At 39.0% G+C, this 72089-nt stretch overlaps 2 protein-coding genes across 2 annotated transcripts; one reads left to right on the forward strand and one right to left on the reverse strand.

Annotated features, from left to right (window-relative positions):
* Positions 1-10032: 10032 nt before the first annotated feature.
* Positions 10033-22082, reverse strand: LOC111920655 (wall-associated receptor kinase-like 14). The gene is made up of 3 exons (XM_023916225.3): positions 21189-22082; positions 11484-11561; positions 10033-11400 (listed from the first exon to the last, which is right to left on the reverse strand). The coding sequence occupies exons 1-3, from the start codon at positions 21922-21924 to the stop codon at positions 10151-10153; spliced, it is 2064 nt and encodes a 687-aa protein (XP_023771993.1). The 5' UTR covers positions 21925-22082; the 3' UTR covers positions 10033-10150.
* Positions 22083-23590: 1508 nt separating this feature from the next.
* LOC111920668 (uncharacterized) lies at positions 23591-47627 on the forward strand. Its single transcript, XM_052771094.1, has 4 exons — positions 23591-23750; positions 23862-23945; positions 25013-25070; positions 47051-47627. Exons 1-4 carry the CDS (start codon positions 23591-23593, stop codon positions 47625-47627), a joined length of 879 nt encoding a protein of 292 aa, XP_052627054.1.
* The last annotated feature ends 24462 nt before the right edge of the window (positions 47628-72089 follow it).

Here is a 72089-nt window from a genome sequence, read left to right on the forward strand (position 1 = left end):
GAGGCTCAAAAGAGTCAAAACAGTTAAAATAAATGTTTTTGTGACAATTATGCTCTTCAAAGGACTTGAAATGTAAATAATAGCTCAATGGGCCAATTTTTGGGCTTTTCGGCCCATTAAGCCCAAAGTTGCGAAAATTCTGATTTTCAAAGGGCTAAAATGAAAATTTTCTCAAAACAAGGGATAAAAAGGTAAACAACAATCATTTCAAGGGTTAAAATGTGTTTCTTTACTAAAAAGGACCAAAAATGTAAAGATTTTGGATTTTGGGCCAAAATTGTAAAAGTTGCAAAAGTTTGGGCTATGACCGAAAAATACTTTTCTGGAAGGGCTGAAACTGTCAAAGAATAAATTTTAGGCTAAAAATATCAATTGAGTAAGTCTATGGGTCAAAAATGACAAGAAAATGGTTTTTAGGGCCTAAGTCTCTTTTTTTTATAAGGGACTAAAATTGTCATTTTTATCAAGGAAGGGCTGAAATGGTCAAACCAATATTTTGAGTCAATTATTTTGTTGTTGAGATATTTGGGTCAAAAATACCAAACCACAACTTATGAAAAATGGCAAGATGAATATACATAAATTTCCAAATATCGTTATAAATGACTAACCAGTCTCGTATCGATACAAAAATTTAACAATTGTTCAATTAAACATTCTGACAACTATACTATATCTAAGACAAGTAAACATTAAATTCTTTGGGCTTGAAAGTTCTAAACATGCTTATTGGGCCTTTGTGACCCATTACCATGATTTTTGGACCCAAGGGATAATTATAAATGTTATTGGGCCTTCTATGACCCAATTTCATGTTTACGGGACCCTCAATGGATTTTAAGTGCTATTGGGCCTTAGTGGCCCATTAGCATTGCTAGTAAGGTCCAAGTAAATCAACTGTGAAATGGGTCAGAGTGTCCTTCGTATAATCAATAGCCATAAATAATACGCGGGAATAGTAGGATCTTGTAATCCTCTTCTCCTCGTTTATTAGGCCTATCATCAATCTAAGTAAACAAATACGGGTCGATAATCAATAGTAATCAAAGTCAATTGGGATTTAGTGAGTAATAATGGGTGGCACCAACATGTGTCGGTCATAGTCTGTAGTTATAATCAAAGTCTCCTGGAGGGAGAGCGATAGTTTGTGTATAGATCTATACGGGGGTGACTCCCCCACACCTCAGTTGTTCGCTACAGTTAGACTCGGTCAGTCTAGGGTGACAAAATCTTAAGATCAATTCCGGCGTTCACCAGAGTGCCAAGACAGACGAACTAGTCATTATCATGCATGGTTATAACGACTCACATAAATAAATCCAATATAAATCAAGTAATCAAGGTAATTCAAAATCATTCACGTGATAGATAACCATTCAAACCGTTATATGATATTTTTATTTTGGAAAACATCAGGTTTTCCGGGGAAGTTCAACATTTTCACTTGTACGTTTAATACAAAGTTTTGTTTTTTTTTTCAATTATACACGTTTTGAAATCATCATGCATATATTTACGGATCTTCACACCTTTTTATAAACAATGGTCTTTACAAAAAATATCGGATTTTATGGGTTGTTTTCGTTCAAACTACACAAAACATTTTTATATCAAACATGCTTATGAACTCACCAACATTCCATATATTGACCATTTTTCAAAATAAATTCTCATGTAACAGGTAAGCTGAGGAATAAGTACCAAGTATGATAGTGTGTTTTGCTTTTGAAAACTATCAAACAATTTATGTATGGATTTGTAATGTTAAAACAATGTACTTGATGTGAACAATGTCAGTTGTAATATATTGATGCATGGTGATGTTTATGTTATGATTCATGTATATTCATTGTGATGATATTTACTTTAAGTCACATGAGCCCTAGGACGTTTCCGCCGTCTGGTTCGGAGGTGTGACATAAGGACCCTCCAAGGTTCCAGATCTGAAGATATATTAACTTGGGGCGTCCAAGTCCCAAGGATCAAGCTACTTGGACCCAAAACTCCATAAAAATGACCACAAGGAGATTTAAGAAGCTACAGGTCAAGTATAAATCTTGATTACTAGAAAGTGAGGAGAAAATGTTGTTGATCCTGGATCTATTCCTTCCCCCTTGGGTCTTCTAACTGCCACTTCTTGCTCTAGCTTCAAAACACACCAAGAAACACTCAAAACAACCAAGAAAGCTCAAGCTCACTTATGGAGGATTAGGGTTTCGGGTGTAATGCTTTGGAGGTGATGGAGGCTGGGGTGGAAGCCTCATAAGATGTTTAAATAGGGTGCAAACCCTCAAACTTAGGGTTTCACCCAGGCAACTCCTACTCGCCAGGTCTGTCTTCCGACTTGAGAAGGTCACTTAATACCCGACCCGGAGTCAATCCTACCCGACGAGTTGAGCCCCTAACTCGTCGAGTCCAAGAGTAAAATATGATATTTGACTTGAAATTAAATGCATACCTGAGACCGGGTGTTAGATATGTTCTATGTCATACGAATCAGAAATCAAGAAACAAACTGTTGGACAATAAGTATGACTTTGTTCTATGTATTTGTCCAGCTGATATCTTGAGAACAGAGGAATATATGATCCCTTATCTAAAGGACGAGTCACTGACTACGTAAGAGTTCGACAACGGCTTTTGAAAGCTTATGATTGCTAAGCCAGATCCTAGAGGTACATAGGCAGTTATAGGTATTAGATTTATCCAAGTGGGAGACTGTTGGATTTAGTGTCTAAGCCTTAACTATAACCGGCATGTACTTGACCCGATTGTAGCATGGTCCTCTTGGGTTGCCTTCATCAATGCAATTTGATAGGATAGACTTTTGAGAATAAGGTTATTTATGATTTATTAATATATTATACGTATAATATATTAATTGAGAAATCATATTATTTAATTAGTATTGATCAAGAGTTAGTTTGGAATTAATTTTGTGATCAAAAGAGACTAAATAAATATATGTGGATTGATTATGTAAATCAATGATATTTATAATGTGGGCTAATGATCCATAGTTATTTAGGATGGGCTAAACCGTTAATCCATGGATAGTCTATGAAGTTTAACCCATGGATCCTAAGTATATGAAAGGTCATTAGGGTTTACAAAGTTTAACCCTAGCATTTGCCACAATATAAAGACAAAACTGCAAATTTAGTCCTTGTGGTTTGCAAAAAACTTTGGATAGGGTCCAAAAAGTTTTCGACTTGCATAGAAGGTCCAAAATCAAAACTTTTCCGTGAATTTGGTCCAAATAAATATGAAAAGACTATTTTGCCCTTATTATTTCTTTTTTACATTTTCTTTGTTTATTTTGATTGTTTTAATATAAAAGAAAAAAAAGAAACAGGCATGAAGACCAAACAATACCCACCCCACATATATATCTCTCTCTCTCTCTCATCAAAAAGACTTCCATGATCAATTCGTTTCCATAGCTATCACCTTCCTTTCCCGTCAAGATGCCCTACAATACTCGTCGACCCTTCTCGCCGGTAAGTTTCTTACCTCAGACTGCCTCCATTCCCCCTTATTCTTCTCAAGCCTATGGGTTTTAGTTTTAGAGCTTGAAGCCTGCCATCTAGACCAAAACCTCGATACGACAACGGTGAATCCGATAGCAAATTCGAGATCTTGAAACGTGTTAACTTATGACAGCCTACTAATATCTTTCCCCCAGCCATCGAAATCTTCTAAGGTTCCATTTTAGATTTGATTTTGTGTTTTCTGAAAATTTCTAGGTTAGCTTAGAATTTTGATTTTCAATTTCTACAATTGGTGTTTATTATTATGTGGGTAGGTGTAGCTTTTCTGGTGAAGAGATTTTCTGGGATCCATTCATTATCTCAAAGACTTTGTGAGTTTCAATTTCTACATTTTTTGTTCAATTTGAGCAATTCGTGTTTATTAATGAGGAATTGGTAGTTTTCTTTATGCATATTACTGATGAAGAACAGATGATTAGATTTTATAAACATTGGAATCACCCACTTCATGATGCATATTCTTAAAACCCATGAGCTTTTAGGCATTTTTATCAGGTGGAATCCCTTACTGTGGTGTGTAGATGTAAGCATGATTGAATCGATTGGTGTTAAACTGAGTTGGGTTTCTGTAGGATTACATTCATGAATGCAAAACCGATGGATTGAAACATAAAACCAATGTCCCTGGAACATTTGGAGATTGATTTTGAATATGTAATGGTGGGTGTTTTTGATATAGTTGTAGGTTAGAGGTGGCAGTCCCCGTTGGGTCTTTTTTTATTTGGGTTTTCCGACGAAGAAAATAGGAGAGAGGAATAGTGGGGTGCAATGAAGCTTACACTCAATATTCAAGTGGAATTGTGTTTTGTTGCAGGTTTTAAAGAAGAAGAAGAAGAAGAAGAAGAAGAAGAAGAAGAAAAGGAGGAGAGAGAGAGAGAGAGAGAGAGAGGGAGAGAGAGAGAGTGTGAGAGAGAGAGAGACGGTATGGTGGGCTGTATATTTTTTTTTTAATTTCTTTTTCTTTTTTAATTATAAAAACATTATAAATTCTAAAAATAATGTAAAAAAGAAATTAGAAGGGCAAAACCGTTAATTTAGGTCTTCCAAGGACCAAAACCACAGGAATCTTCTAATTTTGGGACCAAATTCATGGAAAAGTTTTGATTTTGGACCTTCCATGCAAGTCGAAAACTTTTTGGACCCTATCCAAAGTTTTTTACAAACCACAAGGACCAAATTTGCAGTTTTGTCCAATATAAATATACCCCCTAAGAGCCAAAATCATGTAGCATCTTCACTCTAAGAGATTGAACTTCATTTGGTGCCAAATAACTTATTCTCACAAGCCTCCTCTTGCACTTGGTGTTTGTTAACCATTAGAGGCATAACACTTCAAGTGCTCAAGCTTTCAAAGGTCAAGAACTACAAGTCCTTCTAAGAGGTAAGTCATCTAACTAGTTGTATTGTTCGTTTGACAATTTGTATGCTAGTTAGGAGAATGCTTTGGAAAATGAAACTGCATGTATGATTAGAGAAAACATAGGTCCAAAGCATTTAAGGTTGCATGTATACTTAGGAAGTGTTATAGTGCACAAAACTCAACATATTTCTAGTTACGACAGGTCCAGTTCCTGGGACACCTCGTTAATCAGAATGGGATATTGGTCGACCCGGCCAAGATTGAGGCGGTTATGAGGTGGGAGGTGCCGAGATCCCTGCCCGAGATCAAGAGTTTTCTAGATTTGGCAGGCTACTATTGGAGGTTTATCAGATATTTCTCCAAGATTGCCGTTGCTCTCACCAGGTTGACCCAAAAGAGTGTTACTTTTACTTGGGGGCCCGAACAGCATGCCTCATTTGAGACCCTTCGCCAGAGATTGTGTGAAGCCCCAGTGTTAGCCCTTCCCGAGGGAATGTAGGAATTTGTGGTTTATTTTGATGCTTCTATATTCGGGATGGGTGTGGTGTTGATGCAGAGGGGGCACGTGACAGCATATGCATCGAGGCAATCGAAGCCTCATGAGACAAGGTATCCCACCCACGACCTGGAGTTAGGGCGGTGGTGTTCACCTGCAAGATCTGGCGCCACTACCTGTATGGAGTTCTGTGTACCATATATACAGACCACAAGAGCCTGAAGTACCTCACGGATCAGCCCAACCTGAATATGAAGCAGAGGAGGTGGCTGGATGTAGTGAAGGACTATGACTACGAGTTCTTATATCATGCAGGCAAGGCTAACGTGGTAGCCAACGCCCTGAGCCATAGAGCAACAAGTGCTCCAATCCAAGATGTGTGCATGAGGATGACAATGATGAATCCAGTCTTAGATACCATTCGAGAGTCTTGGATGGAAGCCGTGAGACCGGAGAACCACAAGAGGGAGCGGGTGATTAGGCAGGTTTCCGAGTTTGAGACAGACAGTCGTGGGCTTATGATTTTCCAAAGCCGGATTTGGGTGCCCTATACAGGTGGATCTTGTTGTGTATTGATGGAGGAGGCACATAGATCGAGATTCTCGATCCACCCGGGGACCACTAAGATGTATTTGGATCCAAAGAGAGATTACTTGTGGACATGTATGAAGAGGGACGTGACATAGGTAGTTGAGAGGTGGTTGACCTGTCGCCAGGTTAAGGCGGAGCACCAGCGTCCACATGGCCCGTTACAGCCTCTAGAGACTCCCCAGTGGAAGTGGGAACAAATTTTGATGGATTTTATCACCAAGCTACTGAGGACCGCACGTGGGGTTGACGCAATATGGGTGATTATAGACTGGTTGACGAAGAGTGCTCACTTCCTCGCCATCAATGAGAGCTCTTCTATAGAGAAACTGGCCGAGATTTATGTGAGAGAGGTGGTAGCACGACATGGAGTACCGACCTCGATAGTGTTAGATCGGGATGCGCGTTTTACTTCCAGATTCTGGAAGAAATTTCATGAGGAGTTGCATACCCGTTTGCATTTCAAAACCACATACTACCCGCAGATAAACGGGCAGAGCAAGTAGACGATTCAGACGCTCGAGGACATGCTATGTGCCTGTGTTATGGACTTCGGAGGAAGTTGGTACACCTATTTTCCCTTGGATGAGTTTTCTTACAACAACGACCACCATTCTAGTATTGGCATGCCTCCCTTCGAGCTCTTATATGGGAGGAGGTGTCTGACTCCCATCTGTTGGGGAGAGGTAGGGCAGTTAGTGATGTGTGGCACTGGGATAGTGCTGAAGACGACCGAGCAGATTTGGCAGGCCAGACAGAGGTTACTGATAGCCCAGAGTCACCAGAAGAGTTACACAGATCGACAACGATCTGAGCTAGAGTTCCAGGTTGGAGAATTTGTCGTCCTGAAGGTATTCCCATGGAAATGGGTGATCCGATTCAGGAAACGAGGCAAGATGGGGCCCCGGTATATTGTTCCTTTCAGAGTGATCACCAGAGTGGGTAAGGTAGCTTACCGCTGGAGCTACCTACAGAGTTAAGTTAGATTCATAACACCTTCTACGTGTCTTAGTTGAGGAAGTGTAGCCGATGAGACGACGGTGGTACCATTAGAGGACATTCAGGTGGATGCGAGCCTGAATTATATTGAGAGGCCGATAGCGATCTTGGATCGGAAAGTGAAGTTTTTGAGGAATAAATAGGTGCCCCTAGTCCAGGTTCAGTGGCAACATCGGAAGGGATCCGAGTGGACTTGGGAGCCGGAGTCCGAGATGCGTGAACAGTATCCAGAATTATTTCCGGAGTATGACATCGAGGGTGAAGTCTGATTCCAGTGGGGGAGAATTTTAACATCATGAATCTCAGGTATTATATTTATATATTTAGTTTTGGGATTTAATGAGTGACTCGACGTGTTTTGTGCCCGACTCATCGAGTAGAGTTGGATTGGTCACGTGGGTTTAATGACCAACTCGACGAGTCAAAGAGCTAACTCGTCGAGTTGGCGCTGTGTGAGGACACCCTAAATCCCTGGGTTTGTGGCCTATTTAAAGGGCCTTAAGCCCTCATTTCTGCCTCCCTCATTACCCTTGAGCCATGTGAAGAACCCTAATTGAGTTTTAGCTTGTTATGTGAGAAGGAGATGCCATCTTGAGCATTTTGGTGCACTTAGAGAGAAGAAGAGGAAAGCATCAAGGCTTGGAGCAAGGAGGGACATTTGGATCTGAGGTCCTCAGTGGATAACTTCTGTTTAAGGTAAAAATATGCTATATTAATCATTTTTCTTGTAAGATCTTAGTTTGGGGAATTCTAGGGCTTTTCCCCATCCCTCTTGTGTTATTGATTCCCTTGAGTAGATCTTGAGGTTGAATCCTCAAATCTGGATTGTAGGAGGTCTTGGGAGCCCAAAGACCAAAGCTTTATGGTGTTAGAGGCAAGCCTATGAATACTAAACCCTTGTTGGAGCTTGTATTGGCATTATGGAGCAAATATGGCATGCATGAATGTAAAGATCGAAGATTTAGGTGACATTCGAGCCTTAGGAGACTAGATCTATAGTTTGGAGTGGTGAATCTACCTTAAAACGTCTGAATGAGAATATAGACTGAATGGACTCACCGATTCAATGAGTTGACTCGACGAGTCAGCTAGGGTTATCCCCGATGAGTTTGGACATGGGTAACTAGGTGAGTTGATGAGACAACTCGACGAGTTAAGTTGGGTTTTCGTGATGTTCTAAGGAACAATGGGGACTCGTTGAGTCACATAGGTGCACTCGACGAGTCAGGTCAACATGAATAGTTGACTTCTGTTGGCTTTAGGGTTTGGTCAAGGCAAGGATTATGGGGACCATGGAGGGGTAAAATGGTCTTTTACCCATTCCAAGATTTTGAGAGAGAGAATAGTTTATTTAGAGTCGTGATTTAAATGTTAATTAGAGATAATTATCTTATGTGTTAGGCGGAGGCTAGTTCAAGATTCGTGTATGAGATTATTTACTTGCTTGCTTACGAGGTGAGTCTTCTCACTATACTTACCTAGAGTGGTAATCTTTATGTGACCGAAGGGTCTTATGTGCTTATATTGAGTATTGTGATATCCTGCATTATGTCTTTGTGATTTGTGTTGTGTATTATTCTAAGCTTACTGAGTTAGGATCGGAGGGTCCATCCGAGTTGTGGGACTGGAGGGTCCCACTGAGACACATTGACCGTAGGGTCTTAATTGAGCATAGCCATGAGAGGCTAATGAGATGTGTGTGGTATTTTAAAGAACTCACTAAGCTTCATGCTTACCGTGTTATGTGTTATGTGTTTCAAGTACTTCTCAAGATCACGGGAAGGCACCGACTTGATTGTACACACCGATACGAGACTATGTGGATGATTCTGGGATAGTGACATTATTATGTGGATTTGTGTTGACACTTGAAACCATTATGTTTTTGAGAAATATATTATGAGTTTTTATGTGTTTTAAAAATGAAAAATTTTGTTTGAAAATTTACGGTGTTAAAATGATGCTATGTTTAGCGATCTGTTAGATCGGTATCCTGGTATATAGGATGATGCTATGATTAGTGATCTGTAGATCGATATGACTATTTTGTGCATGCTAGCTAGCTTATGATATTTATGTGTTGATTGTGTGATTGCATGTGGGTTTAGGCAGTCCCGCTTCGTGCTCTAGGCCAACAAACCAAGGGCGGTCCGGATAAACTGAAGGCCCATCGAGTCGTACCAGTTTCGGCCTGAAGAACGGTCCAGACATGCTGAAGGCCCGGGAGGGCGGACTAGACATGCTGAAGGTTCTGAGAGTGGACCAGATAGACTGAAGGCCCGACGAGGGCAGTCCAGTCATACCGAAGATTCTATATACATGTTGTTTTTTATGTTATTGTTCTGTTTGTATGACGTTTGTATTTTGGGGGAACTCATTAAGCTTCAGGCTTACAGTTTTGGATTTCTTTCAGGTACTTCGGATGATCGCAGGAAGGCGAAGGCTTGATTGTGCACCTCCTCACATTTTATGATTTTGATTTCTGGGATTCTCTGATATGAAACTATTTTGAAAACATTTTATAATAAGTAATGGTTTTTGGATGCTTGAAAAAGTTTTAAATATTTATGAATTTTATGGATGTTACACAACATTTTCACAAGATTAGGGTAAGGAAATTTTTAGGGAAACTAGGGTAACAAAGTTTTTGGAATGGCCATTTTAGGGCACGTATGGTAGTTTATATAGGGAGGCCAGGAATGAACGGTCAAACTTGTGGGGGTACACATGTGAAGGTTAAAAATGATGTTGTTTTGTCCACATCAGTGCTGATGTTGATGATATGGCTCTTTAAACCAAGTAAAATAGGTCACGATGACTAAAAAAAGACATGTCACTTCCAACCTTAAGCCAAATAAAAAAAAAATTAGGTATCGATTAGACCAATTTCAAAAACATTGTATGGCTACAATGTCATTTTCCATCTATAATAAAGTATTTTGTATGTGTTATATAAAATCCCTTTTATATAACCGGACATATACAATATTTTGAATCCGTTTTAGTTTAACACAGTTTGTACTTTTAGCAACATAAAGTACAAAATTTAAACTTATCTTTAAGTTCAAAAATTTACAATTTCAAGTCACAAAACATTTCAACTGTACATTCATACCTTAAACAATGCACATGTTGACCAGAAGCATGACTACCGTTTTACATCCTTGAACTTAAACCAAGTAAACCATTAGATGAAGGTGAGCTCGACCCACTTAGCCATTGATCCTCCGCAGAATTTTGTGAACAACTTTTAGCATTTGTCAAATCCATGCTATCAAGCAAACCTTTCTTATCAGATTCAATATTCTTCACCTCCATATTCATCTCCTTCTCATCGACAATAGATACTGATGAAGGATTTGATCCCTCCCTTGATACTACAACATTCTCTTCTTTCGGTGGCCTAATTTTCTCCAACTCAGCCGCCACCTCAGTCATTGAAGGTCTCATCTCACTATGAAATGCAAGACACCGAAATGCCACCTCAGCAACCTTATGAATTGATGAACACGTCCACGTATCTTTGTTATGGTCAAGAGAAGGATCGATTATCTCATCAAGACAACCTTTTTTTATCCGATCAATAGCTAGTGACGCCAGATTGACCTCATTATGTCTTCTTGAAAAATCCAACGCTTTAAAAGCTGTTATAATCTCAATCAACACAACCCCAAAGCTATAAACATCACTTTTATCAGATAAATGGAAGTTCTGGTGATATTCAGGGTCCAAGTATCCAGGTGTTCCTTGTGGAGCCGTTGAAATATGTGATGATTCCACTATTCCTAATCTAGAAAGACCAAAATCCGCTACTTTTGTCTTGAAACTGTAATCTAGTAATATGTTGCTAGACTTTACATCTCTATGATATATCGGTGGATTGATTACCGAGTGCAGATATGCAATCGCTTGAGCTGTTTCTGTTACGATTGTAAGGCGAACAACCCATGGAAGCCCATTACCTCGCTCTTTCTGTAAGTGTTGTGATAGAGTTCCATTTGGCATGAACTCGTAAACAAGTATCTGTTCATCTTTGTCAATGGAACAACCTAACAACCGAACAAGATTTGGGTGGCTTACGGATGACAAAAGTTTGATCTCGTTCATGACTTGATCGATGTTGTCGCAGTCAGATCGGTGTTTAATCCGTTTTATTGCTACCCATTCTCCATTGTTGAGTTTGCCGGAGTATACAGTGCCATAAGCTCCGGTTCCTAGTCGTTGTTTATCTGAGAAGTTGTTTGTGGCCTTTTCGATCTCTTTGTAAGTGTAAATGGGAATGGTGATGCCTTTAGCTTCATAAAACTGTCTGTTTATTCTACTTCGGGATCTTGAAATTGTGCGCCGGCGAATAAAGCAAATAATTAATCCGATGCATATAATCAATGAAGCTCCCACAAGAGCAGCTGGGAAAATAATAATTGAAATTAATTGGGTAAATTTTAAATGATAATAAATTTAGAAATACAAGAAACAGAAAGTTAAATACCTCCAACAAGAACACCAACTCTACCTGTCCCTCCACAGTTACCCGCGAAATATTTCGAAGGGTTGCAATGAGAAGTGTCTGTTAAAATGAATTATAAATTATTAGATATTATTCAAATTAGAGTAAATTACACGAATAGTCCCTATGGTTTAGGGTAATTTGCACGTTTGGTCCTTAACTTATTTTTTAACTCGGAATGTCCCTACAGTTTGTTTTTGTTACACGTTTGGTCCCTGTCTTACCTAAAAAGACTATTTTCCCATTGATTTTTTAATTTATTTAAATAAACACACCCCGAACTCCATTCCCCTCACTTTACCTTACCTATCCCACCATTTTTCCTTATTTAAATAATAGTCTTTTTAGGTAAGATAGGGACCAAACGTGTAACGAAAACAAATAGTAGGGACCAAACGCGTAACAAAAACAAATAGTAGGAACTTTCCGAGTTAAAAAAATTAGTTAGAGACCAAACGCGTAAATTACCCCAAATCATAGGGATTCATGTAATTTACTCTTTAAATTAATAATCACATGATTAGCCTACAAATTTAAGTTTATATGTTATGACCCTAATCGACTCGATTTCTAGTATTCTTCGAATCAATCCCCATTATATGATTATAGCAAGGGTCGATCGCAGCAAGTTATACCCTTAGAAACAATTATTGTATGGATGTGAACATTTGGTGTTTGATGAACAATTAGTAATTTCCTTGACTATCATGAAGTGAGACGTGGCAAAATTAGTTTGTAGCTAAATATTGTAGCTTTAATTTGTGCAGATTTGGCAAACTATTCGGAAACTTTTCAAATTATAAAATTACATAGAAATTAAAGTTAAAAAATTTGAAAACTAAAAACCCTCAGAAGCTAATGTGTTTGGCATCGATTTCGAAAAGCTAAAAACCCTTAAAAGCTAATGCGTTTGGCATCAAGTTTTTTAAAGCTTTTAAGAGGTTTAAATTTTTAAGCAAAAACTTGAATTAAAATTAAAAAAAAAAAAAAGTTATGTTCAATATTATGACCCTATGACTTTTATTTTAAAAAATAATATCTAAAGTTAAAAACTATTTTACTTTTTGAAGCTTTTAACATTTATATCTTTTAAGTTTTTATATAACTTTTCATTTTTAAAAGTTTTCAGCTAGTTTATCAATCACGTCTATACAAACAAAAACTACAACTACAAACTACTAGCTACAAGTTTTAAGCTTTCAACTTTCAACATCTTGCTACCAACTAATTTTTCAGAACATACCATCAATAACTTTTGTATTATAAGAATTTTTTTATAAAAGTAGGTACCATGAACGAAACTTTTACTTTAGTTTGATTTTTAAAAAAAAAAAAAAAACTAAAAGCTCTCGTAAATTTGTTGTCAAACACATCCTTTGGTTATAAGGCATGTGTGTCTTTCACCATTTCAACCTTTCACGCCACAATACTTCCCTCGTCAACTTTTATAAAAAAAATCAGCTAAATATTCACATTTCAACCATTCACTAAATTTTACTAATTTTAGTAAAAATAATATTTACTACGTATTATTTTTTAATATTTAAACTAAAATTACAAATAAATATAAATCTAATATTAATAATACTAAATTTTTTTCATTAAACTAAACATATAAAGATTATATGAAAATATTTAAAGTTACATAAACTAAATTAAAAATTACATCCCACTTTGAATAAAAGATATGTGAAAGTATATATATATATATATATATATATATATATATATATATATATATATATATATATATATATATATATATATATATATATATATATATATATAGATATATATATATATGCTAAAAGTAAAAACAAGCATCTAAATATAAGTGTAATTAGCGTATCCAAAATACTTATAAACAAGAATAATCAGAAGGTTTCCTAAAGCACACCTCTTAAGGAGTTCTTAAGTCAATTACAATTGATGGATATCTATTCACCACATAGCAATCGATATAGACTGCTTACGTCCAAAACTGCTTCGATAAATAGGCAAGTAATCACATGCACTAAGCACACTACATCAATGTTTAGTTCATTCGTTCTGCCAATTCGTTTTGATCTGGTATATGTCGTACAATGTTATGCCTCACTATACCTTTAATTTTGCAGAAGTTGTCAAACAAAGTATTGTAGAACTCCTACCTATTATACGTTTTAAGTATTTTTACTAGTTTTCTTGTCTATTTTTTCAACCATCGTTTTCTACTACTTGAAATTTTCACACTTCATCTTTTTTCTTCAGAAAATACACCCAGGCCTTAATTAAGAAGTCATCATTGAAAATTAAAAAGTATTGATAAACACCTTTGGATTTCACAATAAGTGGACCTCATAAATCTTAGTGAACATACTCAAGGATCTCATTGCTTGTGTGCTGACCAATATTGAACTTCACTTTATGTTGCTTCCCTTTGATGCAAGGTTTATAGAGTCTAAATTTTCTAGTAACCCTACTACCGAATAACCCTTGTTTACTTAAAATTAGCATGCCCTTATCACTCATATGCCCAAATTTTCGATGACATAACATTTGTCTTATCATTTGGTTTCTCCAATGATTGAAATACAACCATTATTCCTCTAACTGTTTTGCTTCTAAGAAATAAATTTCATGTTGTAGCTTTCCTTTCATATCCATACAAGCACCTTTAGAGGCCTTAACCCAAACTACTTCAACAGAAAACGTCAGCTCATTCTTAGCTAAAGTGCCAAGAGAACAGGTTCTTTCGAATATCTGAAACATACAACTAATCTAGATTTTTAACCATATAATTATGTGTCTTGAATCAGTACTCTCTTGAATCAAAACAACAATGTTATTATTACTTGATTCACCCTAACAATTACCATTCTTTAGATTTGGGAAATCTCTTCTGAAGTACCCTTTCTCTTTAGATTTATAACATTTAACCTTCATGGAACCCTTAGATTTTTAATAAGACTTTCCCTTGTTATCTTCACCTCTCTTAGTTGTTCTTCCTTTGTCTGAGAATAAACCGAAACAAGAAATATCTTCACCCACATCAACCTTTCATTTTATTTCTTTAGACAACAATGAATCTTTTAGATCATTCACACTAACCTTTATCCTACAATACAACATGGTATCAACAAAAAGTCTCATAAGAGTTCAGTTGTGAAAATAAGGTTATAAGAGCTTGATCTTCATCTTCAATCGTCATATCAACTATTTATAAATCAAGGATGCTAGGATTGAAGTTATTCAGATGATTTATCACTTGGGTTTTTTCAGTCATCTTAAGAATGTGTAGACATTGCTTTTGATATAGGCGATTCGTGAGGTTATTTTTCTAATACTTTTCATAGAGTTTCTCATAAATCCCAGAGGCGGGCGTTTGATCTACAACTTATGGCAGTACTTCATCAACCAAGTTCAACAAAATAGCGTGATGTGCTTTTGTAATAATGTTCACCTTTACCGTGTCAGTCATGTCTTCTGGTATTTTTGATTCTCCTTCCAATGCAGTCACAGACCCATGTTGAACCATAAGAAACCTCATCTTCACCTTCCACAAATTGAAATCATCCGAACTATTAAACTTCCCCAAATAGAACTTATGAGATGCATCTTCTATCAACACAACAAATAACAACTCTAATGTTATAGAATAAACAAGAAAGCACACAATACACACACAAAGACACAATATTTATGGTCCTTTGGTTAATATGACCTACATCCACATGGTATGAGGGAGTTTTCTTATTCACAAGCTTTCAAACAGAGTAACAAGTATAATTTCAAGCTTCAAGATAATCAAAATACTTATCTAGCAGCCCCTATTTATAGACCAGAAACAAAACATAAATTCCTAATGAGCCACCCCCATTAATTCATAGGTCCAATTGGATGTCAATTGGATGTCAAGTAATCATAGGATGTCATGCAAGTGATTTTATAATATTTGACTTCGGAGAGCACATTCTCACTAAAGGCACCTTTGCTTGCTAAGGGCACACAACATGCCCATAAGGGGTACATCATGCCCATAAGGGGCACATCATATTTCAAGAGGGAACATCTAGCTCCAAGATAGGGCATCTTCTAGTAACGGGGCACATCCTAATAAAGGATGGTGTACCTTGATAAAGGGCAATGCATCTTCATGAGGTTGGGACACATCCTGATGACTAATTCTTGATGCCTAGAGCGCAACTTGATGCCTCGAAGTGCTCCATCATAATACTTCCTCAAAATGATCCACCACAATGCTCCATCAAAATTATCCATCAGAATGCTCTATCTTAATGTTGTATCAAATGCTAAATGCTCAAGTCATATTTGACTAATTGGTCACACACTTTAGAACTAGATAGCTATATTTAAGTTAGCAAATCTTTCATGAAAGGTGTTTAGTCTTAAAGGAGGCGTCGACCACCAAATAAAGAGGGACCCAACTCATGGCTATGTTGGAGTTAATACATGCTCTCTCCCTTCCTTTGAACCTAATAACCTCTTGGAAATTAATGAATCAAGTCACTTTTGTAATTTTTGCAGTGACATTTTTATCGACTTCTATACCTTGGATATTGGCGGTGACCCTACTAAATGGAACATTTCGGGCCCATTAAAGTTAATATACTAGGACAACTTACATTATAGATTCTTTTACCTTTTAAGGTCAACTAGGATGCGAGGATTCTTGAAATTGATTCTATTTATGTCATGTTTTCAAAAGTAGTATAGAGACCACGGATAATACTATGGTGGGGTGTGAAGTTATGGTTATTTATAGTGTTGGATTAGTATTTGGCGTAATGTTCAAGTCCTCTCTTTTGTGATTGCTACCGTTTGGGTTTGTTGGGTGGATGAACTAAGGTTTTGTTATTTAATTCAAAAGTAAAGATTTCCACATGATTATCCTCATTATGATTTTGACCTTCGGTATTTTTGCAAATCGCAACACTAGTTTTCAACGCTAAAAAACCAAGAAATGAATATTAGTAGGCATTAAAATGAGAAGATGGATTTGGTTGGTCGTATTAAAAATCCAAATAAACTTTTTGCTTATTTTTAATTTTCTAGAACTTTTATTGTTTGAATAAAAATCGGTCCTAGTTACTTAGAGCAACTCTAACCTTAACATTATAATCTACACTATTTTTATGTAAATTTTACACCAAAACTTTTTTCAACACCAACCAACACTAACATTTTACATTTAAAACATATTTTAATATTATTATCACTTTATCACTGTACACAACCACTACGGTGCAATGAAGCATGACTATATTTGACAATATTGGGGCTCTATCCCACAATAATAGTGGTCCGTTGGAGTCGCCCTTACGCCTTTCATATCCCGTAAAGTTAAAAATATACTTCACTCATTTCTCCTTATTTTCCAACATTATTTTTGATCCCACCAAATTACTTTATTTACCCTCCAAAATAATTCATTTACCCCTCCTAAGTTATACAAGATTCCATAGGCCAAAAAATTACTCCATTATTTTATTTGAACCGCTAACAATTATTGTTAACCATTTTTTATATAATTTTTACAACAATTCAAAAAATTATAAATTTATAACAATTATAAAAATAATAAATTTTATAGATTTTTTTGAAATTGTAAATTTTATGATATTTTCTATAAGTAAATGATTAAAACTTGATTTTTATAAAAAAAAATGGTTAAAAACTTTAAATATTTAAGAAAGGATGTTAAATTAAAATTCAACGATAAAAAGGTGTGAAATGAAAATTTTGAAAAATAATGACTTGAAGTATAAGTAGTAGTTAGTGGGTAAGTGAAGTGGACCCCATCAAAAATTAGTGTTCTAAAAAAGTTAGCCTAGGTTGATTGAATGATTAACATTTCCTTCTACCTTTTTGTATTATCTTTGGATGACAAAACCAGGTAAATATGAAATCGTTGGTTTTTATATTGTTTGAAATTTAATCCTACTACACAATATACAATATGATTAAATTATTATTTATTAATCACTAAAATAATAATAACACATTATATTTTTCCTGTATTTTATCCCAATTTCAACACAAAGGTAAATGAAACAAATGCCTGAATCTATCCAAATATATATAAGACAAAAATGCACAAATGGTCCTTGTGGTATGTCGAAAATTGATACTTTGGTCCAAAAAAGTTTGGACTAGCACCAGAGGTCCAAAGTTTTCATTTTATTGCAAGTTTGGTCCACTTTACTCTAAACTTTTTTATAATGACGATTTTACCCTTGTTTTTTGTTTTTTAATATTTTTTATTTATTTAAATACTTTTATCATTAAAAGAAAAATAAAAAAGAAAATACTTCTTTTCTCTCTCTCTCTCTCTCTCACACACACACACACACACTGGAAACCACCAGTGCCACCGACGGAAATCGTTGCTATCATCGGAAATCGCCGCCATCGCTTGATATTCAGAACGCCACGACCACCAAGGTCTGGAAAACGCATTTAGAGAGGCGGTCATCTTCCTCAATAAACCCTAGATCACCGCCCCTATCTTCCTTAGCAAACCATTCTTCGGAGTATAGGCGATCTTCACCATCTTCACGTCACCTTTTCATGAGAGTTCCTTAGCAATCTGTCAGTGAGTTCTGAAACCATTTACAGTGGCGAAGATGGCTTCCAGATCTGTAAGTCGACATAAAGATTTCTGCTCCTCTCTAGATCTACCTCCTCTTGCCATGGAAGTTTTCGATTTGAAGAAATTGCCCCTGGTGACGAACATGTTTGAGCCCTTGAATGGCAACAATAGATGGTCCACGCCCTTGATTTTTCGGAAAAAATAGCCGGTCTGAGCCCTTTCGTCGGAGGTGATGGTTCATAGCAGACAATGGTGCCATTTCGGTGTAGATCTGAAGCATTCTGGCGACGCTGTAACTTGAGGGTCGTAGATATGTGTAGGGTTTTCACGAAGAAGGTTAGAGAGATAGATCTGGCTAGGGTTTTCACTAAGCTAGACGGCGGCGAAACCCTAATCTAGTCGGAAAAGAAGGAGGACGGTAGCGGTGGGGAACTGGAGCCCTAGAGGTGTTAGTTGTTGTTGGTACAAAGAACAAGGACGACGATGTAACCCCGATCTGTTTCTTTGTGGCTGAAGAGATGGCCGGCGGAGTTTCCGGCGAGAATGACATGGTGGTCGGTCGTGTTCTCCGACGAGAATGGTAGGTGGCAGTGGGTGTCATCAGCTAGTAATGGTGGTGGTGGTGTTTTCTCTATGTTAACTAAAATCAGGTAAAATAGGTGAGAGAGAGAGAGAGAGAGAGAGAGAGAGAGAGAGAGAGAGAAATAGGTGTAGTGGTGGCTGAAGAGAGGGAGAGAGAAAAGAAGTATTTTCTTTTTTATTTTTCTTTTAATGATAAAAGTATTTAAATAAATAAAAAAAATTAAAAAAGCAAAAAAAAAACAAGGGTAAAATCGTCATTTTAAAAAAGTTTAGAGTAAAGTGGACCAAGCTTGCAATAAAATGAAAACTTTGGACCTCTGGTGCTAGTCCAAACTTTTTTGGACAAAAGTAGCAATTTTCAACATACCACAGGGACCATTTGTGCAGTTTTGTCTATATATAACGTATAATTGATGTAGGGTTGTAGCCTGATGATTTTCTCCTTCTAGCCAAGCAAGCACTTAAAGGCATGTGCCGTTGGTTGATCCCTCAATTAAGATAAGTCGTTGTCAAGAAAATATACACAATAAATACTAAAGTAAATAACACATATTTGTCACATATCCTAAAAAAAAAATAGAAGCCATGTTGCATTTGTTAAATAGAGGTGTCGCATGGGATTAGGTAAAAATCGCGTCTTCTAGTATATAAAACATGTTGATACGTATTATTTTATTGACTTTTTAGTACCCAATAGACATTGTAATATCTTCTTCGAGAATTTATATGCTGAATTAAAAATAAAATACTTTGAATCATGATTAATCATCAATTTGACCTGAATTACCGAAATGATCGAGACTTGGGGTCTAGTCATGGATGATGCCCCATTATTTCTTATTTTATTTTAATAAACAATAATTTTGAGACGGCGTTGAATAGAGATATTATAAAATAACAAAAAATCAAACATGTCAAACTCAGTTGAAACATATTTATTTATATAGCAATCGTATATCATGCATATTTGTAGAATCAAGGGAATTATGTTTAGTTTTACATGACAATTCTAGATTGGGATAAAGTGATATGTATATAATAGTTTTTCTTCGTATGCGAACTATAATTAAAATACAATATTTTAAATTATAAATTGTTGTTTATGAAAAAAATATGTATGAAAAAAAAAGTTTTTGGTAATCTTTATTTTATAATAGCTTCTTATTTTGATTAAAGTCAGAAATTATTAATAACTATTTTATAACTGTAATGAAAGGGAGAAAAGGCTAATACATGAATAAGCAATTACAAATCTTACATAGTATTAAATTTGGGTCTTAAAAAACATAAACATTTGCTAGTACTTTATAAACATATAAAAACCTAACGAATATGAGAAGGCCTACTTTTAACGTAATCTGTTATAGTTTTTTAGTTTATTGAAATATATATATATATATATATATATATATATATATATATATATATATATATATATATATATATATATATATATATATATATATATATATATATATATATATATATAACTTTATGGCTTAAAAGGGTTGATAACTTGTTTATATATTGGAATCAAACGTTATTATATGTATAAAAAACATTAAGAAGTAAATTGTAACATTTTAATTTATTACAAGAAGTTATATAAGAAAAAATGATAATTTATTAACTAATTAAACTAATAGTCATAATCATTATCTAACCAACTTGATCATGTTTCAACAACAAATGTTCAATAGTAAGAATCAACTTCGCATTTGTTTAAAGAAGCATGCATCTTTTGACTTTGATACAGCCCTAAAGATGCTCTTGCCTTTTTGTCAAAAGATTATTTTTAAACACACCATGCTAGATATAATTATTATTAATTGTTTTTAAACTTGGTAGATAACTTATTTCACGTTAAAGGTACACAATAATACAATATTTGCTTGTTCATAAAGAGTCTCCGATACGACAACTATTATAATTATTCCTGACCAAATACTTATATTTCTCTTTTACATATGAAATATTAATTATAAAGTAGATATTGTGATCATCATTTTAATATAATTAGAGTATTAAAGACCTTATATCTAAAATCCCAAACGGTTACAAGATAGAAGATGTTGTAGACAAGCATTTAATATTCCAGAAAATATGTTGTTGGTATTAAAGACCAAATTAATTGATCTGAATCGAAGTTAAAACGAAGGGATATAATTTTTCATTGAATAAGGTATCACATGAACAATAATTTTGCTATACTTAATTTATACCACAGGGTTTCTAAATTCTAACCTGTAGTGTTGTCTTTCAAGTTATATGTGAAATTATAAGTATTTAAGAGTAAATTATATTTGGCGTCCTAAAAAAAATTTAATACATATTTACATGAGTGTGAGTTGGTGAGACTCATATATACCGTTTGATGCCGAAATTTTAAAAAATATAATTTTGTCGTAACAAACCAAAACCAAATGCATGGTAAATGATAGTATATGCATATATCTAATAATAATAATAATAATAATAATAATAATAATAATAATAATAATAATTTGACATACCTTTCAGTTTCCGGCAACCGGAGCTGGCTTTAAACCCATCACCATCGAACCCAGCCCTACAAGCACACCGATGCCCATCGCTTCCATCAATCGGAGACACTACTTCCGTACAATCCGCATCACTAGAACAGTCGCATGTCCCCTTAACCCACCACCCTAAATTTACCACTTGCATGTTCAACGACAGAACCGCCGTGCTAGCCCCAATCATCTCCGTTGCAACGGCAGAAAACAGATACCGGCAACCCATTCCAGTCATGTTTTCATAATCAAGAAACATCTTAGAAACATCACCGGAGTAACAACTGATGTTACCATAACCTCCAACACCACCGCTGCAGTTGACAGTTTCGAGGTGGGTTTGTAAGGTTGTCATTGGAATCATGCAGTTTTTCATCTGCTGCGTGCAGTTTTCCATGAGGATGGCGTTGGCTGATGTCGGAGCGTAGTGTTCACCGTAGAGGTGGCTGAGGGAGTTGAAGGTGCGGCCGCAGATGGCGGGAAGGCTGACGAGTATACCATCGGGGTTGATTTGTTGGACAGGGAATTCGCCGATAAAGACGCTCCCGGAGGTGCAGTTGAGTTGGATATGGCAGCCGGAGGAGAAGCCGAATGGGTAGGGGAGGAGATTGAGGTCACTGTTGGGGCATGAGCGATCACAGTTAGTGGGATTCTGTGATTTAATGGAGGGTAGAATAGTGATTAGAAGTATGAAGAAATTGTGTAACTTGATCATTGTTTAGCTGAGCATGTGAAATCAAAGGGAATATGAAGGAGTTAATTTTTTCAGGGAAGATGAAATATTAGGGGATTAAAGTGGGAGACGTGAACAAAGAGGAAATGTTCTTCTAAACTTTTTGTAGTTATTCTCTTTGTATTTTAAATTATTTAAAGTTGTTGGAGACCAGGAGAGTCTTTTTTTTATATGATAGGAAGGGATTTTCAACATTCAATAAGGATAACTCCTAGATACAGGCAAAAGGATGAAACCATGCGAGTAAAATACTCCAATGATTTAGATTAACCATTCAACAAATGCATCTTAAATGGGTGTACGTATAACAAAAGTTATTTGAAATAAAGGGCTACATTTTAAAATTAGACTAATCAAATTAACATTTAGAGTGTTTCAAGTAATTGGGATCACTACTACAAAAATTAGAAATAAAATACGCTTAAAATAGATAATAGATTACAACATTTTCTATTTAACGAACTAAACTGAGTACCGTTGCTTATAAGTAAGATAGAGTAGCTTTCTTATAAGCAACAATATTCTATAACATCAAAAATGATAATAAAAAATGTAGGGTTATGAGTCGTTAAACACAAATGCGCAAAAACTGCGGTCTACGAAAGCATATAAATCAAAACATAACTAATAACTCAATAGATGGATATAAATTCAAACCAATCAAGGCAACTAAAAACAACAAGAAACAAACGGGAAAAATACTTCTTTTTCATAGCCTTTGATTTCTTCTACCTCTTGGATGTATAAGAACCCAACCTAGGATTCAGTTGGGTTTTATTTAAAACTTAGTTTCAAAAACTATAAATAATGACAAACAGAAGACTTGAGCTTTATAAAATAACATAAACATTTTGTCACCCATCAAGTATAATCTTGCAAGTATAAGAAGGATTTAAAACACAACCATAGAAGGAAGAAGTGGTAACAACCTTTGAAGCACTTTGAGTCCTATAGGGGAGGCTTGAAAGTTGATTGTAACACCCCGTTTATTATATATATATATATATATATATATATATATATATATATATATATATATATATATATATATATATATATATATATATATATATACTAGCCCTAAAATCAATAATTATATAGTAAGGTGTTGGTCTCGAGGAGCTAATTTTCATAATTTTAGAGATTGGGGGTCAAAAGTGTAAGTTTCAAATTGGTTTCGTAAATAATTATGAAGGCAGGGACTACATGGTAAATTATTGGGACTTAATTTGAAGAGATTTTGGAGGCTTAGGGACTGAATGTAACATAAGGACTTCAACTGAAAACAATTTGTTGAATGAGGGGCTGTTGGGCGGACTTAATTTGAAGGGATTTTAGATGGATGGGGTTAAAAGGGTAAATTATGTATTTGTTATGAAAGAAAAGGGAGACGAAGGGACTATTCTTCACATTATGACATTAAGTTTCGTAGGTCGCGGGTATATAACTCATACAAACCCTAACCCTAAATGGAGGAACAACCGTCACCTCACCCTTATACCTCCCTCACAGGCCGCCACCCTACCCCCTTCCTTCTCTGACTACCGAGCCACCGCTGTGCTACTCCGCTGAAGACGTGAACCACCGTGACCCTCCAGTCGCCACCTTGGTGAGGCGATCGCCACGTGGTCGTTACTGCTTTGCCGTCATGGAGCCTCCTAGTGCCGTTGTCATCCTCTTCCATCGTTGTTGCTTCACTTTCATCTTTTCTTCTCCCTCAGTTCGTCGAAGCGCCACCATCACAGTCGCATCTTCTCTCCGCCGCCGCTGTTCTCCGTGTTCGTTGACGACAAGCTGCCGCCGTTGCCGTATTCATCGATGACAACCATCAAGTTGTCGCCGCCAACCACCGCTTTTAAGTGATGGTGTGTGCAATGCGTGTGTGTGTGTGTTAGTTTCAACTGATTGTTTGGTGTTAGTATGTGTTGTGCGTGTTTCCTCTAGCCGAAGAAACAAGAAAAGGCCACCACCACCACCACCGGCCACCATAAGGGTGGCTGTGTGTTTGTGTTTGTATTAGTGTGTGTGTGTGTGTTGTTTGGGGTTTAGCATTGTAAATTGTAACTAGAAAGTAGAATAATGAAAAAAACTCATAACCACCACCGTGAGGTGGTGGCTGCCGCCTCCTGCCACCACCAACCGTCATGTTGGGTGGCGGTGTGCTTTTGCTTGCGTTTAGTTACTTTTTGGATGCTTGGATAAATATGGACTTGGAGCCATAACCACCACCATGAGGTGGTGGCCGTCGCCGTAAGCCGCCGTTGACCACCACTACCCGAGGTAGTAGTAGTTGGTGCCCAACTAGCGAAACCCTAATGGGCCTAGTGAAACCCTAATTGTCCTAATGAAACCCTAATGGATCTAAGGATTTAGATTTTGGGCCTACTGGGTTAGAAACCCTAATTAGGGTTTAGAAAACCCTAATTAGGGTTTAGAAAACCCTAATTTTGGAATTATGGGCTTGGACTTATTGGGACCCACATTTTGGGCCATTGGAATGGAATTGTGAATTACACCCAATCATACTATATGATTTATCTAGTAGAGTGATGGACTTAATGGATTAAGTCCCTAACGGGTTAAGTGAGAAACACTTAACCCTAATTGTCATTTTATGTGAAACCCTAATTTCACTTGGGCCTTGAGTTGGACTTTGGTGATTGGGCTAATAATGGGCCATTCAAGAAAAACTTTATGGACTAAGAATATATGGATGGGCTTTAAGGTAAGGCCCATTTGAGGGTTTGGACCCGATTTGGAAAATTGGGTCATAGGTGGGCCATAATTAGGCCTTCATGATTATTACATATTGGACCATTAGAAATGCCAAATGTTTGGATTGGACTAAATGGTTGGGCCTCAAAATAAGACCATGTAAAGGTTTGGGCCTAATTTGGAAAAGTGGGCCATAATTGGGCTTTGATTCATAGTTTAACTTTTGGGCCTTTGGATTGGGCCTTGAGTTGAATCAAGCTAAGATAGGGGTAAAGCATTATTTTAACCTAAGCATGGACTTATGATTTTTGTGTTGGAACCCAATTTTAATTGAATGTTGTTTTAATATTAACAGTTTGGGAAGCTATCATCCAACAGTCAGGGTTTCGTCTGCGGGAATTCAGCAATGTGAGGTGAGTTACCTTCCAGTAGAAGTGGGTCTAAGGCACCAATGTCGGCCCACCAGTAGGTGATTATGTATGAGATGATTGTCTTTTTGATAATTGACTGGTTTGTGTCTATCTGATATGCTCTATGTGCTAGGATGCTCTTATATAAGTGTTAGTAGTAGTAGGAATGAAATATCCCTTGATATCGGTTGAAAGATACCGAAGGGGTAGTCAGTACCCATGCATGCCTAGCAGTATGTTCATGATATGATGTTATGTGATAGTGGTAGTAGGGGGAATAGTCCCCATATCCATTCTATAGGGCCAAGGGGTAGGTCGGACACCCCAGTATGTCTAACAATATGATTATGTTATGTTTCTATGTAGTAATAGTAGGGGGTGAAATAGTCCTCGTAACCGGTTGAGATAAACCGGAGGGGTAGGTCGGACACCCCTGTATATCTGATAGGGGTAGGTTAGGCACCCCGGTATGCTCAGCAGGGTAGGTCGGTGTGTCTGAACTCAAACTAAGGACTTGGTATGAACATTTTCAAAAGTAAAATCATTTTATAAAAAGAAATTTGAAAAGAGAAAAGAACCTTGAAAAGAACAAGGTGTGCGATGCGTGCAATCAGCTGAACTCAAGTAAGTTTTCCCCAAGATACCCATGCATGTTATACTATGTTATGTTATGATATGATTATAAGAAATGCATGCCAAATTAGGGCTAAGGATCTATGAAGGATTCCTTGTATGCCTATTGTATATGATTGTAGACCTGCATGATAGTACTGATCAGTCAGTAATAGGATAGCCTGTTTAGGTTATGCCTGATTGTATGAGCCTTTATATTGCATGTACAAATTCCTGATTAGAAGATAAAATGGTTTTATTGGAGTATGATGGTTAGATTTTCCATTGTCTGAATGCTACTTGCTTTGTGGGACTCATAGTGATGTGAGTTATCTACTAAGTGAATATGCTAATTCACATGGGACAAATGTCGGATAATCTCTGAGTAATGGACTTAACCATATTGTGTAGCTCTCGTCTGAGTGTAACCGTTCTAGGGATGAGTCTTTTACTCGAAGGATTATTTGATCTTTGTTGCATGTGGCTATGTTCATAAGGTAGCTAGTTAACATTACTGGGAATCTTTCAGCAGCTGAGGACTGGGTGGGTTTGGGAACCTAGGAAAGCCTAGGATATGCTTCAGTGGGTTAGTAGTGAGGTTTAGTGAGACTTGGGTGTCTCAGTTTGAGGATGTGACTTGGAGGATTCGGGAGGATTTCTGAGGAAAGTATGGATAGGTGTGGAATGTAGTATTGGGCCCGTACTACTGAAAGCACATGATCCATACTCGAATCGATGAGAGTCTTGGAGAATCTGAGAAGCTTCGAGGATGAGTTTGTGACTCGTTGTAGGGACAAAGGATGTTCTAGTTGTCGCAGCTTAGCCATTGGCAAGTGAGCTAGTAAGCGTGACAGGTTGTCAGACCCTAGAGGATATGACTTTTAAGTCCAAGGATGCGAGATCGATTTGGAGCACTTTGAGAAGAGAGGGTCGTGCCAGGTGCATATAGTAGGGGGTCCTGGGGAGAGACCCAAGACTTCTGATCATCGGGTGAAAGGCCAGCAGGGTTAGAGTCAGTGCAACATGTGTACGAAAGTACACAAGGGAGTTTGACACTCCAAGGGTTTTGGGTTCTACAAGGGTAGCGGGGTTGGTCATGTTAGGAAAAGGTGATCAGGATTCCTCCAGATGTTGCAGGTATTACATTTTCTACTGCTACTAGATGGATGTTTGGAATACGTATCGCTTTGGAATTATGAGTGAGTTTGGATAAGTAGATCTCGGTTCGGTTTTTTCCTAGTATTTGGGTTATCAAGGATCATATATGCCATCTTTCATGCTGAAAAGTCCTTGATGAACTCACGGAGGGATGCATCTTGCGGAGTGGGTTCCGCGTGTACGGTTATCATTCTGGATCTTTGTTGGGATCCGTTCAGGAGTATTATTCAGAGGATATTAGGTCAGGATTAGAGCGATAGTTCTCCAATGCAGTTCGAGTTTAATGGTTCTATCCTTGTTCGGGTATGGTCGATAGTTGTCCATGGAAGAACCTTGGAGTTCAAGGCACTACCGTTGCTAGGACAAGACTGGTAGCATGAAGAGGGTAGTGTCAGTTTCGGGTGTTGGATGCATAAGTGGTTGGCCATTGGATGTTCAAGAGAATTGTATTTTTGCATGGGCTGGGTTCAATTAGGGTTCAGTGGTGCTGCAAGATTGGAAGTGGGAACAAGGATTCGTCAGCTAGGGTGAAGATTAAGGCCTCCAACTGTCAGCATGGGAGGTAGATTGAGGTTTCAGACTGGACCAGATTTCAAGAGTACTCTTCTAGATTTTAGAGGATGGGCGATCTTAAGGTTTAACTGGTAAGTTATTGCTAGCATTGGTAAGCACAGGTTGTCATCAGTGGGATACTAGAAAGCGAGAAGGATTGGGAATCCTTGAACTCTCATGTGTCGTGAAGACTTAGTCGAATCTAAGTGGGGGAGAATTGACCAGGTACTTAGGAGCAGTAATAGGTGTGAAACTAGGATGAGATTCACATCCTCATCAGAATAGAATGGTGGTCAAGTGGCCATCTAGGTTGAGCATTGGATGAGTTGGGAGTTCGGAAAACATTCCAATGTTTAGTTCGTGTTTTTCCTTGGCATTGGGTAACAGGTTTAGAGATCTAGGTTAGAGGTCCAATTAGAATTCAAGTTCAGATGAGTGTTAGATCGAGTGCGTGTTCGACCAGTTTAGAAAGTGTTGTAAGACTACGAGGGTATCTGTAGCGTTCACTAACAGTTAAATAGTATGGAACGTTTTGTAAGAATGCGGGGGTAGCCATAACAATCACTAACAGTCAGATAGTATGGAAAGTGTTGTAAGACTGCGGGGGTAGCTGTAGCATTCACTAACACTCAGTTAGCCTGGAAAGTGTTGTAAAACTGCGGGGGTAGTCGTAGAATTCACTAGCAGTTAGATAGTGATAGAGTAATGTAAGTCTGCGAGTGTAGCCGTAGCATTCACTAGGTTGGTCGATAGCATGAGGACGTTGTTAGGACGTTGAAGGAACAGTAGTACTCACTAGTTCGGGTGTAGCAGTGAGGGCGTTGCAAATCCACAGATTGATTTATGGATTACGGAATTACCCAGATGGATTAGATCTAGTTGAGCCAGCGATACGACCATAGGAACGCCACGACAGTTATGGGATAAGGGAAGCAATGGACGGTATAATATTGTTTGTGATATAAGACTACCATTGGTTAGGTAGCAATCACTTTTAGCCTTGGATTTGGTGACGTCATGACTCGACGTATGAGACCGATCAGTTAGATCAGAAGGTCGTTAGAGCTACAAGGGCAATACAACCAGTGGTAATTATTGATAGAAGGGGATTCTGTTCGGAAGTCGTGTGAGGCGACTATGTGGGAGTCCTTTGGCTCCGCCGCCGGGTCGGAACCCGGTGTTTCAGATGACTGACAAACGAATTGAGACCAGAGAGGTCACGATAGATTATGGAAAGCAGCCATGTGGCAACATGGTGTTTTGAAGGTGGCAGTATTAGTATTAGCATTTCAGAATTTCAGGTATGGATGGGTAATAGATTTCTTAGGTTATGCTAAGTCAATCACAGTGGGATTAGCTGAGCCTTGACCAAGTATAAGTGATCTGCATGGATAATTAGGTATGTGATCATATTTTATAGTGGGAACCTCGAGCTATCAGAAGTTAAGTAGTCAGTTGAGGGGTAAACTGATTGGATTCAACAATAATGATTCAGTATGAGTGGCATGTCAGAAAAATCAGACCATCTCAAGACAACTAATTTCAGACGGAGTAGATGTGATCTTGTTGCGAGGAATTCGTTTACCTGAGGATTTTAGGGCTTTGCGAAGATTGGTCACGGCTACCCTGGGAAGGCTAGGGTGTGCCTAGGATGGTGACCATGTTACTAGAGTGGTTGGGCGAGTAAGGAATGATTTGGAGGACGAAATCTAAATTAAGTGGGAGAGAGTTGTAACACCCTGTTTATTAAATGAATAAATAAATAAATTAATGAATGTATAGTAGCCCTAAAATCAATAATTATATAGTAACTTGTTGGTCTCGAGGAGCTAATTGTCATAATTTTAGAGACTGGGGGTTAAAAGTGTATGTTTCAGATTGGTTTTGTAAATAATTATGAAGGCAGGGACTACATGGTAAATTATTGGGACTTAACTTGAAGAGATTTTGGAGGCTTAGGGGCTGAATGGTAAAATAAAGACTTCAATTGAAAACAATTTGTAGAAGGAGGGGCTGTTGGGTAAATTTTGGATTTAATTTGAAGGGATTTTAGATGGCTAGGGGTAAAAGGGTAAATTGTTGAATAGTTTTGAAAGAAAAGGGAGATAGAGGGACCATTCTTGACATTATGGCATTGAGTTTCGTACGGCTCGGGTATATAATCGATACAAACCCTAACCCTAAATGGAGGAACAGCCGTCAACTCCCCTTTATGCCTCCCTCACCGGCCGCCACCCTACCCCCTTGGTTTTCCGACTACTGAGTCACCGTTGTGCCACCCTGATGAAGACATGAACCACTCTGACCATCCATCTGCCGCCTTTGTGAGGCGATCGCCACCTAATCGCTGGTACTTTGTCGTCATGGAGCCTCTTTATGCCGCTGTCATCCCCCTCCGTTGTTGCTACTTCACTTCATCTTTTCTTCTCCCTCAGTTTGTCAAAGTGCCACCACCACAATCACATCTTCTCTCCGCTGCCGCCGTTCTCCATGTTCGTTGACGACAAGCTATCGTCGCTGCCGTGTTCGTTGACGACAACCATCAAGCTGTCGCTGCCAACCACTGCTTTTAAGTGATGGTGTGTGCAATGCGTGTGGGTGTTAGTTTCAGCCGATTGTTTGGTGTTAGTATGTGTTGTGTGTGTTTTCTCTAGCCAGAAAACCAAGAAAAGGCCACCGTGTAACGCCTGTGTTTCCGAGCTTGCCATTTTTAGCAATGTAATAGTCTAGGTTAACCTTTGTAACCCGTTTTGAAATAATAAAAGTGTATTATTTGAGTATTATGTGTTTTGTGCTTAATTGCTTAATTATGTGGTTTGATTAATTAAGAATAAAAATAAGCATCAAAATTAAAGTGTGAGGTAAACCCGATATCTTTTCATAAAGTTGTAGTGGTCGAAACAAGGATTCCGGAGATATAAGGAATGCCGAAATCCGAGTTATAACGAAGAAGTTATGACCTGTCGAAGTTTCGCGACAGAACCGGCACGACCCAGCGCGACCCAGCGCGACGTAGATAGTGAATTTAAGGTAGATAGATATCTATCCTTAGTGATCTAAATGAGAATTGAAGATCTCATCGATAGTAGTGCAACGACGGAAAGACGGGCGGAAACGGAGTTCAGATGAAGGAGTTATGAATTTCGAACGAAGTTTTCCTGTCCCGGCCTACTAAAGATAATATATAAGTAATATACTTATAATATATTAAAAATAAAGTCAAAATTAGCCAATGGAGTCTAAACGAGAGTTGTAGAGCATAATCTCACCTTCGCGGCGATATAAAGAACGTCGAAAACGAAGTTCGTATGCGAAAGTTATGAATTTCTGAAGTTCGGGGCGCGAAACCCCAAAACTGTCAGAGACCACGACGTGGCAAGCAGTGCTACGACGTGGCAAGTGTCCTGACACCTCCGGGAGGCCCCCAGATGCAACTTGGGATGACGCATGCAGTGACGACCAAGCCCACGACGTGGAAAAAGGTTGCCACGACGTGGCAAGGGCCAAATTTGCCCTATAAATAGATTTGAAGGGCCAACCGTTTAGGGTTGCTATTTTCTCTCTTCTCTCTCCCGTTTTGCATCGATTTGCATGCCAGAAGTACCCCGAAGCCCCGGTAATATTCCCGAGTCCCGAGGCAAGTCCCGAGATCCCGAAGATCCCGAGAAGTGCGGTTCCCGAGCCGAAGCTCTGCCCGCGAGAAGTTCGATTTTTGTGGAGATCTTCCAGATCTGCTGAGGATTACTACTTCTGCAAGTCGTAGTGCTGTCCGATCATCTTCTGATCAAGTGAGTGTATACTACCTTTCATAAACACGATAATAATACAAGTATGGTTTGAGTGTATTAAGTATATTGTTGTTTATATGTGTGAATGTATATTCACTCTCTTCTATCTCATGGATCTGATTTGTTTTCTATGAAATATGTGTTATGTGTGTGTGTGCCTCATCTGTTATGTGGATTTTGTGTTGATTAAGGCATGCTATACAGGTTTTTAAACTATGTATAAAAATGTATATTTTTATCTACTAATATGTTGGGTAGAACATGGGTAGATAGTTGGTGTGTAATAAACAGATGAGAGGCCTCGTTGTTGTTTGATTTAGTCATCTAGCGGAGTTTAGATGACGACCACTGGCTATTCTAGACAGTCTTGTGGAAACATTAGCAGGTTCGCCACCTGTAGGTGTTAATGAACTTGGGTGTTCATTCGCTGTACTCCATCCCCCTCATGGTTGCCTTATTTGACTTATATTGCTGAGGTACCCCCGAAGCATGTGTTGTCGCCCCGATGAAATATTCTTAGACTAGGTCCCTTGTGTTAGTTGTTTTAGGGACATAAAGTGAGAATAACGGGAATGGGTAATTGGGTTATTGTTGGTTGGTGAAAATTAAATATGATTATTTATTGTAGGTTGAAAACCCTATATGCTCACCAGGCTCCCAAGCCTGACCCACTCAGTTTTATTTGTATTACAGGAAGTGGCGCGAGGGCATGAGATGGATGAACCATCAGTTATTTTGTTTACAAGTCTGTATATGTATATATTTATTGAATGACTTGTAATGCTATCGTTTATGCTTATTGGTCTGTATCGGAACATGACACCCCGAGTTTTGATTATATAATGAAAAATACATTTCTTTTATGAAATGCTTTGGTAAACATTGTTTTATCATGCTTTGTTTTTGGGAACAAATTCCGCAACTCTTTCAAATCAAAAGGATTTACTCTGAAAATATTTTAAAAGCATAAATGAAAAACGGTCTTTTCTGGCCGAGATTTTGGGGATGTCACAGTTGGTATCTGAGCATTAGTTTAAGCGAACTAGGAATTTGTAGGATTTCTAGACTTAAACTTAGAATGCTAAGTGGAATTTTGAGATGTGTGTCTGTTGTGTTTTAGACATGAGCACTGGTTTATTTTAGGAAAGTTGCCTAAAATGCTTTTATGTGCTAAATGTTATATGTTGCCATATATGAAATTATTTGTTCGGATCTATGGTCTGTTGCTGACCGGATCTAGAAACCTTATGTGTGTAGGATTCTAAGCGTGCGTCTACGAATTTAGAACTAGCATGTAACCGTTTCGGTGTGATAAGGAAGATTTGAATATCTACCATGATTGAGGATCTAATTTCACCTTATTCGGTGTGTAGATCAAAATGGTTAGAACAAGAAGTGGAGTTGGAAATGCTGATGAAAACAGGAATCAACCACCAGTGATTGAACAAGTACCTGTTGTAGCAGCAGCACCTGAGCCAATAACCATGGCTGGTGTGCAAATGATGATTCAGACGATGTTGGATCGTCAGATGGATGAAACTAGATGGTTGCTTCAACAGAATCGTGAAGAACTGTCAATCCGTGTGGAGGAGCCTGAATTAAATGAAGGGCACTCGGAAGGGGGAAACTTCAGTGGGTCTATTGGTCAAGCCAACCCACCGATAGTTAGGCAAGATAACCATGATGGAAGAAATGATGGAATGGGATGCAAGTACAAGGACTTTCTAACTTGCAAACCATCGACCTTCAATGGAAAGGAGGATCCGATTGGGGTTATGGATTGGATCTCTGAAATGGAGTTGGCCTTTATGACTTGTGGCTGCAGGGGTAAGTTGCAAACTATCTATGCCGTGCAACAATTCCGAGGTGGAGCCGTTCGTTGGTGGAACACTCTAGGGAAGACGTTGAGCCCTAATGAGCCACTGCAATTGTCATGGGCAGAGTTCTTGGTGCAGTTCAAGCGCAGATTCTGCTCGGCTCAAAATTTGTTGGAGTTGGAGAGCAAGTTCCTGACATTGACGAAAGGCAGCATGTCAGTTGATGAATACACCAATAACTTCACCGATAAGATGGAGTTTGCTTTGCGCATCGTTCCAGATGAGCTGACAAAGGTGGATCGGTATGCGAAGGGACTCCCATGGGAGTACGAGGTGCCAGTACGTCAGGCACTTACTCTAGAGGCAACTATCTGGGCTGCCAAGTCTGTTGAGAACATGATCAAGGGGAGAACCACCGACAAGGTTGATGTTGGTGAGAAAAGAAAGTTTGAGGGAACATCTGGTTCCGGTAAGAAAGGAAAATTTTCGCAATCTGATTCGAAAAAGTTTGGAGGAAAAGGAGGCGAAGCAAAGTGGTGTGATAAGTGTAAGAAAAAGCACTTTGGGAAATGTAGTGAGGATGTAACCTGCTACAAGTGTGGAAAGATGGGACATTTTGCCAATGAATGTCCGAACAACAAAAGGATGTGTTTTGGTTGTAATGAAGAGGGGCATATTTTGAAAGACTGTCCGAAGAAGAAGGAGGCAGCTAGGCCCAACATTCCACCAAAGCCGAAGGCGAGAGCCTTCCAGATGACACTTGAGGCTGCGAAAGATGAAGCTGATGTCGCTTCAGGTACCTTTCTCATAAACAAATTACCTGCTCAAATTTTGTTTGATTCTGGAGCCAACTACTCCTTTATTTCGCATGAGTTTGGTAGAAAGCTAGTTTTGCCTGTTGATAGACTAGATAATGCTTTATTAGTCGAAGTAGCTAGTGGCAAGTTTGTACCTGTTAGCCATCGTATGAAAAACATCTTAATTGATCTGAATGGGAATAAGTTTCACGAGGAATTATTGCCTATCGAACTAAATGGTTTCGACATCGTTTTGGGAATGGATTGGCTTAGCGCCAATGATGCCGAAATTTTGTGCAAGAAGAAGATAGTTAAAGTAAACCCGCCTGGGAAGGATTCATTTATGGTGTATGGGGACAAACGCAGAGTAAATTCTGGAATCATTTCTCTAATGAAAGCCAGAAAGTGTTTGACCAAGGGATGTACATCATATTTAGCATTCGTGATCGATGCTAAGAAGGAAAAGAAGTTGATGCAGAGTATTCTAGTGGTGTGTGATTATCCGGAAGTATTTCCCGAAGATCTTCCTGGATTACCACCTGATAGACAAGTGGAGTTTAGAATAGACTTGCTATCAGCAACCACGCCAATAGCAAAAGCACCTTATCGATTAGCACCGACGGAGATGAAGGAGCTGATGATGCAACTTCAGGAGTTATTGGACAAAGGTTTCATTAGACCTAGTTCATCGCCCTGGGGAGCTCCGATGTTATTTGTGAAGAAGAAAGATGGAAGTATGAGAATGTGCATCGATTACAGAGAGCTGAACAAGGCAACAATAAAGAATAGATATCCGTTGCCGAGGATTGATGACCTATTTGATCAATTGCAAGGTTCGAGCTATTTCTCGAAGATCGATCTAAGGTCAGGATATCATCAGCTAAAAGTAAGAGAGCAAGATATCGAGAAAACTGCATTCAGAACTAGATATGGACACTACGAGTTCTTGGTTATGTCGTTTGGACTAACCAATGCTCCGACAGCGTTCATGGATTTGATGAATAGGGTTTGTAATCCTTTCCTTGATAAATCCGTGATAGTGTTCATAGACGACATTCTGATTTACTCGAAAAGCCAGGAGGAACATGGCAGACACTTGCGAGAAGTGTTAGAAATCTTGAAGAAGGAGAAGCTGTATGCTAAGTTCTCCAAATGTGATTTTTGGATTCGTGAAGTCCAATTCTTAGGTCACGTGGTCAACCAAGAAGGGATAATGGTTGATCCAGCGAAGATCGAAGCTGTAATGAAGTGGGAACAACCGAAAAGTCCCACGGAGATTCGAAGCTTTTTGGGATTAGCCGGATATTACTGAAGGTTTATCCAAGGTTTTTCCTCGATCGCTACTCCATTAACAGCTTTGACCCACAAAGGAGCTACTTATGCTTGGAGTGATAAGCATAAAGAAGCATTTGAGCAGCTAAAGAAGAAGCTATGCGAGGCACCGATACTTTCTTTACCCGATGGAGTTGAAGACTTTGCTGTTTATAGCGATGCATCTAGTGTTGGATTGGGTTGTGTTTTGACCCAAAGAGAAAAGGTGATAGCATATGCGTCTCGACAGCTGAAAGAGCATGAAAAGAATTACCCGACTCATGATTTGGAGTTGGCAGCGGTAGTTTTCGCTCTGAAAATATGGAGGCATTACCTCTATGGCACGAAGTGCAAACTTTTCACTGATCATAAGAGTCTCCAATATCTCTTTAATCAGAAAGAATTGAATATGAGGCAACGACGCTGGCTAGAATTACTTAAAGACTACGACTGCGAGATACTTTACCACCCCGGTAAAGCTAATGTTGTTGCTGATGCTCTCAGTCGGAAAGTCAATCTTGAAAGGAGAAGGCCAAGAGCGTTGATAATTGAAGTTGTCTCGACCATTGTGGAAAGTATAAAGAAAGCTGAAGAGGAAGCTTCTGAGAAAAATGACCGAAAGGAGGAATGTTTGGGTAAAACGTTGGTGTTTGGTACAAACGGTCATGGAATGAAGGTATTCCAAGATCGTATTTGGGTACCTAAGTCAGGAGGAATTAGGGATCTTCTGATGGAAGAAGCTCACAAAACCATGTACTCAATTCATCCTGGCAGCACTAAAATGTATAGGGACCTGAAACCCTACTACTGGTGGCCGACGATGAAGCTTGATGTTGCAAAGTATGTGGCTGAGTGTGTGACTTGTGCGAGAGTCAAGACACAACATCAGAAACCTTACGAGAGTTTAGAACCATTGCCTGTGCCTATGGGTAAGTGGGAAGACATTGCTATGGACTTTGTCACTAAACTGCCCAGAACAAAGAATGGTCACGACATGATTTGGGTGGTCGTTGATAGATTCACTAAGAGTGCGCATTTCATAGCAGCCAAGGAGAAATGGTCTATGGAAAAGCTTGCGAATTCTTATGTGAGAGAAATTGTGAGGCTTCACGGTGTTCCGTTAACGATTGTGTCGGATCGTGATAGCCGTTTCACCTCACGTTTTTGGAAAAGTCTACAAGAGGAATTGGGTACCAAGTTATGTTTAAGTACAGCTTACCATCCGCAGACTGATGGTCAGAGTGAAAGAACAATACAAACACTTGAAGATATGCTGAGAGCATGTACCATGGAATTCCTAGGTAACTGGGATGAACACTTACCTTTAGTAGAATTTTCCTACAATAATAGTTTCCACTCGAGCATTAAGATGGCACCTTATCAAGCTTTGTATGGACAGAAGTGTCGTACGCCGTCTTGTTGGCTTGAGGCTGGGGAAAAGCAGTTTATGGGACCGGAGATGGTTCATCAAACCGCTGAAAAGTTGAAAATAATCAGGGAAAGAATGTTAGCAGCTCAGGATCGTCAAAAGAGCTATGCTGACAAGAAGCGAACACCGATGACTTTTGAAATTGGAGATTCGGTTTTGGGGTCTAACATTGTAAATTGTAACTAGAAAGTAGAATAATGAAAAAAACTCATAACCACCACTATGAGGTGGTGGCTGCTGCCTCCTGTTGCCACCAACCACCGTGTTGGGTGGCAATGTGCTTTTGCTTGCGTTTAGTTGCTTTTTGGATGCTTGGACAAAAATGGAATAGGAGCCATAACCACCACCGTGAGGTGGCCGCCACCACCGTGATCTGCAGTTGACCACAACTACCCGAGGTGGTAGTGGGTGGAGCCAAACTAGCGAAACCCTAATGGGCCTAGCGAAACCCTACTAGGCCTAATGAAACCCTAATGGATCTAAGGATTTAGCTTTTGGGCCTATTGGGTTGGGATCGAGTTGGAAACCCTAATTAGGGTTTAGATGTCAGAACTAGCCTTTTTGGCTAGGAAATTTCATCCACAAGTAAGCAAGGATTATTGTGAGGCTTGTGCTAACACACCTAAGTTTACAATATGAGTTCCTAAGAAGCCATGTAGTGTTAGGATGCAAATCTCTCCAAGTATAGTGAATCTCTCCCAAATCTCTCCTAAATCCCTCCAAGTATGTGAAATCTCTCCTAAATCTCTCCAAGTATGTGAAATCTCTCCCAAAAGGACCCTCTTGGTCTGGAATCTCTTGGTCCGGAACCTCTTGGTCCGAAACCTCCTGGTCCTGAACCTTCTTAGTCTGGAATGCCTCTTAAGGAGCCAAGAGGAACCCCCATGCTCCGGAACCACCTAGTTCGGACCCTTCGGTTCTGCTCCGGAAGACTCGCCTCACATCATTTCAGAACCTACTAGCTGGCTTCAAACCTCGGTCTGGAATGCTGGCTTTGCCCTGACTCGCATGCGACTTCGGACCCTATAAAGTCACTCCGGATCTCACCTGATGACTCCAGAACCTTGCAACTGACTCAAGAAATTTTGTTTGGACTTCGGACCCTCGTAGGAACCAACCCCCACTCCGGATTTTGGTCATTTTCGGACTTTTTCACCATTTTAAGGCATTTTGACGCCGGAAATCACTCCAAACTCATATTTTTCCTATCTTAAACCCCTTAAACCCCTATTTTATGCTAAAATTAATTATTTTAAGCATATTTACATAAAAAAGTAAATGCTTGGGATTTAGGAAGATCTTATCCTAAATCAAGATAAGGACAAAGAGGTTGACCTTGTGATTTTATGAAATTCTCATTTCCCATGCAAATCACAGTATCCCATGCTTTACCCACCAAATAACAAAGCTTGGACCATCAGATCCACATGCACTAAAGATTCCCTCCCTTTTTCTGACTCTTGAGCACGACAGTAGAAGAAAGATTGGGCTATCCATTCCCTCTCACTCCTCTCATTTCCTCTTAAAAGCTTATCCCCAAGAGTAAAGTAAGGATCTTGCTGGAAGCAAAATTCTCAAATCTTCCCTGGAGTTTTTCTAAAGTAAGTTCTCCACTCATCTAATATTTTATATAATCTTCAAGATAAATCCATATTATTTTACTCATAATAATATGTGATAATCAATCTTAGGATAAACTTTCTTCACAGAGGAGTTCCTAATCTAAACCAAAAGTTTAGGCTTGAGATCTTCACTCCATAACTCCAAACAACTCCTCAACCAACTCAAGGTGAGCTTCATACCCCACCTTTCTTCAATGTTTTAATGCTTTTGGGGGAGAGTACAAGTTAAATCTTGCTTAAATACTTGAATAATTGCATGTATACGTATGTTTGTATGTGTGTGTGAAATATTATTAAGTTATTATTTTAGTAATATATTCATGAACGTAAGATTTCACAACTTCATCAAGAACAGAGGATACTTTGATTACAAAGGAGTCTCCCAAGTATTGGGTGTGTTCAACTTAACCCCTTTATCTATGCTTTTGTGTCTAGAGACAAAAGTTATAAAAATGGACCTTGATAAGTGGACACCATTTCTAGTAATTTTCGAAAATGGAAACCTTGTGACTATTTGCAAACTATCAGGAAGTATTTTATAAATATTCGATAAAAAAGTTTGCATCAAGAAAATATACAAATAGAGCCTTTATGACAGAAATATTTGCATGTCATAGGCTGCTGTCATAAAACCTCGAAGAACATAAGTAATGTTCTATATGTCATAAAACAGAAAATGTGTGTCATAACCTGCTGTTATAAATTTATACAAATTATAACTTGACACTTTTTCTCGTGAATAAAATGACACATTTTCAATAAACGAAAAGGAACGAACACGAGGACCCAGTTAACGAGCACAATCAACAATATGGAACGATAACGATATTTCTATTCAATGAGTACGAATTTCATTATTTATCTAACAAATAATGGATCTCTAACGATTGCTCAAAAGGTTGTTAATATTCTAGTCAGACAAATCTCAAAAGTACCTAAATATAAAAATATTAGTGTACGTCTAAGTCTGTAAGGAGTTATAGCCAGAGTCCCTTGGAGGGAGAGCGGAAATTTGTGTATAGATCTATACGGGGTTGACACCCCGCACTTTCGCTGTTCGCTATAGCTAGACAGGCCAGTCTAAGGTGACAAATGTATTTTCCAAACCGAGGGCGCCTGAGAAACGCCAAAACAGGCACTCCGTCAGATTTGTATGGTTATAAGTAATCACTATAATGTGTTATATTAGAAATTTATGTAAGGAAAACCTCATAAATAAATTTTGGCACGTTGTGTTGACTGTCCTACACGTGATAGGTGATGGATGGTCCACATTTATTGTGTTGACTGTCCTTTTTCATCGCGTAGAATGTCCACAATTTCCATGTTGACTCTTTCTCCTAACAAGTATAGAGTCGTAATACTACTATTTTACAAATTAAAAAGCATAGGACTCTATGGTAAACGTTTGTAAACGATTTTGAAAACGATAAACTAACCCACACATATACATAGTTGGAAGTAGAATTTCGAATATTTTATAGCAGAAAATATAGGATTTTCCGGAGAAAACGAATTTTCTACGATTTCGATAACGACAAACTAGAACGCACACTCAATTTTACTCGATAAGAGCAACAAGATTTTCAACCATATTTTCCTTTTGAAAATAAGGGTTTTTTATTGAAATGGTTGACTATTACTATTCAAAAGAACTATTCTCATACACAGCTCGCTTTTACAAATCACACGACTTTTCAAAATCACTCCTTATAAGGATGAACAAAAGTGATGACATACACACATATATCCATGATTTTGAAGGCAAGACTTCAAACGATTTCATAGAAAATATCGGATTTTTTGAAAGTACAATGAGAACAATTCTAAACAAGTGTAAACGATTTTATACAAAAATGCTTATGAACTCACCAACTTTTTAGTTGACGCTTTTCGAAACGACATGTATTCTCAGGGATCTAGTAAGCATGTAACAAGGGACGTTGTTGCAAGACCATATAGCTGTAGTTTGAAGTTTTCTTCTTATGTATCTTTTGTGTAACTCGAAGAATAAATACAATATGTAAACCATGTAAGTCTGTTATCTCAATGTATGATGTTTGGATTGCTCTATTTCATTTATATTCAATTGTTATGATACTACACAATGAAGTCACCCGCCTCCGGACGTTTCCGCCGTCTGGTCCGGGGGTGTGATAGATTAGTATCAGAGCATTGTTTATAGTGAACTGGTATATCTAGCCGTACGATATATACAACTATAAATACAATGGGACTAAAACAAACTATGCCTAAAAGTATACTTTAAGAAGATAAGTATTTTATAAAGGTATACATAATTACAAACCCATTATCATAACTGTCACACCCCCAAACCAAGGATGGCGGAAACGTTCGAGGGTGGAGGACTTCATGTAGAGTATCACAACAATGAGTATAATAGTGCTCAAAGTAAATACAACCATCATAAATATAACTAAAAAAGTTACACCAATGTATATGTTTACATGATTCGAATCAATTACATTATGAAACAAAATGAACTATTTGAAGATTTATCGTCCCATCCTCAAAACGTTGTTGGTTTCCTGTTTTCACTGAATTCCTGAGAATACAAGTAGTTTTGAAAAGTGTCAACACAAAGGTTGGTGAGTTCATAAGAGATTTTATTGGAGAAATAGACCGGTTTCCTTGTAAAAATGATATGATATGTATTCAGAAAATCCGATATTTTCTTTATAAAGTTTATGTAATGTAGTCTCATAACCGACGACCAAAATGTATAAGTAACCTTTCTTATTAAAGGAAAATAAAATGTGCTTAAATTGACATAAACGCACTTGAATTAAATGATGTTCCCGCAAATTCTTATGTTTGTTAATACTTAATGTATATGTAGTCCTAAGTCTCAGGACCGAGAAAATAACAAGTATCGTCTATACTTAAAGTTATAAATGTGGTTTCAAAATGATGTGTAGTCATAAATACCAAAAAAAAACCGAATGTAGACAGTAATATCGGTACTTATTGAGATAAAAGTGATTTTAAAATCGACATAAAACCCATTAAAGTTTTATAAAAATCCCGTAAACTTTATGTATTGTTATATCCTTATGTGAGCCGCTATAATCATACTTAAGACTAATGAACCTGCCACGACGTTTCTCAGGCGTCGAATAACTGAAATGACAATTATCACCCGTAGACCTGCAGGTCCAACTGTAGCTAGCAGCAAGGTGTGGGGTGTCAAACCCAATATAGATCTATATATAACTATCACGTTCTCCCTCCAGGAGACTCTGATTATAACGTACAGGATTTTATATTCCGCACTCGGACGTACGGAAAGAGAATGTCTCACAATCTAGGTTAACAAGCTTACAAGTTGTATGCGGGAGTGTAAAACCTTTCTGTATGAATGTACCCTTTTCGTACGTGTGTGTTATGTGATGTATTTAAAACTATACCTATTATAGTTTTATCCAAAACGTTTGTAATATATAAGAACTCTTTTATGAAAAAGCGTTAGGATTATAAAATCCATTAAACTATGCTTATTATAGTTTATATATATATACGTGTTCTAAATGAATGAATAATCTTATCATGAATGACTTATTTTCAGTTTATGATGATAAAATTTACAACATATCACATTCAATACTTAGAACTTGACATTATCCACTTTGCTCAACATTATACAAAGTGTTGTAAAAATTACAAGCTGTTAACAAATTTTCAGCCTTTCTACACTGTTTTTGAAAATTCATAGAAAAATCATACGAAGTCGAAAACTGAATCCGTAAATTCTGAGAGTTCCCAAAATGTGTCTAGTTTACTCATAATTTTTATCATGATTTTTAATGACCTGTAACTTAGGTGAAAAAGTCCATAATCACAGACTGGTCCGGATTGGTGTTTGAAATGATAGGCAGTTTTGTAAAAATCACCATAAATTGTAGAAAAATCGTATGGAGATGTGCAAGTAGTCATTTTAAAGCTAAGAAGTGGAACTACATGCACCTAAAACAGTTTTGAAAACTAAAATGTTTAAGGTGTCCAAAACAGTCCGTGAATGGAGTCTAACTTTTCTGATGAAAGCTGTTAGAAAATTTTAGTTATGTTCTTGGTGTTTTAACTTGTATTCCCCCCCTAAAAACTTATGAAAACATGAAAATGTAGGGGTATGAACTCACCTTGTGTGATTTCAGTAGATAAGTGTTGAAGAAGAGAAGTGTTCAACCCAAGAACACTTGAAGATTCGCTTGAAGATTCGAAGCTCTAACACAAATTTAATGGAGTTTGTGTAAGATACTCATGATTTGAGTGGAAATAATCGAGATAATCTTAAAGGAAATGGATTATGCTTACCAAAGGTGGAGGAAACTCTCAAGATCAGCCCTTGAATCTCGGATTTCTAGAGAGAGAAGTGAGAGAGAAAGGAGTTTGATCTTCTTGTGAAATGAGAACAAATGAGAGAAAATGAGGAGAGAGGATGGATATCTAGCTCTCAAAACATGGAGATGGCTTGTGGGGAAGGTAAAAAAAGTACAAGGAAGTGACAAGGTATGGTGGGGAGGAGTGTGAGTTAATCATGGAGTGGGTATGGGGTTGTTTGTGTCATAAAATAAGGTAAAGTCAACACTCTTCTTTTTGTACCTTACCAACTCCTTTTTAATAAGATTTTATCCTTAAAATGTGATTAAATCATTAATTTAGGGGCCTTATAATTAAAAATAAAGTTTTGGGTGAAAATCCTATGTTAAAATAATTAAAAATGGGTTTAAAATGCAAAAATACACAAAAACGGGGTGAAAAGTGGAATTTCCAGCGGAAATCTTCGGACCTAGGCCGAAGTTCGGTCCCTAGGCCGAAGCTCGGTCAGATGCGCACGGCTCGGAGGGGCTGGTCTCGGAAGCGAAGGCGCGCCAGAAGGAAGAAGCGAAGCGAGGCTGGTCCGAGGCTCGGTCCGAAGAGAAGCAGGTCCGACGCGAAGGCAAGGGTTCGGTCCGAAGGCTGGCTAGAACCGAAGGTACTGTTGTGAACAGTAATGAACAGTACTTTCGGTTCGGATTTTCCCTTCTATGCTGGTTCGGTTCGGACCTTCCTTTAGTGCTGGGTTCGGTTCGGATCTCCTTCATGGCCGGGTTCGGTTCGGATGAACAGTGGTTTCGGTTCAGCTTATGAACAGTACTTTCGGTTCAGACCCTCATGAATAGTGCTTTCGGTTCGGTTCATGAATAGTACTTTCGGTTCGGAGGGTTCGTTTCCTAAGTCCGTTTTTCGCGTAGACTTCCATTCTTGGGCTATTTTTCGCCAATTTCGAGGGTCGGGATGCCCCGAGTGATTATAGAAAGTTGGGAGAGATTTCGAGAGAGATTTGAGAGAGATTCCTCGTTCTCAGAGAGATTTGGGAGAGATTTGATGTACTTGGAGAGATTTCACATACAAAGAGATACGTGAGAGAGATTTCACATACGGAGAGAGATTTGGGAGAGATTTCACATACTTAGGGAGATTTGGGAGAGATTTGACATACTTGGAGAGATTTCACATACGGAGAGAGATTTGGGAGAGATTTCACATACTTAGGGAGATTTGGGAGAGATTTGACATTCTTGGAGAGATTTCACATACGGAGAGAGATTTGGGAGAGATTTCACATACTTAGGGAGATTTGGGAGAGATTTGACATACTTGGAGAGATTTCACATAGAGAGAGAGATTTGGGAGAGATTTCACATACTTAGGGAGATTTGGGAGAGATTTGACATACTTGGAGAGATTTCACATACAGAGAGAGATTTGGGAGAGATTTCACATACGGAGAGAGATTTGGGAGAGATTTCACATACTTAGGGAGATTTGGGAGAGATTTGACATACTTGGAGAGATTTCACATACGGAGAGAGATTTGGGAGAGATTTCACATACTTAGGGAGATTTGGGAGAGATTTGACATTCTTGGAGAGATTTCACATACGGAGAGAGATTTGGGAGAGATTTCACATACTTAGGGAGATTTGGGAGAGATTTGACATTCTTGGAGAGATTTGGGAGAGGTTTCACATACTTAGAGATATGTGGGAGAGGTTTCACATACTTAGAGATATGTGGGAGAGATTTCACATACTTAGAGATATGTGGGAGAGGTTTCACATACTTAGAGATATGTGGGAGAGGTTTCACATACTTAGAGATATGTGGGAGAGGTTTCACATACTTAGAGATATGTGGGAGAGGTTTCATTGGTGACCTTTTTGAGTGTCCGGCTACGCACTACAAGGTCCTTAAACCCCGTTAAGCCTTGATTAGGGATCTTGCATACTCCCGGTGAGTATGTAACATTGTTTTATCGGTTTGGCTCTCCACGTACCACCGTTTTAGGTTAAGGAGATCTAGGTGAACACACTTTTCGATTTATGGTCTCTCATTAGAATAGAGAGTTGTTTAGAAATTACATAAAGTAACTCTAGTACTCACGGCAAATTGAGTTGACCGGTTTGACTTGTTGACTTTAGTTGACTTTGACTTGACTGAAAATTGACGATTGTCACAATAACAAGAAGAAACCAAAAGTAACTAAAGGTTGAACATTACAGTGAAACCTGGGTAGTTATTTAATCATATCTGGGATAAACATAGCCTGATCAACTATATTTATTTGAGATATGACCAACATGTGCTTGGGAGTGATGGTCGTGTTGCAACAAACTGAAAACCTAACAACTATGCGCACAAGAGAATACTAGAATTCGAACATCAAGTTTAAAATACTATAGGAGTATTTTAGGATACTATAAACCCCCTCACACCTAAACTATCCTCGTATACCTCATGTCGTGACCCTTGCACCAATAACGTAGTTGAAATTCCTCGCCAAAACTTCTACTACCCTGTCACGGTGATTGTGGATGGGGCAAGGAGAGACCGAAAGAAGCCTAAGAGGAAAATCCAGAAATGGATCCTAAGGGATACCCATAGATGAATTGTGAAAGGGAGAATTCCGACTAAGAGACCAGCAAGGATGAAAGCGCCAAGGAAACCCTTGGCGAAGCTCTACCTAATTGATAGTAGATCAGAGACCCTTTCACCTTTCTCTTCCCAGATACATAAATACCCCATATAGGTGCTCCTGGAATAGACATACCTAGAAACAAAACAATACCCATGCAAAAATGAGCTTAGGAATTGACTCCTACCCGGTTCAGGGCGCATCTCCACAAAAGACAATCTGATCCACAATTAACATGCACCTAATTCCAATAGCCAACACCCTAATGAATCAGGCATTACCTCTATCTAGACCACAAGTAACCTGAACTGACTCCCATCCCTCCGTCATGAAGTAATGGAGACCATACGCAAAGCCCAGTGTGCAACAGTGTAAATTCGATCCCCCACAAGTAACAAGAACACCATTCCAAATGCCTTACGAAACCCACAAGTAGGACCCGAAAACTATGTAGACCATGTACACTCCTTAAAAGATGAAATGGTCATTTGGAGACCATAACTCATAGCAATCAAGGCTAGGACAGCCTTAGCATCGTAAGGAACACAAAAGGGAACCCTTAATATATGTGAAATGGCAATGCACTTTACACGCTGAAAGTGGATCACCACACTACTCGCCTTAGGTCCGTAATGCCCTTAATATAAGTGAAATGTACACTCCTTAATCGCAACCCATAGTAGTAAACCAAATGGAGTACATCCTCCAAGAATCCATACAACCGAATCCGTTAACCATATTGCTAGCTATGTGCTATTTTGATGGACCTTACGTCAGATAATACATGTTCCCACCCTCTACCATAACTTCATCATGGGGATGTAGGTTGACCCAATTAACACCAGTACATTAAGATTATACGAGTAAATTCACTTGAAACTAACTACGAGTACGCACAAGATCACTTTTCGTGTGCAACAGAGTTATGTATTCTCATGAAGGTAACCAGTACCCTGACCATGCTCCTGTCCTACAAATAGACTCCGCCACTTTCCAAGCCACTGTAACAGCGGCCGTGGCAGCCGTCATGGCATACTTCAATGCCAACAACACAAGCGAAGTTGGAAGCAGTGTCGGTAATTTCAACCGTAACAACAACCAAGGAAACCAACGAAGGAAAACTCACCCATGCACTCAAAAACCAAAACCTAAGAACATGAAATGAAAGTTCAGGAACAAAAAAAGGAGTCAGTTCGACTCAGAGGCTTACCAAAAGGCAACAAGCGGGATCAGTCCCTACCCCTACAAATCCTACTCCTCCCACATCGAGACAATCATACCTTGGGAACAATCCACCATGCAAAAAGTGTAAATACCATCATTGGGGAGCCTGCCAGCAATTTTATTGCAAAAGGTGCAAGAAGATGGGACACACGTCCTGCTACTGTAGGGCCCCGGTCCTATATATCACTCTGACCCTCAACCCAGAAGTAAGTCCAGTTTTTCATAAGTGCGGTGCAACAGGACATTTCAAGAGAAATTGTCCAACAAAGATGACTGACAAGGGAGTTGACAACTAGATAGGAAGAGACGATAAGAAACCCTACCGAAATTTTTTATATGTTTCGAATGATCAACTTTATCTAACAAATTTTACAAAAAGGTCTTGCAAATTGAAAACATAATCAAAAACTATTTCCCCATTCGAGCAAATCCGTAAATCACGGAGAAGCTAGAGAATCCTTACGAACGGACCATGATGCTTCCATATGAAGCTTAGTATCATATATAGATAGGATTCCATAAACTAAGAACGTGCGATCCCGCATCATTCTCCCATCCCTGATCAGAATGTTGATTAGGACAGAACCCCACATTCAATTACCTTTTAAAATCCTAAGTATGTGCGGTTAGGTCACATCCATATATAGTGGAAGGACCTGACAGAATTCGAATTACGAATTCCCTTGCCTTAAAGCAGCACCCTCGTGTTGCCAAGAACACCTAACAAGCAGAAACGAGATAGACCCAATGGTAACAACGAAAATGAAACTAGCAACAATAAGAACACGAACATTGGAACACCTAACAAGCAGGAAAAAGGTAGACCTAATAGTAACAACGAAAATGAAACTAGCAACGATAAGAACGCAAACAATAGAACACCTAACAAGCAGAAACAAGATAGACCCAATGGTAACAATGAAAGCGAAACTAGCAATGATAAGAACACGAACCCTAGAACACCTAACAAACAGAAACAAGATAGACCCAAGGGTAATAACAAAAACGAAACTAGCAACGATAAGAACGCAAACACTAGAACACCAAACAAGCAGAAACAAGATAGACCCAATGGTAACAACGAAAACGAAACTAGCAACGATAATAACGCGAACACTAGAACACCTAACAAGCATAAACAAGATGGACCCAATGGTAACAACAAAAACAAAACTAGTAACGATAAGAACATGAACATAAAACACCATGTCATTCCTAACAACCAATACTCCTCAAATCGATGTGACAACAAGGAGTCTAATGTCATCAGTTGACATAGATAGGCTTGATTCTAACCTTACAAACCTCAAGCTCTGAAAATAGACTTCCGTCTTACTCAACCGAATAACAAAATTCTTTCAGTTGATAACGACGAAATCCCTATCAACCAGATGCCTAAGTACTGGCGTAAGAAATACCACACCCTTCCCTAGGCCCAACAAAGATTGAAGGATCTAGTAAATGGTTTGGTCTAGGCTTTCAGTATTTTTGGTTTAGAATGAGTCTGTAATTATGTTTAAGGGTTGTTTGTTGTTTGTTGGACATTTTGTGTGTTTACGACCGTAAACTATGTTTACGGCCATAAACATGTTTGCGCCCGTAAACCCTGTTTACGGTAGCAAACCCAGTTTACGGTCTGGTCTTATATATATAGTGGAGGTGTAGGTAATTTAGTTGTTGTTGATGCCATTGCATTTACATAGAGTCCTATCGAGTTGTACCAGACGATTTTCTGAATATAATCATGTGCAAGCTTGATTTCTTTCATCTTATTCGTATTCTGTGATTGATTGTTGTTTAACTACTGGTATAGATCCAGATTAAGGACTTACAATTGGTATCAGAGTAGAAACTGGTGTTAAAGCTTCTTTCAATTGATGTTTGGATTATTTTTGGGCTATTTCAACCGATATCTTTGGAGTTTAAACCTGCTGGAAGTGTCTACTTGGTGAAGGGGATCGTTTCTACTGAAAAATCGCGTTTTTGTGGGATTTCTGAGAGTTTACAGTCAACCGTAAACTCCATTTACGGTTGTTGAATCAAGAACTTCAAGAACCGTAATCATTGAATCTTTAAGGAATGTAAACTAAATTTCAAGGACCGCAAACACATAAACCGTAAACTCTCAAATCGTAAACTCGTAAACCGTAAACCCTGTTTACGGTCGTAAGCCCTTGAACCGTAAACTCAGTTTACGGTCGAAAACCTCTTCAACCGTAAACTCTAGTTTTGAACTTAATTTGCTTGATTTTAAATGGATTCTCAAGGTCAAAATCGTTTCAATGAACTTGACTCTGTTATGGGCACTACCACACGAATTCCAAGATTGATGTCTGTAGATGGTTTCCTCGAATGGAAGTATAGAATTGAAAAGTACATCAAAATGAAGGACTTTAAGGTATGGAGAAGCATTCTTAGAGGCCCTGTTAGAATCACCACGACAGTCGGAGGCCAGGTGACTGACAAGGACGTTGAGAATTACACTGATGAGGAATTTGAGAAAATTGAGGAGCAGGAGAGGGCCCTAGCCACTTTAACCATGGCATTATCTCCTGATATTGCTCAAGGTTTACGTGAGTACACTTCAGCTAAAGATCTATGGGAAACCCTAATTGAAGTCTGTGAGGGAAATGAGGACATGAAAGAGAGTCGCCATGGCATGTTGAGACAAAAGTTCTACATGTTCAACTACATTCTAGGAGAAACTCTTGAGGCACAACTGCAGAGGTTCACATCTCTCACAACTGACATGAACATATTTGGGATTTTCTTGACCAAGTCGAAAATCAACAAGAAGCTCCTGAATGCTCTTCCTAGATCATGGGACATGAATGTTGATGTGATTAAGAAAACTAAGGATTTGAATCGCCTCACTCTTGCTGAGGTCATGGCAATCATCAAAGCTTGTGACATTGATGACAAACAAAGAGAGATTAATCATGTGAACTCATACTCTACTGCAAACCTTGGAATCTCATCCAACAATGATTTTTCTTCAATCATGTCTTCCTCAGGCCAAACCTTTGCAACTCAGCAACCTCAGATTCAGACTTTCACTGCTGCATCATCTATTCCTCAGAATCAGTCATTTATTACTCCACAAGTTGTTCTTTCCCAAAATGTGCCTACTGTAGCCTCTTCCTCAAACCCTAAGGATACTGATGAAAATCTGGCTCTAGCTACTGGGCTTGTTAACTGCTATAATGGTTTGGTAGCTGGAGAGCTTCCACCTCAGCTGTCATTTGCTGACCTGGATCAGATTCACCCAGAAGACGTGGAGGAGATGGATATCACTTGGCAAATTGCAATGGATGCTTTCAAGGCCAAGCAGTTTGCTAAGAAGACTGGGAAAAGCAACTGGGGAATGAATGGTGATAAGAAGGTGGGATTTAACAAGGGTATGCTGAGATGTTTCAACTGCCATGAGCCGGGTCATTTTGCTCGTGAGTGTCCTAAGCCAGATCGCAGGGTCAACAACAACAGGACGATGGTAGCAGTGGGAAACAACCGTGCAGGTGCTGCAACCAATGGTGAGACTGCTATGGTCGCTCAGTCCTTTGACTGGGAGGACCAGATTCAGGCTTTGAACATTTCACGGCCAGAAAATGCTCTCCTAGCTCTGATTGATGATACTTCCCTGAAGACTGATGAAGCTGATCCCAAAGCAAAATTGATGGAGATGCAGTTTGCTTTCATGGCGTCTATCTCTTCTGATCCCAAGAAAAGCGAGGTAACCCTACTATCTTGTTCTTATTCATGTAAAGAATATGTTAAAGTGATTCGTGATGAAATTCAATCATTACGTAGAGAACTAGAGGACCTTAGATATGAGGGCTATCAACTTAGGAAAGGACAAAAGCCCCTTAAAGCCCAATTAGAAGCTAAGATAAAAGATTTTAGAAGAATCCAGGCAGAGTACAGTGATAAATGTGAACTGTACAATTATGTTAAAAGACAAAATGATGCGCTAACTGCCAAGCTTGATACATTAACTGCAAACTTTGCTTTTCAAAAATTTGATGGATCAAGCGAGGTAGTTGCCACCATGATCGATCACTGCATGGATTTTAAACAAAACCAACAAAAGGGTTTGGGATACGATCGTGTGCCTCCTCCTTATAATAACACATATCAGTATCAACCCTTGTCTATTGATGAGATTGCCAAAGAGCCATCTATGGTTTATGGAAAATCATTTGGTTTCGTCTCAGGAGGGTTTATAAATGTTGAAAGTAATGACTCTTCTACTTCCTCTGCAGATCAACCATTAGATCAGGCAAAGCATGGAGTTGGAGTTCTGTTTCTATTTCTATTCCTAATTCTGATATTTCTGTTTCTGTTTGTGAGTCAAATGTTAAGACTGATGATGTTTTGTGTGATGTTTCTACTTCTAATTCTGTTGAATTTAATTTCTTTGATATGTTTGATGAATTTTTTGGTAACTCTAATGCTTGTGATGATCACCATCAACACCACAAGGTACAACAACTGAGACACCCTCACTTATATCTCAATCTGGCTCTCATGAATGTTCATCTGAGAAAAGTAAGAGTGTCCATAAAGAAAACAAATCTGAAAAATGTAGTACAAGCTCAAATAATAAACAAATTTGTTTTAATTGTGGTGTTGGTGGTTACATAGCTAGGAATTGTCAAAATAGGATCTTTGTAAACTATTTGTCACCAAGAGGGGAGAATGAATCTCGAGGAAGGTCTTTAATTAGAAAATCCTCAAGAGCTCGTTCTCGAAATAATGATCAGAAAGATGATAGAAACAGAAAAAGTGGTGGTCTTCAAACGAATAAAAAGGTTTTTACTAACAAAGATCAAAATAGTTTGCGAAAACCGAACAAGGCTCCGCCAAGATCAGTTTCGTCAAAAAGCAATTCTAGATCTTCAACCAGTTCTGGTAGAACTTCTAGAAGCTTTGTGCAAACTCCTATGAAACCTATTTCAAAACCACCAGAGAATGTTGTAAAACCTAAACTTCAATGGAAGCCCAAAATACTTTCTAATCCATCATTACCACTCTCTGAAGTGATTAGGATTAAAGATCCTAATTTGAAAATTTTAAAGGATAATTCAGAGAAAGTGAAAGGGAAACCTAGGACAGTGATGACCTGGGTTCCCAAATCTAAGTGACTCCACTCATTGTGTAGGGACAGTTGCGGAGGAATTTCGTTCGTCCCTGGTACGTCGACAGCGGCTGTTCCTGACATATGAGTGGAGACATCTCCCAATTGAGAGAAATTCAATCTTTTAATGGGGGTTATGTCTCCTTCGCGGGCGGAGATGGTGGTAAGATCACGCAAAGAGGAACTATTACAAATGGAGTGTTGAACTTTGAGAATGTCAACTTTGCTCCCGAGTTAAAGCACAACTTACTAAGCGTTTCCCAGATCTGTGACAAAGGCTACTCCACTCATTTCATTGACAAGGAATGTATGATTTTAAAGCCAGGCATTGTGATCCCTGAAGAATGGATTCTAGTTAAATCAAAGAGGGATGGCAATGCTTACATTATTGATATGAACAACAATCTCCCTGAACAAGTTACTTGTCTTTTCTCAAAAGTCTCCGAGCAAAACGCAATGCTGTGGCACAGAAGGCTCGGTCATGTTAAAGCAAAAAACCTGAATCGTCTTGCTAAAAATGAGATGGTCCGAGGCCTACCCTTCAGAGACTCCAAGTATTACATATGGATTTATTTGGTCCGGTCAACGTCCTGAGCATCAACATAAGATCGTATTGTCTAGTTGTGATCCATGATTTCTCTCGGTTTACGTGGGTTTTCTTCTTATCCAACAAAGCGGGAGTTGCTGATCTGATTAAGAAGTTCGTTGTGATGATTGAGAAGCAAACCAATAACTAAGTGAAGGCACTTCGTACTGACAATGGAACTGAGTTCAAGAATTCGGTTCTTGACCACTTTTGTGCAGAAAAGGGGATTGTGCGTCAATATAGCTCTGCTCACATGCCTCAACACAACGGTGTTGCTGAAAGAAGAAATAGAACATTGAAAGATGCCACAAGGACAATGCTTTGTGATTCTAAACTTCCTGTTTTCTTTTGGGCCGAGGCGATTAACACTGCTTGCTATGTGCAGAATCATGTTCTAATCAACAAAGCGCAAATGAAGACCCCGTACGAAATTCTCTATTGACACAAGCCTTCCGTTAGCCATTTCCGCGTATTTGGCTGTCCTTGCACCCTTCTCCACTTGGATTCCAACCCTAAATTCAATGCCAAAGCCGATAATTGTTACTTTGTAGGGTATGCTGCGCGCACCGTGTATAGGGTTTACAATAAGAAGACTAAGCAGATAGTCGAATCCTATGATGTGCGCTGGTTGGAGGAGAATGAAACAGACGCTCGAGTAGGTCCCGAATGGTTATTTGATTACACATCACTTTTCAAATCTCTCAACGTGTCTTCAGATGGTTCAGGTGGACCCTCTTCTGGTTCGAAGATTGTGTATGAAGATGAAGATGAAGAAGTTGTCTACATATCTCCATCGGTTGAGGGGGAGTTCTCTGCTCCACGTGAAGGGGAGTCCTCTACTACACCTGAGGAGGAGTCATCTGATCAACCATCTAGTCCAGAGTCTAAAGTTCAAGATGGAACTCCTGATGCTGATGCTACACCTCTTACCCCTATTGAAAGAGAGTTCATGTCTAGAGATGCTTTCGCTGCCACTTCAACTTTTATGGAACTACTCTTTCCTGAAGAAATTGCTAATGAGTTTGTAGCAGATCAATCTAATGTGAATCAATCAGTAAATGATGGAGGTTTCAATATTCACACTCTTCCTGTTTCTATCAATGATATCAGCCATGACATACCCTCAAGAATTCAACGTGATCATCCGATCGAGAACGTCATTGGCCAGCTGGGAGATGGAGTTAAAACCAGAAGTCAGAGTAGAGACGTTAATGCATGTCTCTATTCTTGCTTTATATCTCAAATAGAGCCAAAGAATGTAGAAATGTCTTTGAATGATCCCAGCTGGGTGGATGCAATGCATGAGGAGCTTAATCAGTTTGAAAAGCTCAGGGTTTGGAAATTGGTTGACTTACCAAAGGGAAAAAGGGCTCTTAACACGCGTTGGGTCTATCGTAATAAGCAAGATGATTCGACTGTGATCATGAGAAATAAATCAAGGTTGGTGGTTCGTGGGTTTCGACAGATTGAGGGTCTTGACTATACTGAGGTATTTGCTCCCGTGGCTCGGTTGGAGGCTATTCGCATCTTTGTCGCATATGCTTCCTACATGAATTTCACGGTCTACCAAATGGATGTCAAGACTGCCTTATTGTATGGCAGGGTGAAGGAAGAAATCTATGTTGATCAACCCCCTGGGTTTGTTGACTCAAAGTTCCCTAATCGTGTCTACAAGGTGGAAAAAGCATTATATGGGTTACATCAAGCTCCTCGAGCATGGTATGCAACTCTTACAAAGCATTTGCTCGAGCATGGATACTCTCGCGGCACCATTGATCAAACTTTGTTCATTAAGCATGTGGGTAATGATTAGATACTTGTTCAGATCTATGTTGACGACATTATCTTCGGGTCAACCTGTCCACAGTTTTGCAAAGAATTTGAAGGCGTGGTGAAGAAAAGGTTTGAAATGAGTTCTCTAGGGGAGATGACCATGTTTCTGGGGCTTCAGGTCAAACAATCTTCTACCGGAATCCTAATTCACCAAGCGAAGTATGTGAATGATATGATGGAGAAGTTCGGGTTCCGAGACGCAAAATCTGCTCTTACACCCGTGGAGGAGAGACCTTTACTGACTCCTGATCTTGACGGCGAATCCGTAGATCAGACGTATTATCGATCAATGATTGGATCGCTTATGTATCTGACTGCCAGCCACCCAGATGTAATGTTTGCGGTCTGTCAATGTGCACGCTTCCAGGCCAATCCTAAACTTTCTCATCTTATTGCTGTTAAACGGATTTTTCGGTATCTCAAAGGTTGCCTAAAATTGGGCCTTTGGTATCTGAAAAATCCCGAATTTGACCTTTATGCTTTTGCAGACAGCAACTATGGCGGGTGTGAGCTTGATAGAAAATCGACATCAGGAGGATGCTAATTTCTTGGAGATAGCTTGGTCTCATGGCAGTGCAAGAAGAAACATACGGTCTCAACCTCTACAGCAGAAGCATAATATGTCGCTGCGTCTGCTTGTTGTTCTCAAGTCATATGGATCCAACATCAGTTGTTGGACTACAGTTTGAATTATCTAGAAACCCAAATTCTTTGTGATAATGAGGCTGCTATTCAAATCGCTAAAAATCCAGTCCAGCATTCCAAAACCAAGCACATTGACATCAAAATTCATTTTATCTAAGATTGTTATGAGCGTTCTCTCATCAGGCTAAAACATGTTCACACTCACAATAATGTCGCGGTCCTGTTCACAAAGCCCTTTCACAAAGCTCGATTCGATGTGCTTGTGGGATTTTTAAAAATGATTCGTTTTGAGGATTAATTTTTTTTTAGGTTTTCTTAGTTTAAATTTGCACATTTCAGTCATTTCATTCTCTTCCATGCACAAATTTAGGGGGATAAATATTCAAAAATCCAAAAACATTAAAAAAAATTTCAAAAATCCAAAAACATCAAAAAATTCAGAAAAATCAAAAATGTTGTCGTCTATAGTTCTGCGTGTGTTTATTGTATTGGGAAGTGATATTATCAAGTGATAACAGGCAACATGAGTCTGCATAACGTACCCAAAGTTGAAGGGTCTTTGCTCTGGTTTGATGCGTTGGTAGGCACAAAAGATTATAAATAGACTTGACTAGGCAGAGTTGAACTTAAGAAATTCTTAGTCTTGACAAATCTTGACCTAGTTAGATCCGTTCAGCCTGACAATATGACGCTCGGATAGGTTGAGCAGGGAGATATATATGGGAATCCACTCGTCACATTAAATGAACCCGTACTTGGAACTGTGGATTAACTTTTCCTCGATGTGCAGATTTTTTCCTTAATTCCGATATTGATGGGGCGACTGGTAAATTCCGATAAATTAGGTCTGTAGAAAATCATTTTCTTTCTTTCTTACTGTTAGTCATATGTTGCCTCCTCTGCGTGATTGGAAGAGATCCGACCTGGACTGTAACATATGCAACTCTATTTCTCTGCATATTATATATATATATATATATATATATATATATATATATATATATATATATATATATATGAAATTCCTCTTATCTGTTAGCCATATGCTGTCTCCTTTGCGTGACTAACAACCCGACTTGGTACACAGCATATGCAACCTTCTACTTCTCAATTCCTTTGAAACTATAAGTGATAATACTCTGAATCTATCTTCTCTCCTAATGATGGTCTGCTCATGCGATGTAAGGAGTACTCTGGAAGTCCTTGATTACTGGGGCATATCAGGAAGCGGGAAACATGTTCCAGTACAATTAAAATTGAACACTCAAAGATTGTCTATAGATCTCGCTGCTCAATTTAGGTGGACAACAATATCCCTGGTCGCCGTCAGCTGAATGGTCCTTAAGATATAGTATCCAGGAACTTAGGATCAGATAAAATATCTAGGAACTTAAGTTCACCTTGTCTTGTATCAAATAGTATGTCCTAAATCAGTCACATTTTTTCGTTTTTAAGTGGACCACAATACCGACGATTGATCAGACAAAGACGTGAAGATGAAAGGTACCGATAAGTGGATTAAGGTTGTGTAACAACTTTGATCCCAGTGTCACAAGATTTTGTCAGTAGTGTTGAAATAAATTTTGTTTATTCAAAATTTAATCTTTCCTTTATCTTTATTTTTATTTTTTATTTTTTTTAATTTAAATTTTTACTTTATGACTATCAAATTTAATCTTTTATTTTTATTTTTAAATTTCAGGAATTAGTTTATTTTATTTTTTATTTTTATATATATTTTTAAATTTTATTTTTATTTTTATTATTTTTATGTCCTCAAAATGTTTTATTTTTGAAAACTTTAACCGAAATGTGGACTGGGTTTTTACACTGTGTGGGAGACAGGTAAAAGCTAAGAGTGTATAAAAGGAGGAATTTACTGCTGTAAACCCTTCCTCTCCCATTCCTCCTTTACTGTCACAAACATTCTCTCTCTACTCTCTCTCCTCTAATTTTTTTTCTCGAGTTCTTGTGAAATCGACTGTACTACTTCGAAGGTATGACAAAACCGACCAAGGATCTGTGTTTTATTCACCATTCCGACCAAAATCGAAGGAGTAATCGACGTTTAAAGTTTTTTTGGCGTTTACTATTCATCGCGAGTTTACGGTTTCGGAACATTCACAAACCGTAAACCTAAAGTGGTCTTACGACCGTACACCTGGGTTTTGGTCTTACGACCGTAAACTCGGATTTTGGTCTTACGACCGTAAACTCAATTTTTTGGTCTTACGATCGTAAACTCAGTTTACGGTCAGTTGACCAACTTTGACCGTAAACTCAAGTGTTTGACTATTCTGACCATAAACTCTAATCATTTTGCAGTCAAACCACCTTTTGAAGGCCAAAATTATGTTTTTTTAATTGAGAAAACTAGATGATTTGATGTAAATTGTTAAAATTATATGTTTTCTTACTTGGCTTGTTTAGTGCAGTTAAATGGAAAATCTTAAGTTTGCGGACATGCACAACTTGGCGATCGTGTTGGATGATCCTCCTGCTGCTCATCCAGAATTCAAGTCAATGATTTACAGGCTGAGAGAGTGCTGCTTATCTTGTGCTGTCACAGTAAATCCCATCATTTATCAGAATATCATCCGGAAGTTTTGGCAGACAGCTAAAATGGAAAATGTGAATGGAGAAATTTCAATTGAAGCTATAGTCAAAGGTTGCAAGATCAAGATTACTGAGCAGTACATCAGAGACACCTTGCTGATTAACGATGAATCCAATGTCCCTACTGAAATTGGAATTGATAATGTACAACAGATCCTGTAGAGGATGGGATATGAGGGTGTTTACCCTCCCACAGTGAAGAAGCTCCTGCCTCCTTACTGGCGATTCCTGGCACACGTGTTCGTGAGCTGCATCTCAGGCAGGAGATCAGGAGCCGATGAGATCTCCCTTAGGAACACCGGGGCAATCGTCTCCCTGGCTGCTGGTATAAAATTCAATTTCTCAAAATTCATTCTCGATGAATTCCTAGTGAATATAAACGCCATGACCCGGGGGACCATAGATGTATTTCTACTTTATCCGAGGTTCATTCAAGTGTTCGTTGATGATCAGTTTCCAGAAACGATCAAGGATGGTGACAAGTTAGATATAAAATCCTTGGGCCCCCACACAGTTGGTCTCATCAAGCAAAATAGAAAGGGCAAGGTCGTCTTTCAGGGTTTACATCCCCTGGTGAAGTTTGGAAACTTTGCTGAGATTAATGAGTCATCTGAGTCCCATGGAACGTCCAAAAAGACTTTGTTAGAGCCAACTTCTTCTGAAAGGTTATTTCTTAAGATGTCATCACGATCTCAGATCAAAATGACGAAGAAGCTCAAGCCACTACTGCTCAAGTCGCCGAGGAACACGAGCTGCACTCTGTACACGTTCAGAGTGATTATAATGAGGGATCGAGGAACGAGATAGAAGTATTCTAGGATGTCGATCTCATAGGTTTTGATAATGATGACATTCCTCTAAATTTCGGCAGTAATGATGAATTTATGACTGGAGAAGATCTTGGCAACTTGCTTGAAGATGTTGATGAAGTTGTTCATACGACAACAGTCACAAGGGAACAAGAAGACGTTCTCGTAGCGGCACCTCCTGTTTCTAATCCATCGACAGAAATAGCAACTCCTATGGTGACGGTGTCAGGGATTCCTCCCCTTGATGATGTTTTACCTACATCTACGACAATGGAAAGTGGTCTCCACACCACTCAAACCTCTTCTCCACCAACCAAAAGACACATAATCGTTCTGAGATTAGCAACTCAAAATGCCTCAGCTCCTCCAACAACAACCCCTGCTATAGTCTCAACTGAACCAATCACTGAAGGCCCTAGTACCTTCTTTGAAACTAGTGACTCATCTTTTCCAATGGACTTCTCGCCTCCTAGGCCAGATCTCAATGCCTCTTTTGTTTAATTATCCGTGCTCTTGGCTAGAGAACAACTTTTAACACCTCCCCCACACGGAAAAGGAATTTCAACAAGGGGTGATAGCACTGGAGAAGAGAGTCCTTCACTCTCTGGACTTCAGAAGCAGATCGATGCTTTGAGTCAGAAAAATGTTGAGTTGGATAAGAGGAATATTGAGCTGGACATCAAGGTTGCAGACCTTCTAGCTGAAAACACACAGCTCAGTATTCAAATGGCAGAGCTTACTGAATAAAATGCTTTGAAGACCAAACAAATTACAAATCTCCAGACTCATTTCGGCCTTCTGACCGTCAATTACTATGACTTAAAGAAAAAGCTGGAAGATAAATTTGGAGACAAATTCAAGTCATCTGTTGAAGAGCCACAAGTTTATTTTCCCAATCAAGATGCTCCCATTGCTCCTACAACTATCAGAACCACCACCATCGTAAACCGCTTCGAAAAGGAACCGAAACAAGCTCCTCGTGGAAAGGCTTTAAAACGCAAGAAGTCGGCCCAGGAAACTGAAAAAGGTCAACTTCTATTCAAACGGAGCGCAGATCATAAGGCACCCTAGGACCAACAATAGGTTACTGTTACGGATCTGAGGGTAAATCGCTTCAGAGACACTTATGGTGACAGGTTTGGCATCATCTCATGGGGATTCCATGACCCAATGAATATGTTCATGGTGAGGAGAAAGAGTGGCTACACTGAACTATAAAAAGACGCTCATGATTTTAACTCCTTTACCAAGATTGATCTTATTGAGCTGTCTAAGGCTCCTTTCTCCAATCTCACAAATAATCCCAGGGCGAGCCAGTTTAAATCATTTTTGGAGGATCAAGTTGCTAAAGGTTTTCGTTCAATGAAGACTGCTCAGTCAATTGTTAAGGTCCACTCGAAAGCTTTTGATCCCACAACAAAGCAGCTACTTAGACAAGTGATGTGGCCTGCCACTGCTCAAGTGAAACAAGTTCCCGTTCTTCAAAACTGCCCTGATGGTTCTCTTAGATCCATGTTATATTGGGTGTATGATGAATCCACGGATGCTGTGGTCATCAAGCTCAAGGAAGATTGCATCCGTCTCTGTGAGAAGAGGGACTTGCTTCAATTTCGCAAATGGGACATTCATCATCTTGCCACTCAACGGATTAAGGTGGCAGAGACTATCTTTGAACCTGCTGCAAAAGAATACACGACAATGGTGGCTGAAATTATTGAGAAGAAAATGTCGAATGGAGCAATGGGAAAGTCAGACGTTCTGGTGGTCGATAAGGATTGAGTCCAAGCTAGATCCAAACCAAGGGGGAGATTGAAGGATACAGTAAATGGTTTTGTCTAGGCTTTCAATATTTTTGGTTTAGAATGAGTCTGTAATTATGTTTAAGGGTTGTTTGTTGTTTGTTGGACATTTTGTGTGTTTACGACCGTAAACTGTGTTTACGGCCGTAAACACGTTTGCGACCGTAATCCCTGTTTACGGTAGCAAACCCAGTTTACGGTCTGGTCTTATATATATAGTGGAGGTGTAGGTCATTTAGTTGTTGTTGATGCCATTGCATTTACATAGAGTCCTATCGTGTTGTACCAGACGATTTTCTGAATATAATCGTGTGCAAGCTTGATTTCTTTCATCTTATTCGTATTTTGTGATTGATTGTTGTTTAACTACTGGTATAGATCAAGATTAGGGACTTATAATTGGTATAAAGAAGCAAAGGGCATCAAGGGAACCCGAAAGGCTTCCAACCTTCCTCCAAAGATTCCTAAAATCCCTTTGGAAACCTCAACCATGTGCTAAGCAGAGATAGAATCACCCCAACTCCGGGAATCACCTCAATGAGTAAACACCCGATTCCACTTAGCATGGTCACAAGAACAAATAGTGTTTGATCATAAGATTAGCATATTATGTAAAGGAAACATCAGACCCAGTCCCTAACGACAGGAAGCACCTGTCTAACTTATAAAGGGAGAAAGACGAAATTACCATAGGCACCACCGACTACGATTAAGCTAAACAAAACCCATCCTCAAGGATCGATACTCCCTACCCCGAATCGGAGACATGATCAACCAACAGCAAGGAACTGGCAAAGGCTGACCTACCATTAGATTGGAAAGACCCTAGGGAGAAAACTCCCAAGATAATCAAAGACTCATAAAGTTAACTACATCACATAAACTCGACCTTGGTGACCATAGTACCGTCTCTTAAGGCCCAGAAAACTCTACTTGTAGGACACTAGGATCCCGATCCCTAGAAGACCATTCAAAAGGCCTCGCCAAGAAAAGGCACGATAAACCATCGTTTCCAATTAACCTAAGAGCTCAGTTTAGACATATTACATTCCATGTATTCAACCCTCATAAGTTTCGAACCACTGAAGCCCTATAAATCCCACTTGACAAGAACGAGGTAAATAAGAATCCGCACACCGAAGAGAAACATGTGTAATGTACATTGAAAGAGTTGGGATACCCACCTACCTCTACTCGAGTACTCATATACCAACAACTACCACCCGAGCATGGGAGTTGTACCCTTCGAGGCCCCATGTGGCCGGAAATGCAGATCACCCTCTGTTGGGCTGAGGTGAGAGACACCAAGAGGAAAAACACTCAATAGCACACTCCCTAGACCCAATATTATTCGAGAAACCACAAAAAGGATAGTCAAAACCCGAACCCGACCCCCAACATCGTATAAGTCGACAATAGAACTGTATACATAGCAGGTTAAAGCCTTAGAATCCTAAGTAAGGGATCAGGGTATTCTTAAAGAACTCCCCTCAGGGAAGGATGGCTCCATTTGAAAGGAAAGGTAAACTAAATCCCCGATGCATCAGATCACCCGAGATCCTTGCACGAATCGGTTCGGTAGCCTACAAACTCCAACTACCCTCCAATCTTAGTTTCGTACATCCCGTGTTCCATGTGTCGAACCTATAAAGGGTCTATCAGACAAAACCCTCCCAGTCCCACTAGAGGAGATTAAGGTAAGCTAGAACCTCCTAATAGTTGATCAATCTATCAAAACTATGGTTACAAAGGTTAAGCACACCAAACAAAGCCGTATCCCGATGGTGAAGGTTCAAGGGAACGCTAGGCGTGAGCCTCTATTCACTTGGGAACACAAAGACCAAATAACTCAAAAGTACCCTCACCTATTTCCGCATTTGTAACCCTATCTTTCGTAAGAATTTCAGGACGAAATTCCCTCTAACGTGAGGATGATGTCACAACTAGCCTTTTTGGCTAGGAAATTTCATCCTCAAGTAAGCAAGGACTATTGTGAGACTTGTGCTAACACACCTAAGTGTACAATATGAGTTCCTAAGAAGCCATGTAGTGTTAGGATGCAAATCTCTTAAAGTATAGTGAATCTCTCCCAAATCTCTCCAAGTATGTGAAATCTCTCCCAAATCTCTCCAAGTATGTGAAATCTCTCCCAAATCTCTCCAAGTATGTAAAATCTCTCCCAAATCTCTCTAAGTATGTGAAATCCCTCCCAAATGTCTCTAAGTATGCAGAATCTCTCCAAGTATAGTGAATCTCTCCCAAATCTCTCCAAGTATGTGAAATCTCTCTAAGTATTTTCTCCAAGTATGTGAAATCTCTCTGAAATATCTCCAAGTATGTGAAATCTCTCCCAAATCTTTCTAAGTATGCGAAATCTCTCCAAGTATAGTGAATCTCTCCCAAATCTCTCCAAGTATGTGAAATCTCTCCAAGTATATTGAATCTCTCCCAAATCTCTCCAAGTATGTGAAATCTCTCCCAAATCTCTCCAAGTGTGTGAAATCTCTCCCAAATCTCTCCACATATCTCAAATCTCTCTCAAATCTCCCTAAGTACCTTCCTCAGTCGAAAACAGCTCAAAATCGGAAGAGGAAACCCCAAAAGGACCCTCTTGGTACGGAACGTCTTGGTCCGGACTCCTCTTGGTGTGGAACCTCTTGGTCCCGAACCTTCTTAGTCTGTGTGACAACCGAAGTTTCTGTTTGTTTTAACCCCGTAATTAAGCACGTCAAAAATTAGCCAAATTTATCCCAAAATATTTTTGGCCGGATTTAAGCCCGTTGGAATATTTTAAATAATATTCGTCAAGCGAACCATAAATAAGGGAATAAAAATTTAGAGTTTCCGTGTTTAGCATAAGTCGCGGAACTCCAAAAATTTGGAATTTACGGACGAAAACTCGCAGTTTTTGACCACGAACCCCCGAGAGTATAAATATAACACTTAGTCATTTTCTCTCATTTTTCCAACTCCCACCTCAATAACACTCAAGAAATCCTCTCAACTATCATAAGTTCATCCCGTCAAATCCGCCAAAAACAATCATCCAAGCTCCTAGAACGTAAGTGCAGTTACCCTAGCTTCTTGTGTGCTTAATAGAAACTTGTTTACACTTGAAATCATCCAAGAACACCAAGAACAAGGTGTTTACGGTCCAAGAACATTCTTGGACCGTAAACCCTTAAATGGGTGCCAAAGTGTGCCTTGGTTCATCCTAAGCCTTGACAACTAGCATAGATCCCTTCCTAGATGAGTTTGGCATTCGAAAATCATCATTTTCCCATGTTCATATGAGTTTACGGTTTGGGGAGTTCATCCCAAAACCGTAAACACCTTCAAGAGGTGTTTAGATGCCCCTAATGCCTTCAAATGGTTGTGTAATGGAGTAGAACCTTACTTGCATGAACTAGGTACCCCAAGAACATGTAATGATGGGACAAACATGAGTTTACGGTTTTAGAACACCTCCCAAAAACCGTAAACACCTTTCCAAGGTGTTTAAGTGCCCTTAACACCTTCCTATGCTTGTATAAATGACTAGAACCTTGCATGTATAGCCTAGAACCACCAAAGCACAAGTGAAATGGACAAACATGAGTTTACGACCGTAAACTCATGTGTTTACGGCCGTAAACTCCCAAGGGAGTGGTCCAAGGACCGTAAACTCCAAAGAGTGTCCATTTTGAGCCCCAATCACTTCCATAGCCCTTGAATAAACTCTAGGACCTTTATTTGTGAAACCGTAAACACCCCTAATGCACCCAAATACACCATTCCCATGAGTTTACGGCCGTAAACTCATGGGGGGAAATGGTATAGAAACCGTAAACACCCCTAAGGGCCATAGCTTGAAGAGTAAACTCCAATGAGAGTCCATACACCCTTCATATGCAACCCTTGGTACTCTTAGCACTTGTAGCAAAGTGTTTTCATGTAGTAGGATGTCCTTACTTGCTTAATTAGTTATTAAATGACTAATTAGATACTTAAATGTATCATTATATGTTAAATAGGAACCGAGTGTGTGTTCAAGTCCTCACTTGACACCTAACGTCCTATACCGTCCATCCATCCGAGTCGCCCACGTCAGGTGAGTTCATACCCCTGAAATAACCTTTTAAATGATTTTAACTGCTTTTATAGGAGGGGATACAAGTTCAACTGTATAGTTATTAGATAAATCACATGTGATTAATAACTGTATAACAAAATAGATTTTGCATGTTAAACTGTTTATCCAACTTAAAGATTTCCAAATCGTGTTTTTGAATCTTGTTAAAGTATGAATACCCCTTTTTAGATCATTAAAGAGTATCCAAGGTTTTTTATTCGAAGTTTGTTTACTTAAGAGACATCCAGTTGTAATTTCTTATCAAAGGTTTTCTTCACTTAAACTGTTTTATAAAAATCATTTTCAAACCTGTTTATGAAAGGTTTTTCAAAGGATTCCAAAGCTTTTCAAAACATGTTTTACAAACTGACATCAAGTCGTAAATTTCCTTATGTGTAAAGGTTTTCCAAAGTTTTCATTAAAGTTTTCTTCTATGCTTTTATTTCGTTAAATGCATGCCTATATTTGTATAGTTATATAAATAATGTTTAAAATACTTAGGAAGGCTAGTTCGCCATATTTCCTTTTCCTCGTTGGGATGTGGTCTCGTGGGTATCGGTTATCCGTCCGAAGGTCGTTTAAACATTAGGTATATATCATGTATACATGTATAGACATAAAGGTTTCCATCGACCAGTTCATTTCCCTTGGGTAGAAAGGGCATCCTTCCAATCATCATTCATAGACCAAAAACATTATTAAATATTATACAAATAGTTAGGAGATTCTATTTACTCTTTCTAGTACGGAGAATTCCAAAGGAGTCAGTTCATTCGTGAGCCTATATCATTATTCCACTACTTATAATAGAATTCAAAATGCAAGATGCATCTTCAGGACACGGATTTCCCCGTTGTCAAGTTGGTAACCAGAGTCTCCTAGAAGGAGAGCGGGCATTGTGTGTATAGATCTATACGGGACCGACACTCCCACACCCTGACTGCTAGCTACAGTCCCCGGCCTACCAAGCCAAAGGGTGACAAATGTCAAATTCATTCCGACGCTTGTAAGGCGTCAAGTATTCTATTGTCAATCAGTATGGTTACGAGTATCTCCATGTTTACCTTATAATTCATGGCCTTAAGGTAACAAGAACTAACACAGTATTTTTGAAACAACCCACTTAGGATTACCAGATGTTTTAGACTTTGCTAGCTGTGTTGCTCATTCGATACTGTCTAGAGTCTGTATTTTCCTTGTTCTAGACTTTGCTAGCTGTGTCGTTCATTCGATACTATCTGGAGTATGTGCTTCCTTTTGTTAGACTTAGCCAGGCGTATCATTCATTTGATACTCTCCTGGAGTCTATGATTTCTTTTTCTTTAATCAGCAGTATTACTGCTGAGGCCTGTGTCATTTTTCCCCTAGTATTTTTATTAGTGATATTCTCATATTTTCTTTAAAGTCAATACCGTATTTTGGTAATAGTACCTTGGGAAGATTACTCCTTAAAACATAAGTCTGTCGGGTCGTGGTAGAAGATTGCTTTTATTTAGAAAATATAGGATTTTTTGGAAAGGACGCTAATACACCGTAGATTCTAAACTACTATCTTTCATAAAGTGATTTTGAATAAAAATGCGTATTTATACAAATGACACTAAATACTTACGAACTCATCAGCATTATAAAAATGATGATACTTGCTTTCAAAATAACTTGTATTCTCAGGTCATCGATAGACAGGTACATCCCAGGAGCTTTTGCGAAGACAACCTAGTACCGAGCTGCATCTATATTATTTCTTGTATTACTTTGATGTTGCTATGAAATGTAACCTATGTAAAATTATTACTATTAATGCAATGATTGTTGTACTTTGATTACTATACTGCATATGTTGTGATACTTGACATGACGTCATCCACCCCAGAATGTTTCCGCCGTTCTGGTTTTGGGGTGTGACAGATTGGTATCAGAGCATTGTTTATAGTGAGCTCAGTATATCAATTCATAAAAGATATACAACCTATAAATACATAGGGATAAAACACTCTGACCAAGAAGTATACTTTAAAATATAACCATATTTTACCAAAGTATAAGAACATCTAGAATCTAAACACCCGAACAGAGTATCACAAGAAGAACAAGAATAAAAGTCTTCGGATGTTGAGCATTACCGTCAAACCTGGGCAGTTATGTAATCGTAAGCTGGAATAAATGTAACCTGATGAACTACATTTATTCGAGATGCGATGAACGTGTGCTTGGGAGTGATGGTGGTGTTGCAACAGGTCTGAAACTTACCAAATAGGAATTCTAGAGCCAAACATAAAGTTTAAAATACTATAATAAGGATCCCATAGACTAAGAGTGTGTGGTTTCGCTCTACTTCATTTTCCTCGTTGGTATGTGGATATAGAGTAGTATCACATATTCAAAGGCCTATCAGATCTAAGTTATATATAATTTGTGTACCCTATGTAATTATAGCAGGACTCGATATGGATCACCTAGTGGAATGTTTTAATAACCTCTTAGGATTCTTTAGACATTTCCATTCTCGCACGAACCCTGTAGAAAACCTTATATACTTCAACGTTCGACCGAAGAGTTGTTTCAGACTCAGAAGAAGTTCATTGAGAAGATTTCCAGTTCGGAAATAAATGAACTAGGAAGAGACTATTGAAACCACCAAGTGCCTATATCTTTTAGGGACATCGGTGGGAAATTCGCCTGAACTTCCGAGATTTCCAGTCATCCATCATGAAGCGATGACACTCAGAGTCAGGATCAAAAGTAAGGCGGAGTAGAGATTCAGTATGCCTACAAGAGAGGAGAACCCTAGGTAACTACCCGAAGAGAACCAATGCCGGTCCCCGTCAAGGATAAGAGGTAGACAGAAGGAGCCAATACATGGAACCCGAGAAGTGTCTTTTCCTCGTATTCGTCGCGCTAATAAACCCATAAAATAATACGATTTAGTGAGTTAGTGATTACACTACTCACACTATGTGTTTGGTAAATCGCCTTTTCCCGTCACAAGAAATACAATTAGATCGGATCCCAAAACCTCGATTGAGAGTGTTTAGCCATAAGTCTTCATGAGCCTTTCTTTTCGCAGTCTTCATTCCGAACTGTCCTCAGATCTTTTCCAGAGCCGGAGAGTGAATCTCTCCAATATAAAGATAACTTAGTAGGAACGACTCCCATCTTATGAATTTCCGATACTCTTACTCCTACCTTGAAACCCGGACTACATCATCGGGATGTAGGTCGAAACTCAGATAACCAATATCCAAGGCACGGGAAAATTTATGCCTATTATAGTAAAGGTAGATATGTTTAGAGTTAAAAATCGTCTCTCATCAGCTTGTGTTCCTTTCCGTGAAGGAAAACTATGCCTCCGAAGAAACGTAACCAATCCGCTGGCAAGAAACCGACTCTCCTATTCAATGAAGCTACGTTCCAAGCTGTAGTCTCGGCAGCCGTAGCAGCTGTCATGGCTCAACTGAATGCTAACAACGCCAATGTTAGCAAGAGCCCTATCGGGAATCCCGATCCTAGCAATGGATGGCGGCAACCAACACCTGCGTACCCAGCCACCCAAGAACCTCAACCAACTCCACTAAAGAGAAAGTTCAAGAACGAGGAGGGAAGTACCTCGGCTCAAGGACCTTCCGAAGGGCAACGAGCTGAGATAGTCAATACCCCTGCCAACCCTTCGATCCCGACACCTGGAAGACCATACCGAGGAAACCTTCCCCGTTGCAGTAAATGCAGCTACCATCATCATGGTATATGCCGGGAACTCTTTTGTGCTAGGTGCAACAGGAAGGGGCATACCTCTCGTACCTGCAGAGCCCTAGTTGAGTTCATTACATCAAACACCAATGTGGGGTCAAGTCCAGTTTGCCATCTATGTGGTGAAATTGGGCACTTCAAGCGGGACTGACCAACTGAAAGAAACGAAAAATGCACAGGAGGAGTCTAACCCTAATACCTAAGAGAAGCATCAATGAACTCGGTAAAATTTTGGTGCGTCTTTCAATCTCAGATAACTAACCGAAAACATTAACCGAAAACATTAAAAGACTAATTCTAAATGTAATTACTCTCTCGTTAAGGCGAAAGTCGCAACACTATTGTAAGAATTCCAAATATCATCAGGTAAAGCTATAATGGCTCGGTATGTACGTTAAAGCCATGTATAACTAAGATGGATAGACCTCGAGTGAGTGATGCTGCCTCATTTCTTGTTCCTCGTTTGGTTGTGGATTTAGGGCGGAGTCGCTCAGTCAACAGTCCTTCCCACCTTAATTATACATGACTAGTGTATGCTAAGTGATTATAGAGAGACCTCGTGAGAATCCATTCATGAAAAGTACATTATTCCGAAACCTCAGGACCCTCTATAGTTTCCACGTCGACTCTATCAGTCCAAGTATCCGCGACAGTGATACACGAGACGAAATTCGAGACACCAAGAACTTGTGTGCCCATTCAGCACATGGCCCTATCGACCCTTATTATATATCAGGTCGATGTATGCCAACTTCGACGCCTCTATCAATCATGGTTCGACTTAGTGCAACCATGTGTAAATTCCTAGTGTTGTGTAAAAAGAACTTTCACCGTAGCCATTTCGGAAAATAAAGGTCCTTCCGAACCTAATAATAAAACCTAATGTGATCCGTCAGTCGTCTCTCTTATCTAAAAACTTTCCAAAATACCCCTGAGTAGGGTACCATGCGCTGTTAACCAACCCCTTCTGAGACAGATAGAAACCGAAGTGAAAGACACTGCAGGTATTCCATAAGGCGATAACTACACGAAACCTACTCCGTAGATCCTCCAGACAGACCCTTAGCACCTCACAATCAGGTTCGTGAATCAAGAGGAAAGAACTCATGGGATTGACTACTATTAACTGGGTATATGCATAAGAGTGGTATATAATTGAGATCAAAAGGATTTAAGATGTGTGCTTCCTCCCTACTCCCTGTTCCTCGTTGGGTTGTGGGTCTGGGGTGGAGTCGCACAATTGAACATCCTCTCGACCTCAATTATATACGGCTTTCATACACCAAGTATTAGTGGTTAAGCCAAGTATGAGCTCTACCACGAACCTCATAGTTAAACCCTTCATCCTATCCCATAAAATAGGTACTAGAGTCAAGAGAACCACTGCGTGTTGAGCTACTAAAATGACCACAAATCCGAAATTTGTTGTCATCCCGGTTAAGCCAATATAGTAGCTAGCACCGTCAATTGGTGAAGAAATCTAAGTCGTAAGAGTTAAGGACTCTGACTACGGCCATCCATTCACACTTAATCCCACGAATTAAGCATCTCAGCAGATATCCCGGAAACCTGGAAGCTGCGATAAGTTGAACTCTGAGAAGAGTGGATGAGGAGATTTGAAGTTCCGAGTGATGGAACCCTATACTGCTAGACTTAATCTAAATCAAGAAAACTCAGAACCACCGAAAGAGTAGTTACAGAAGATGCTCGCACCACTCAGGCACTTCGTCCACCCTGCTGCTGACGAGTAGTTCCTAGGACACTCCGCCTCCTCATGTAGAAGAAGTCACTGTCGCCCTGTAGACGATAAACTGCATTCTTCGAAGTGAACACTAAAGTGCCAAGAACCAAAGGATAACCTCCGCAGCCAAGAATACTTGAATAAAGTACGAAAGTAGGTGGCGTTAAGCCTTATAACCCAGATCCCGAAGAGATTATATACTCGACACCAGTCTAGGTGTAAATCGATGGGTTATACAAGAGCACAAGCTTTTTGCAACTTAAATAAATCAACGCCTTAGAGAATAGGGCATATCTAAGAGATTCATTGGACTACTAGGTGTTCCAAGAATACTATCTCACACAGAAATAGTAGAACCACCTCCCGAGATAGTCCAACATTTCAGAAAATCTCTGAGGACTGTGCTAGCCCTGAGTAGAGACTGCTATTCATGAAACAGCAAAGCAAGTGAGAGCATGATTCTTTCCTGTTAGGAATCATATTGTGAAAGCGTCAATTAGAAGATGATGAGAAGTTGAAAAACTTTCTAAAAGAATCGTCTGTTCAAAACCCTATCTCGCCGACCCTGAGAGTTTCCGTTAGAAACATCTCAAGAGTCAGAAGTGCAGGTTTATTTTGCACAAGATTGAGATAGTCACCCTGCAGCAAATAGATACCAGTAGATATCCAATTCATCCAATGATCCAGAAAACCTCTAAAATCCGATCAGTAGGAAAACACGAATCACAGGATAACCCGAGCCTTCTAAGAACCAACCCGAAGAACTACACCTCTGGTAAGAGAGAACGTTTGGAACTTCAAAATGGCGATCACGTCAGTGATGATCTCACCATAGAAGCACATTACGTTCTAAGTACTGAAAAGCTCTATCTATCTGAGAGCTTAGGACCATTCGAGATTCTTTATAAGAATTGGTCCAACCCTTGTCAGACCTCGACTACTTTTGGAATTCCATAGATTCCACCCAAATCTATCCATGTCTTAGATTTGAGGAAGTACTGGTCCGACGTAACTCTTGTAACTCCACACGTTGAGATAGAAATCATCGAGGGCCCCAACTTCATAGAAGAACCTGTAGGATATCACAAACCGAGAGATCAAACGAGCATAACGAATCCACATCCCATTAAGTGAAGGTTCGCTAGAACGTAAATGCGAAGACCGGAGTTCGCTTGGGAGCGCAAGGACCAACCGAATAGGAAGTGCCCTCATCCCTTTACTCGATTGTTCATGCCTACTTCCTTGCCTAAACTCTAATTTCAGGATGAAATTCCCTCTAACGGGGGGTTGATGGGACAACCCCAAATTTCCGTTTGTTTTAACCTCGTAATTAAGCACGTCAAAAATTAGCCAAATTTATCCCAAAATATTTTTGGCCGGAATTAAGCCTGTTGGAAAATTTTAAATAGTATTCGTCAAGCGAACCATAAATAAGGGAGTAAAAATTTAGAGTTGCCGTGTTTAGCGTAAGTTGCGGAACTCCAAAAATTTGGAATTTACGAACAAAAACTCGCAGTTTTTGACCACGAACCCCAGAGAGTATAAATATGACACTTAGTCATTTTCTCTCATTTTTCCAACTCCCACTTCAAGAACACTCAAGAAATCCTCTCAACTATCATAAGTTCATCCCGTCAAATCCGCCAAAAACAATCATCCAAGCTCCTAGAATGTAAGTGCACTTACCCTAGCTTCTTGTGTGCTTAATTGAAACTTGTTTACACTTGAAATCATCCAAGAGCACCAAGAACAAGGTGTTTACGGTCCAAGAACATTCTTGGACCGTAAACCCTTAAATGGGTGCCAAAGTGTGCCTTGGTTCATCCTAAGCCTTGACAACTAGCATAGATCCCTTCCTAGATGAGTTTGGCATTCGAAAATCATCATTTTCCCATGTTCATATGAGTTTAAGGTTTGGGGAGTTCATCCCAAAACCGTAAACACCTTCAAGAGGTGTTTAGATGCCCCTAATGCCTTCAAATGGTTGTGTAATGGAGTAGAACCTTACTTGCATGAACTACGGACCCCAAGAACATGTAATGAAGGGACAAACATGAGTTTACGGTTTTAGAACACCTCCCAAAAACCGTAAACACCTTTCCAAGGTGTTTAAGTGCCCTTAACACCTTTCTATGCTTGTATAAATGACTAGAACCTTGCATGCATAGCCTAGAACCACCAAAGCACAAGTGAAATGGACAAACATGAGTTTATGACCGTAAACTCATGTGTTTACGGCCGTAAACTCCCAAGGGAGTGGTCCAAGGACCGTAAACTCCATAGAGTGTCCATTTTGAGCCCCAATCACTTCCATAGCCCTTGAATCAACTCTAGGACCTTTATTTGTGAAGCATGAAACCTTAAAGCACCCAAATGCACCATTCCCATGAGTTTACGGCCGTAAACTCATGGGGGAAATGGTATAGAAACCATAAACAACCCTAAGGGCCATAGCTTGAAGAGTAAACTCCAATGAGAGTCCATACACCAGTTCGTTTAAACATTAGTTCGCCCTATTTCCTTTTCCTCGTTGGGATGTGGTCTGGTGGGTATCGGTTATCCGTCCGAAGGTCGGTTAAACATTAGTTATATATCATGTATACATGTATAGACATAAAGGTTTCCATCGACCAGTTCATTTCCCTTGGATAGCAAGGGCATCCTTCCAATCATCATTCATAGACCAAAAACATTATTAAATATTATACAAATAGT

The sequence above is a fragment of the Lactuca sativa genome, chromosome 4 (assembly GCF_002870075.4).
Source record: "Lactuca sativa cultivar Salinas chromosome 4, Lsat_Salinas_v11, whole genome shotgun sequence".
Taxonomy (NCBI): Eukaryota; Viridiplantae; Streptophyta; class Magnoliopsida; order Asterales; family Asteraceae; genus Lactuca; species Lactuca sativa.

What these genes read in the sequence shown, in the direction of transcription:
- LOC111920655 (XM_023916225.3), bottom strand. Translation starts at nt 21,924, where the DNA reads ATGATCAAGTTACACAATTTCTTCATACTTCTAATCACTATTCTACCC. An exon ending in CGGTTGCCGGAAACTGAAAG is followed by an intron (nt 11,562 to 21,188) that starts GTATGTCAAATT and finishes TCATTTTAACAG; the next exon opens with ACACTTCTCATTGCAACCCT. An exon ending in AGTTGGTGTTCTTGTTGGAG is followed by an intron (nt 11,401 to 11,483) that starts GTATTTAACTTT and finishes TTATTTTCCCAG; the next exon opens with CTGCTCTTGTGGGAGCTTCA.
- LOC111920668 (XM_052771094.1), top strand. Translation starts at nt 23,591, where the DNA reads ATGGAGCCTCCTAGTGCCGTTGTCATCCTCTTCCATCGTTGTTGCTTC. An exon ending in CACCATAAGGGTGGCTGTGT is followed by an intron (nt 23,946 to 25,012) that starts GTTTGTGTTTGT and finishes TAATATTAACAG; the next exon opens with TTTGGGAAGCTATCATCCAA. An exon ending in CGGGAATTCAGCAATGTGAG is followed by an intron (nt 25,071 to 47,050) that starts GTGAGTTACCTT and finishes GCCTTAAAGCAG; the next exon opens with CACCCTCGTGTTGCCAAGAA.